The 72089-nt window shown below is 34.7% G+C and overlaps 4 protein-coding genes across 4 annotated transcripts; 2 read left to right on the top strand and 2 right to left on the bottom strand.

The window, feature by feature from the left end:
* Positions 1–16496: 16496 nt before the first annotated feature.
* LOC120122145 lies at positions 16497–17247 on the bottom strand. The gene is made up of 2 exons (XM_039141375.1): positions 17163–17247; positions 16497–17071 (listed from the first exon to the last, which is right to left on the bottom strand). Exons 1-2 carry the CDS (start codon positions 17245–17247, stop codon positions 16497–16499), a joined length of 660 nt encoding a protein of 219 aa, XP_038997306.1.
* Positions 17248–20646: 3399 nt separating this feature from the next.
* LOC120122144 lies at positions 20647–25480 on the top strand. The gene is made up of 2 exons (XM_039141374.1): positions 20647–21043; positions 25347–25480. Exons 1-2 carry the CDS (start codon positions 20647–20649, stop codon positions 25478–25480), a joined length of 531 nt encoding a protein of 176 aa, XP_038997305.1.
* Positions 25481–47718: 22238 nt separating this feature from the next.
* On the bottom strand, positions 47719–50650 carry LOC120122094 (receptor protein kinase-like protein At4g34220). Its single transcript, XM_039141336.1, is given in 3 exon segments — positions 47719–48540; positions 48624–49448; positions 49451–50650. Coding segments are annotated over 3 exon segments (2310 nt in total). The 5' UTR covers positions 50250–50650; the 3' UTR covers positions 47719–47854.
* Positions 50651–61571: 10921 nt separating this feature from the next.
* Positions 61572–62727, top strand: LOC120122143. The gene is made up of 2 exons (XM_039141373.1): positions 61572–62292; positions 62354–62727. The coding sequence occupies exons 1-2, from the start codon at positions 61572–61574 to the stop codon at positions 62725–62727; spliced, it is 1095 nt and encodes a 364-aa protein (XP_038997304.1).
* The last annotated feature ends 9362 nt before the right edge of the window (positions 62728–72089 follow it).

The following is a 72089-nucleotide window of genomic DNA, read 5'->3' as shown; positions in this document are numbered from 1 at the left end:
TTCTTCTCGATTTAAAGACCTTGATTGGAAAACTCGACTGGAAAATAGTTCTTTGATTCCACCATGTGGTTGACATTCCTTCGAGCTGAATGAAATCGAACTCGAAAAGTCTTCATTGACATATAGTTTTTCTCGACTTAAGCTATGCTGCCGGGAAACAGTTTCTTGTCACTAAGGCACGGCTAACCCAGGTCTTCTTCTCGACTTGAAAACCTCGACTACAACCAGACAGTAGTGTGATTAATGTGTCATTGAGCTGAATGGAATCGAACTCGACAATTTTGTTGACAGATAGCACTTCTCTCCCTGAGCTATGCTGTAAATTTTGTTTACCTGTGAGTTGTGTGTAATCGAACTCGAAGGTCTTTGGTGACAGATAACCCTTCTCGACTTATGTTATACTACTAATGATGTGCCTTGGAGCTGAGCGTAGTCGAATTTGAAGGTCTTTTGGTGATGGATAACCATTCTAGCCTTGAGTTATGCTGTAAATGATGTGCCCTCGAAGCTGAGCGTAGTCGAACTCGAATGTCTTTGGTTGGTAGATAACCCTTTTAGCCTTGAGTTATGCGAAAAATGTTGGTGCCTTTGAGCTGAGTGTAATCGAACTCGAAGGTCTTTGGAAGATAGCCCTTATCAACTTTAAGCTATGCTGCAAATCATGTGTCTTAGAGCTGAGCGTAGTCAAACTCAAAGGTCTTTGGTGACAGATAACCCTTCTAGCCTTGAGTTATGCTATAAATGATGTGCCCTCGAAGCTGAGTGTAATCGAACTCGAGGGTATTTGGCAGATAGCCTTTCTCGACTTAAGCTATGCTGCAAATGATGTGCCTTGGAGCTGAGCGTAGTCGAACTTGAAGGTCTTTTGGTGAAAGATAACCCTTATAGCCTTAAGTTATGTTGTAAATGATGTGCCCTTGAAGCTGAGTGTAATCGAACTCGAGGGTCTTTGGCAGATAGCCCTTCTCGACTTAAGCTATGCTGCAAATGATGTGCCTTGGAACTGAGCGTAGTCGAACTCGAAGGTCTTTGGTTGGCAGATAACCCTTCTCGACTTAAGTTATTCTACAAATGTTGTCTTTAAAATAATGGTTTTCCTTCACAGGTCTAAGCCAGTCATAGTTCTTCAAGTGGTTCCTTTGAGCGAGTCTGAACCAAATGAGATGATCTTTGAATGACTCCCCTTTTACGGAAAGCCCACTGATAAATTCTGACAGCTGGATATCTTCCGTTATGGAATTGAAATATGGCTTGAAGAAATTAACTAGAAAGATATTGCTCATTGTTGAGTTGAGCTTAACTAGATTTGTTTTGAATTGGTTCTTGAACTTATCTGAAATTAACTGTGAAATCTGTAGATATGTCAAGTTGGTTGAGGTGTAGCTTCTCACTGCTGAGTTAAGCAACCACCATCGTTCTTTAGAGGTTCTTTCGAATCGAGCATCCTTCGTCTTGAAGTCGAAACTTGACTCTAAAAGCTGCAAAAAATCTTGTATGCTAAAATGATGAATGTGATATACCTAAGTATGTCTAAGAAGCATACAACATGAATGAATTATGTGTTATCTCTTGGATGGAGCCTCGTGCTTTGTCTGCCAATCTGGTCCTTGGAATCGATCGTGCCCCATTCTCTTTTTAAGCTTTGGCTTTACATACCTTTCATATATGAGACTATTTTGTTTGAAAATGTTTTTCTCCTTTTTCTTGTGTTAGGAGGGAAAATGATAAAAAATGTTGTAAAATATTGCTCATTAATTCATGCTCGCAATTGAATCAAATTATAAACATGAGTTCAAAGTATATCAAAGGAATCAATAGCTCTTTTAATACTTTCAAATTTATAGTTCTTTGACAAATGTTCGAATGGATAAGTTGTCTTTAGGTTGACCTAAGGTTTCAGCCATAAAAATGTCATTTTTCGGTTATTGCAATAGATTTTTCTTTGGCTTGGCATTTTGGATGCGGAAAAAATGACGCAATTAGCCTGATCAATTACTAGACCTTCTATTTCGGTCCTCTGAAATCTTTCATTTGTTCAAGTTTTGTAAGCTCCTCTAACAAAGGTAGTGCAGAAATATCGGTCTAAAAATGAAATTCTTGAGTGCACGTGTGTATTTGACTATAACAGGTGTTCTTTAACTCCCTTAGTCCATCATTATCGAAAGTTTCTTGCTTAGATAAATTTGATTTAACTTGCCGTTATCTGGCTAGCTGATTCCATAAAGCCGGGGCGTTTAACCAATTACTTTAGAGTGATGGCTTAACATTATAATCATTTTTATCAAGTAAACTGAAGGGTTCATCTCATCACAAAGTCTACGGCCGGACAATAGCAATGTAGCAAACACCGAATTGCCAAGTGTTCGAGCAATGTCATGGTTTAAACGTAATTTACTCATAAGGCCAGGGCTTTCAAGTTTCCTCTATAACCAATTGCATTAGTGGAATAGCTCAGCTTTACGGACTTAATTTCTTAAGATTGTCAAGAAGAACCATCACTGACCTAAACTAGATTCACCTACTCGACTGTTCCATCTGTGAAAAATCATTATCATCAATGAACGTCTTAAATAAAAAGAAGAGTAATGTCATATGCAAAAGGATGCCCCATGTTGTCCGCACCTTATGAAAGGAAAATGTTATATTGGTTGATTGCAAGGGTACGGTGTTTGAGTTATTCTGGGTAAGGTCAAAGTTCTTCTTTTAAATCATGTTACTTCGTCAAAGATCTATAACTTTGAATCATTTACAGAGTTTCTTAATTCAGGTGATATTCAAAGAATTGCAAGTTTGCAAATGTAATTCATTGCTTAACATCTTTAAAGTAACATAAATTTATTTAAAAGTCCTTACAAAACTTGAGAAAAGATGAAAAAAAATTCAAACAGAATGCCTCAAATGATGAAATGATCTTCCTCACTTGGATGCCCTAAGTCGATCCAGTTCTGGTTACGCATCTTCTGTACGACTCTCTTGAATGCGTAACAGTACTCAATAGTGTGCCCCGGGACACCGCCGTGATATTCACAATGAGGGTATGGTGGCTTCATGGGTTCCACCGGATATGGTGACACTACGTGGGTGTCAAGAAGTTATTGATAGAGTTCTTTGTATTTTATCGGGATAGGGTCAAAATGTTCTCTTTCCTTTTTGGGTTCTCTGGAATCTTGTTTAGAAGTACCTGATGGTATAGTTGTAGTTGATTTAGGGCTGGAGATTGGAACACCTTTATTGAGGTGTTTTATGTGGTTAATTTCTCCGTCCCTCTCCGTCCCTCTCTCCCTCTCCCTCATAAGAGGTTTCTTACAAGACTCCTCATCCTTAATTTTGCCTTGCTTTATGGCCGACTCGATCATTTCTCCGGCCATAACCAAGTCTGTACGAAAAGCTTCCGGGTTTCTTTTTCATCCGAATGTGGATGAACTTGTACCGCCAAATCTCTCCATTTTTATGCGTATTGTCTAAAACTCTCGTTATGCTTCTTTTCCATGCTCTGCAGCATGACTCGGTCCGGTCTCATATCATTAATATGCTTGTACTGCTCTAAGAAATACTTGACTAAGTCTGTGACTAGAATGAGTTCCGCGGCATCGACTCCATGGTAGTCATGGTCTCCTTTAACTACCTTCATTTGCTCCTCTAACTGCTTGATTTTTTCCTCCATCTTCTTTGCTTTGTCCTCTTCGTCCAAATCTAGCACATGGTAATAACCCAGATTGTTCTTAGGGTTAAATATAGCAGTTTGTATCTCTGCAGTAGATGGGGTTTTTGCTTTTGTAGTGGATAAGTCCCCTTGAAGTTAAGGTAAGATTCCAGGTGCGATAACCACTTGCGGGGTATGTGGTATAGTTACCCCTTCCGGTGATCATGTCCCAGGTGGACTTGCTTGATGTAGACCAGACAACTTGGCCACAATTTGATCAACCAAGGACTCTTGATTTTTCATGATTGTATCCAGAGTACTCAGACTACTCTGGTTTATTTTGTCTTCCAACTCCCTCTGGAGCTTCAACATGTTCTCCTCGATTTGAGCAATTCTGGCTTCCATTTTCCTCTTTTTTAGGCGGGTGTTATGCGGATGGGGTATGTCTAATGCTTGAGATTGTGTATTCTAGTATGTTCTCCTTCTGATTAGACATTCTTCCATTAGTTAATGCGAATGTAAAGAAAAAATAACAAAATGCAAAATATGTTTAAATGCATAATGTATGCAATGTTCGAGGCATTGATCCTAAAAAATGTGTCTGTTATTAGAAATAATCCTTATGTGGGACAAAAGTGTTTTATCTTTTAAGAGACAAAATATCCTGACAACTACTGATATGTTGACTAGTCTTCTGCCTTCGTCTATCACCTGTTGAATAACCTGTCGAACCACTCTGGCTTCTCTGGACGAACCGTGCAAATGTTGAGTTGCTTTTTGTACTGGCCCAAGAAGTCTCGTATGGTTGCATCTCTAACATTTATCTTTTGTTGAACATATTCCCAACGAATACGCCATTGCAGCCCTCAATTGATAGTAACTATATAAAGTTCATTTGTCTATTTCTTGAATTCGTCAGTAAGGATCTCCAATTTCAGCTATCGTTTTGCCATTGTTATCTTTGAAGGGACTCCCAAGATCAGTAACCTTCATCTTGCCCCTACAACCTCTGTCAATCAGTTCTTCAAAGATAGACTTTAATTGTGCTTGATGTAGACCTGGTTCATTATGAGTCCTTTATAATGCAGTAGTGATACACTCTTCAATTTTGGGTACCATGTCTTCTGGATTGAATGTGACACATAGTCGCCTTGTAGAATGTCCTCTGTATTTTCATCTCTTGTATTACAACCCCTTTGTCAATTAATGCAGATTATTCATGTTTAACAAACATATTTTTTGTGGATCAACGCCTCTTTTAAATGATGCGAATAATGAAAACAAAATGAAAGAGAATAAAAAATAAAAAGAGTTAGTGAGGTAAATCAAAACAATAAAAAATAAAAAATCCTACCCCATATGATATCTACCTCATATGTTTTAATTCCTACTCGAACATGATCTCTATCCCGCATGTTAATTTCAAACAAAACCTAACCGCATATTTGTCTAGTTCGCATCCTTTGAACAGAAAATAAAGCAAGAAACAAAGTAGCCTAGGGTTTGGAATGAGGTTTTGGGTTGGGCTCTAATTCCCTGTAATCTCCCGATTTAGGTTCTAAAGAAGGTACCCGAGTTCTCCTTGCTGGTGCCCCCTTGGGCTTGCCAGACCCTTAGTCCTAAGCCCATTACAAGCTTGTGTGGACTAAGTTAAACTCGAGAGGAGACATTCCCTTATGCCCGCACGGTGAATAAATTCACACGAAGACATAAGGTATATGAATCCCGAATGCTACTTGGTAGGTCCGCACGGTGAATAAATTCACACGAAGGCGTCGCTTTCACCCCCACTTAAATAAGGTTCGAAGCTCGGGTATAGAGCCTTAGATGAAAAACAAGTTTGGGCTGAAATCATTAGAAAACGGTTAGTACAACTATTTACTCGAAAATATAATCAAAAGTAAGCAATAAGGATCGAAATGTTACCTTAAAATTTAAACTTACCCTTTTCGTTAAAAAGACAACTGGAAATTACCTTAGCCTGACTCACTTACATGTGTCCCCAGTGGAGTCGCCAAGCTGTCGGAACTGCCTTTCGGGTGGGCCCGGAATTGGGCTTTGACTTGGATTAAACGAATTGGAGTAACCACCGATCATTTATTTTAAAATAAATAGGTTGATCGGATACCTATTTCTTACATGATCTGCGTCTTTCCAAGGATGTGTCAGATTCGGGGGTCGGTTACAGTCAAGGAAGGGTTAGCACCCTTGAACTGCCCTTTCAATACTACATAATTTTCAGTTGTCTTAAATTATGAAAATTGTAATTTAAAATTAAAAGTTAAAAATACGATCCTAATTACTTACCTTAGATAGTTTTAAAGGTGTACCCTTAAGAGAGCCAAGAAACGTGTTAGATAAAAAGGTAAGAAATAAAAAATAAAATTAAATGAAGAAAAAACAAATTAAATAAAAGATAAGATAAAGAAAACAAAGATAAAATAGTAAGTAAAATAAAATATATAAAAATATAAAAAAAAGAAAAAGAAGAAAAAATATAAATAAATAATAATAATAAAAAAGTAAAAATATATATATATATATAATAAATAAAAACATAAAAAATAGTAAATATATAAATTAATAAAAAAATAATAAGAAATAATATATATATATATGTAATATAAAAAATAAAAAAATATACTAAAGTAAAAAAGAAAATGCATAAAAAGTAAAAACAAATTACATGAAAAAAAACAAAGCAATTAAATAAAAATGAGTAATAACAGAAATGTGCGTATAAATAAAGTTAAATAAAAAAATAATAATAATTAAAACGTAAATGTAAGAGACCAAATTAAAAGGAAAAACAAATCGATGGGCAAATTTCAAAGGAAAAAATTGATTTAGGGGAGAATTGAATATTTAAAATAGGAACATACCTCGGGGGTAGATCTAGGTTCTAAACTTCGAAACCCCACCCTTTTTGGTCATCGGCACAACCCACATTTTGAATTATTAAACCAAATCTCAAGAAAAATAACATGGACATGCGAGAAATGAACGAATCAAGGTAAAAAATATGTTACCTTTTATTTCCTTTTCGAATCGTTTACAATAGCTTTGCCTTTGTATTTTGTCGTGTTTTCCTCTGTATTTTGTATGTAAATCGTGTCCGTTACAATAGTGAGTTATAATGACAATTATAATGCTTGTGGAACTTATTTTTAGGAGTTTAAATCATAGTAAAACTCTATCATATTTTAGGAGTTTAATCTTAGTAAAACTCTATCCTATTTTTAAGAGTTTGAATCATACTAAAACTATAACGTTTGTTTTTAAATCCCACTAAATTAAAATTGTTGAGAGTGTTGTACCCGGACAAAAATATGTGTTGACATCTATGAGTAACTACTTATAAGAATTTACAATTTAATTCAGTGAGACCAACAACAACAATTTATAAGACGCAAGCATCAATAAACATTAAACTAGTCCAATTAACCTAATCCGGCCCAATCAACGATAAAACTAAGGAGACAGTGCCAAACATTTTAGATTTTATCAAACGACCTCTGATACAAAATTAAAGTTCCCAAACTATATCAAATATACTCGCTATTAATGTCTATTTCGACTAACTTATGCACAATAAAAGCAACACTCTTGACAAGAAAAATGGCAAACATCTTTGAGAAAGAGAGATCAAACTCAAATAAGTTCTACTTAATGTTAAAGATTCAACAATGAAGACTACGTAGGGCAAGAAGGTGATAAGAACAAGAATGCTTTTCAATATTTCTTTAGTGAAACAAGATGTGTTTACTTTCTACAGACGCTTGGCTATTTAAGCACATCACATCAAGACGTCCAGCTGTTATAACTACATAACAAACTGAGCCACGTGTTCAATAGAACCACGTTAACGGCCTAGATATACATTTAACATTCACCTTGCTTCTTACATGACTTAATTAAAATCTAACACACAATTTGTTCTGAACCTGTTGAGAGCAAGAGGCTTAGTTAGAATATCTGCTACTTGGCTGTTTGTTGGCACATAGTTGACTTGAACTTTACACGTCGGAACCTTCTCGCGTACGAAGTGTAGATCAAGTTCCATGTGTTTACTATTAGCATGTAATATCGGATTGGAAGCCATACACTACCAAAAAAAAACGTGGGATTGCTGAAGGAATTTCCGAGAGAATTTGTGACGGAATCTAAGTTTATTAACGAAATTTCTGAGGGAAGAGAGTGGTCAGTAAAACGCTGGTCGAAAACCAACATTTCCGACGGAATAAAGTAAGTCGTCATATTACTGACGAAAAATTTAAAATCCATTGGAATGTTATGTATAAATAAAATATTATATTTTATGTTTCCGACGAACATATGTTTTCTTTCGGAATATTTAAAAATATGAAAAGAAAATCTGATTTTTTAATTTCCGATGAATTATATGTTTTCGGTCGGAAATCTAAATCTTAATTTTTTTTAAAAAAAAAGGAGGGAAAATTTATCGGGATTCTACTCGAAAAAAATACATTCGCTCCAAAAAAAATATTATAAATCCATATTTTTATTTAATTAATTAAAAGACCAAAAAATAATAATAATATAATTAAAATAATTACATTAATTAAAAAATTAGATAATAATAATAATACTAACAAGTCTATATTGTAATTTGGTAATGCCAAAATAATAACATATGATACAAAATTAAATTCATCATATTAACTAAGATAAACATGACTTTACAACATATATTTCAAAATACAATATTTCTAATAAATATAAATATATGATTGTACACAATACATAAAAATACAATATTCAATAATAAAGAAAAAGTAAAATACAAAGTTTGTACACTAAAGAGTTATTATCATTTAAAAATTGTGAACCTACAAAATATAATGAAAGATGTTAGGGAATAAAAAAATAATACAATAAATAAAGCATGTATTAAGAAAAATTACATTAAACAAAATTAGAACTTACATCAATATTGATAGTTGATGATAATAAAGAGGATGAAATTAAGAGAACTTTTGGAGAGAAAAAAGTTAAGAAGAGATGAAATGAAGGAAATGAGAGAAGATTGAGTTTAGAAAGGTTTAAATAGGAGAAAATAAGGGGAAAAAGCGGGTAAGTTTTTAAATTGATGTTGCAATTGGAAGGAAATTGAAAAACAAGGGCGGGCTGTGTGAAAAATAAAATTTTGCGATGGAACATGTGAACCCGTCAGAAATTTCTGACGGAATAGATGAATCTGTCAGAAATTTGTGACGGATCCACATATTCGTCATAAATTTGTGATGGGTCCACATATTCCATCACAAATTTAAAAAATTATTTTTTGATATAACAAACAAGTTTGTTAATTAATTTTTATAAATTTTAAGAAATTATTAAATATTCAATTATTACTTAAATTTTTTGTTGAAAATGTTGAGTTAATCGATAGGATGAAATAGCCAAGAGGGGGTGAATTGACAATTAAATTTTGGTTGAATTGACAAAGTATTTCGAACCATAATTGTTGAAAACATTTTGATGTTTCGATATAACAAATTAAGTGTTATTGAATTTTAAGATTTTATAATCATTTTTAAATTATAGTCGATTAAATTATTCAAATATCACAAATATTACTCCAAGTTTAGCAAAGGTCAATTTCAAACCTTACTAAAGTGTAAAATTATGTTTTAAACTTAAAATATTTTTGAAACAATTTTTACAAAGTATTTTGAACCAAAATCGATCCAAAAATCAATTTTATAAAGGGATGTACCGATGCACTAATGGATGTATAGATGCACACCCTATTTCGATTGCATTTTGTGTACCGATGCACAACCATGCATCGATGCAGTCTTGATTTTATTGAAACATTGAATGCACTTTGTGTATCGATGCACAGACCATGAATCGATGCACTCTTGCCTCTTTTGAAACATCGAATGTAATTAGTGTACCGATGCACCCCAAGTGTACCGATGCACTAGGTCTTATAACGGTCGAAATATTTAAATTTTACACATAGTGTATCGATGCACCCTGAGAGTGTACCGATGCACCCACGCTCCCAACCAGATTTTTAATTGTTTTCACACCATATGATAAGATGCATATTAGACATATATTCTATGATATTTTCCTCATATTTGAATAACTAAAATTGCTTAAATCATGAATTTTGATTATATTTCATATTTTGTGGATTAGGTTGAATATTTGGATAAAACAAGTTCAAAATCTAATGATTAACATGATCTTCAAAAAATCCCCAAATAAAGGAGGAAAAATCGGAATTCAAGAAGTTGAGAAGACCAGAAGAGGTTTTCATATAAGGCGTGGGCACGGCTTATTCATCCTAAGCTATCACAGAAGAATTCTTCAGTTAAGGCGTGGGCGTATCTTACCAGTTCGTACAACCCTAAATTAGGATTACGAATTTACAAGGGAAAAAGAGTTTAATGAAGGTCACAATAACACTTTCACCCAATCACATAACACTTTCTGCCTTTGTTTGTCTAGTGTGTAACATGCTTTTGGATATTTACCAGAGTCATCTTGATTTGTCAACTCAGGACGATCACAATAAAGCTGTAAGTCTGCTCTAGATTTTGCATTGTCTTTTGTCTTACCTTCAACATTCATTATTGTGTTGAATATATTCTCAAAAACATTTTTCTCCACATACATCACATCAATGTTATGACGGATCAAATTTGAAGACCAATATGGTAGATCCCAAAAGATGATATATTTTTTCCAACTACATAATTGAGTTAATTGTCCATTAATTTTGACGGCATCCAACTCAGTCACTTTTACAAAACCCCAATTATCGATCTCGTTTAGTATCTCGCTTCCAGACTTAATTGGTGGAGGATTGTTTAGAACCTTTTTACCTTTTCTGAAAGTTGTAGTATTTCTTCTGAAATGATGATTATGAGGTAAAATTTTACGATGATTATAGAACCAAGATTGTTTCCCACCATGATGAAGAGTAAATGCTTCAGATTCCTCCATGCAATATGGACATGCCATTCTTCCAGTTGTACTCCAACCAGACATCATGCCATATGCAGGAAAATCATTGATAGTCCATAACAAGGCAACACGAAGCAAAAAATTTTGCTTCATTGACAAATCATATGTTACCTCCCCTATTTCCCATAAATGTATCAACTCAACAATTAAGGATTGCAGGAAGACATCTATATTATATTTTGGATTTCTAGGACCTGGCACAATTATTTTCAAAAACATAAACTCATCCTTCATGCACATACAAGGAGGTAAATTGTATGATGTTACTATAACCGGCCACAAAGAATATTGTTGTTCGGATTGACAAAAAGGTTGAAAACCGTTTGTGCATAACCCAAGCCTGACATTATGAGTCTCATAAGAAAATGTTGGATGCTCCTTATCAAAATGTTTCCAAGCAAGAGAATCAGAAAGACGACACATGAGACCGACCTCATCATTTTGATGCTCAACATGCCACCTCATATGCTTAGCAGTAACTTCTGAGGCATATAACCTTTGTAACCGAGGAGTTAAGGGGAAGTAATACATTTTTTGTACACCTTTCTATTACTAGATCCTTCACCAGCATTATCCTTGTATCGAGGATGATCACAAAACTTACATTCGCTCAATTCAAAATCACTACCCCAGTAAATCATGCAACCATTTCTACAACAATGTATTTTTTGAACCGACAAACCCATATCACGAACCAATTTTCTTCGTCTCTTAAATGTTTTTGGGCATGACATTATCTTCGGGCATTAACCTCTGCATTATTCGACAAAGGTCATCGTAGCATGCATTAGGAATCCGATATTGTGCTTTCAAGTGTAATAATTCAGAAACCATTGATAACTTGGATTGAGTGCTACCGGCTCATATCGGTTCAGAAGAAGCACGAAGTCTATTGTACAACATCTGTGTCAAAGCAGTTGGTGGTTGATCATCTTCTATCATATATGCATTTAATTCAGTACCAGAAACATCTACGTCATTATTGGATTCATGATTACTACCACACAAATCGTATGCATCCTCTGGAGCTGGAGTATTAAAATACGTCATATGGTTATATAACCAGTATAAAAACGTGGCTCCCCATGATGCACCCAATTGTGATAATGCGGAACAAACCCTTCAGTGATCACATGAACTTTAACCGTTTCTGGATCTCGAAAACTTTTATTTCTGCATTTAGGTCGATTACATGGACACCTAATATTTCCTCGATCCATAAATATTGGCTTACTTAACGCAAATGTGATGAACTCCAACAATGGCCACTCTAAACCAGGATTAATAATGTGACCATTTATCAGCCTATTAATATTGTACATCCAAGATCGATCCATACAGAATACCAAAACCTATTTCTATTGTAATATTAAATTAAGATACTTAAATTAGTAAAATTTTATTTAACAATTTTTATTTTATTTTTTAAATTTCCTAAAAAATAAAAAAATAGGACTTATGGTATTATTATTGTAAATTACATGTAAAAAGAATTTATTGTTATTTTTATTAACATGCAAAAAAAAATTATTAAACTATGTTACATGCAAAAATATTTTCTCTACTTTTTGATATATTTTTCACCTTTTTAATTGAAAGGTTAATACTAATAAATTGATAGCATTATATTGTAAAAAATAAATTAAAACTTACTCAGCTCACAAATTCAATAGAAAATTTCAGAGTTCTGCAAAAATACCAAAAATAAAATTTAGAATTTTCTTTTTCTTTTAAATGTAAAAAATAATAATTATGTTATCAATATCATTAAAAATAAGTTTATTAATTAATCAAAAACAACTTCCATTAACTATATAAAAAAAGAAACAATTTACACTATATAACAAAAACAATCTAAATCATTTGAGTATGCTATATAATCTTTGTAGAGAAAAATTTTATTTTTTATAACAAGATGATTGAGTATGCTATATAAGTCATGAAAGTAAATATCTAAATCATTTAGATAAACAACATTCTCCAAGCTAAAATTACAATATCAAATAAAAAAATAAATGCATATAAATAAAAAAATAAAGGATAAATCCATAAATCAATATATTATAATTTCAAGTGGACATATAAATGAAAATTTAAATATTTAAGATAATAGAAAATAGAAAATAGAAAATACCTTCAACCAAGCTTGGTGTCTTGCTTGCAGAGAATAATGGAAGATTGACAGTGAGAAGAATGGGGGAATACACAGTAAATGGGGGGAATACACAGCAAATGGGGGAATAAAATTGGGAAGAAACGGGGTAGCTAGCTAACATTTAATGGGTATTAATTACACATGAATTTTTTAAAACTATTGAGAAGAAATGGGTATATTTTTTATTTCCGACAGAATGACTACTCTGTCAAAAATTAAATTGTTATATTTTAATTAAAAAAATTTTGACGGAATCATTGTTCCGTTATAAATTAAATTGATATTTTTTTTATTTCCGACGGATTGATGATTCTATCACAAATTAAATGAGTATATTTTAATTAAAGTTCAACACAATTTCTGACGGAATCATTGTCCCATCAGAAATTAAATTAATAATTTTTTATTTAAATGAATAGACTTTCTGACGAAAAAAATAATTTGGTCGAAAATTAATAATTTTGTGACGGAATCATTTATTTTCATTGATAATTTGTGGTTGATTTTAAATCCATTGAAAATTTTCCATCGGTAATTTAAAATTTTCTTATAGTGATAACCACTGTACTGGTGTTGTCACACCAAACCTTTGATACCTCTGACAAGTGAACGACCGTCTCTCGTAAGACGGCTTTAACCCACGTTTCCTTCAACGTTACATCTGCAAAGACTCCTATACTCAGTTTCTGCAGTTGACATGGACACCGCACATTATTTCTTTGAGCTCCAAGTGGGTAGATGATTTCCACTGTAGACATAATATCCAGAGATTGATCTTCTATCATCAACATCTCCCCCAATTGGCATCCAAAAAAGCATTGAGTTGCATTGTTTCCTGTACTTGTGAAGAAAACCACAAACCTGATTCTAACGTTCCTCGTAGATATCGTAAAATTCTCTTAACAGCCAACCAATGTTCCTCAGTTGGTGCTTGTAGAAATTGCGCTGCTTTATTAAACGCAAAGGATATGTCCGGTCAAGTATGACAGATGTATTGAAGAGCTTCTATTACACTTCGATATTGTCTCGGATCACTTAAAACCTTTCCTTCATGCCTGCTCAACTTTGTAGAGGTTGACATGGGAGTAGTGGCAGCATTGACATCATACAATTGAGTTTTCTGCAAACTTCATACAATTGACATCATACCACATTCAGACCTGTGCATCTCGATTCCAAGGAAAAACTTAAGTTGTCTGAGATCCTTCAACGAAAACTTTTCATTTAATTTGAGAATGGCTTCATACACATCCTTTTGAGAATTCCCTGTGACTAATATATCATCTACGTAAACAACAATGTATGTAATGTTGTCATCCGTTTTGCGCACAAATAAAGAAGAATTAACCGTCGATGATTTGGATCCTAGAACATGTAGAAACTCTTGATGTTTAAGGAACCAGTTCCTTGGTGCCTGTCTCAGCCCATACAATGCTTTTTTCAGTTTGTATAATAGAACCACGTGTCACTAACGACCTAACTATACATATAACACTTAAAATTCATTAAGATCTGTAATCGATGATACAGATTACATATCATAAATGAAAAGATCAAGACTCAATATTAAATCCCGATAATTCCATGAAAACACTACTAACAAGAACTACAATAAAAAAAGTTCGAACATTCTTGAGTTTGATCGCAAGACTTCAAATCCACACCACCAACATCTTCCGAAAATCTAAACCCTAAATCAGCTAACCACCAAGCCGTAAAGAGTCCTGCACTGCCTCTTCACAGCATAAACAACATCCATGGCAGTCACAGTCTTTCTCTTAGCGCGATCGGTTACGTTCTCTAAGAAAATCTTTGGGACTCCCACGAGTTTCCTCGTATATTAGGTTGATGATACGCTTTACTCCTCCCCGGCGAGCTAGACGTTGAATCGTGTGAAATGTTCTACTAATAATTTCCCCCGTTGATAAGTTGAAGGAGAAACTAAATTTTGTGAATTGTTTATAGGAAAGTGAGGAAATTTTGATTTGGGACAGTTATCCGTGTGAAATATTCAACTAATAGTTTTCTCGTATACACGGATCGGTGACGCGGATAACTTTCACGGTTATAATGTTTTTCTGTGATTTGAAAACGCGGAATGATTTTTGATGCGGAAACAATCGCTCCATTATTTGGCAATTTGGGACAAATTTTAAAAATTGTAGCCTTGTCACCAACTTTGTAGATGAATGCAATTTAGTCTAATTTATATTAATTTAAGTTTTATGTTTTGTGACTGTTTCAATTTGATCCATAGATATAATTTAAGTTTTTTTAAATTCTGGTTTTTAATTTCATATTTATTCAATTTAATCATAAATTATATTATTTTGATTTTTATTGATTATAATTTTAAACATTTTAACGATAAATTTGAAGGTATAACAATAAATTTATTTTTTAATGATTACATTTTTTATCATTTTGAGTTTTATTTTTCAAAAATTAAATTTTACTTTTTATGTAATACATGTATGTATGTAATTTATTAATGCATGTATCATGTATGTATAATTGTATGTGATATGTATTTATGTATTGTACTGTATATATGTAATATTGTATGACATGTATGTATATTAAATTATAATTGTATGTGATATGCATTTATGATACGTATGTATGTATGTATGTATAATTTATGAATGCATGCATCATATATGTATGATATGTTCGACCGAATGTATGATATGTATGTATTCATGTTCAATCGAATGTATGATATGTATGTATATAATTTATTAATGCATACATGCATGCATGTATGATATGTATATATGTGTAATATATTAATGCATGTATCATGTATGTATATATTGTGTAATATGATTTTTTTTCTCGGCAAGTGATTTATTAAAAAAAGACACAATTTAGAAGCCTCGTTAAAAATCTCTTTGGAAGAAAAAATTAATTCTAACTAGGCAAGGATGCAAATAACGAAAATTTTAACTACAAAGCACCAAAACACGACAAAACGAACCACCCCAAAAATCTAGCTTACCAACAAGTACAAAATAGAGATAAAAGCAGAGTCTAATCAAGCCTAGTAAAAACTACAACTAAACAACGACTATGGCCTTCAAATCGAGCAACAAAGGAGTCCTCAAGACCCAACAATTAATCACATCGCATCTACGCAATGGAAATAACCAAAACTCTAGAATGAAACCATAAGCCAGCAGCCTTCTACTAAAGGAGTTCTCAAATACAAGCAAAGAACAAACCCCAAAGACAAAACACGAGCCACCAAAACTTGCAAAAGTCAGCAAGCAAACACCACCCCACAATCACCTGTGTGCACTTGAGCAGCAAAAACAATGAAGAACTCAACCAGATCAACTCTCTGGAAAGTTGTCAGGATGGGAAAAAGGAAAACAAAACCCATTACGTTACCACCAAGCTTTAAAAAGCACCTCTCCCCTACCATCTAATGCTAACTATTGGGGCAACCCAAAAAATGTTTGACTAGCCAGACCAAAAGCAACATTCCCAAATTTACCTCTAAGGCTGTCAACTTCCATTTGATTTCATAATCAGAGAAATGAATGAGGAATTAATGTTTGTTGGCAGCTTACCCCTTTCGTGAAACGCATTCATCAACAGAAGCAAATTATCTTTCAACAGCACCAAATAGTGTTTGTAAAACTTCAAATTGAAACCATCCAGCCCCGACACCTTCAACTCATCGCAGCTCTAAATAGCATGTTTGATTTCTTCTATTAAGAAAGGAGCCTCCAGCTTCTTTGCCTTCTTCTTCAAAGCACTTTTGAATGCTAGGTTAAATTCTGACATCCAAGATCTTTTCTTGCAATTGAAATGATTTTTAAAATGGGAGAACATCAACTTCTTCAAGCTACTCGGGTCCCCGCAATATTTATCACCAAATTTCAAGCCAATTATTACTTTTCTTTTAGCTCTAATCTTCACAGTCTTATGAAAGAAGCTGGTATTTAAATCCCTCAGTTGTACCCAATTCATCCTGGATTTCTGTCTCCAGAGATTTTCTTGTAGTTGCAATGCATCCCATAATTCCAGTTTTACAGCCCTTAAAGCCGCCTGATCTCTGTCGTCTAAAGGACCTCTATTCCCAGCTTCCTCCAATTTATTAATCTTGTCCTCCAGTGACCTTACCTTGGTATTAAAATCTTCACAATGCTCGACATTCCATCTCCTTAATTTCCCCTTCAACCGATATAGTTTCAACCACAAATCTGTTTGATTTGCACCTCCACTGCCAAGAACTTTATTTACCTCATTTTTGTACTCATCTTTCAATAGCCAAGCATTTACAAATTAAAAAAGAAAATGGCGCAGGATAAAGGAATGCTCTGGGTGCATTTTAGCAGGACTAATGGCAACCGAGCTTTATGTTGATTCGCGTTCGTCTGTCCTCCGATTGCCTCTCTTCATCTTTCACTGTTATTGGGTTTCTTCTGTCGCTCATCTATTTTGCAATGGATTGGAAAAAACTCTTCAAATGATCTGAATCGCAAGACCTAGAGTTCTATCCATCAAATGTCCGCGATAGTTGCTTGATTGTGCTTCCCCCTCCAGAAATTATTGATGCTGGTATTTCTGAGTGGAAACTTTCCCTGGTGGGCCAGTTCCTCGTAGTCTCACCAAACTTCTATTCGCTGCAACCTATTGTTGACAATGTCTGGAGTAAAGCTCTGCTGGGATCGTGCATCCAGGTCAGTTTTGCTGGCAACAACTTATTTATTTTCTCGTTCGATAATGAATCGGCCAGAGAGTGGGTTCTCGATAATGGCCCTTGGCACATTCATAACAGAACCCTAATCCTTTGAAAATGGGAACCTAATATGAAAAGCCTGAATTTTGATTTAACTAAGATCCCTGTCTGGGTTCATCTCTTCAACGTACCATTAGAGCTCTTCTCCTGATTAGGGCTTAGTTACATTGCCAGCGCCATTGGTGTTCCTCTATCAATGGATTCTGTTACTGCTTCGAAGTCTAGGCTGGAATTTGCGAAAGTTTGTATCGAAGTAGGAGTCAACGATATTATCCCTAACTTCATTGAAGTAATGCTTAAAGATGGTCTTAAAGCCTCGATTAAAGTCGAGGTTCCATGGTACCCTCATGTTTGTAAGAGCTGTAAGATGTTTGGCCATCTTGAAAAAAGATGCCAGCAAAATTCTAACCCTATCCCTTATGTTTTCCATTTATGAAAAAAGAAGGAAGGATCTGTTGCTCATCCAGCAGCTAGTCCTATCGGAGGGGTTGAAGCTATTGGAGGCGTTGAAGTCCTACAAGAATCTAACACTAATGAGTCTTGTGATGCTGATACTAATCCTCTGCCTTAGAGAATTTTCCTAACAATTCTGACACTTAATCTCTCATGAAGTGGAAGTTCCTTTAACTGTGTATCAAGTAGAGATCATGGCTACTAAAAATAGTCTTAATTTAGTTGCTGAAAAGGAGTTTTTTGGTCCTCAGTCTTCTGAACTTTCTGATCTAAGCTTACCTGTTGATAATTCGACTTTTCAGCCTGCTGAAGCTCCTACTTCTATTCTATCTTCTGGAAATTATCTTTCTTCTACTCTTCCCCTTGAAGCTCCTACCATCACTCATCCTGAATCTTCAAAAAAGGTAGAGGTCGGCCTAGAAGGGACAATGCTAAGGGTACCCTTGCTCCTTCAAAAAACAGATTTGATATCCTCAATTCTGTTGAGGAATCATCTCCTTTAGAAGTTCCTCAAAGGAAGCCTAGAGTTGCTTTATTGGGTGTTAATGTTTTAATTAACGAGATGAAAACAAAGAAAAGAGACCAACTTGACAAAAGAAAAACTCAATCAGTTTCCAGTCATAGGGGTTCCTTGGGAACACCACCCCAATGCTTATCAGTTTTGGAACATAAGAGGACTCAACAGTCCTCTAAAATAGAATAAAGTGGCTCTTAGAGACCTACAAAACAATGTGGATATTCTTTGCCTTTTGGAGACCAGAGTGAAAGTAGAAAAATCAGAATCTATCATCAATTCAAAATTCTCTAATTGAAATGTTTGCACCAATTATGATCATGCTTATAATGGCAGAATTTGGCTTCTTTGGAGGAAGGGAATTGATTTAACTATCATTCAAGTTTCTCAACAGTGTATCACTGCTAAAGGGACTGCTTTTGGAAATTCAGTCTACATTTCTGCATTCTATGGCAGTAATGAAGGGATCAACAGAAGACTACTGTGGCATAAGCTAAAGGAAGTTAGCACTATTGTTAATCAAGCCCCTTGGGTCTTAGGAGGAGACTATAACATATTCTTACCTTCTCACGAAAACTCTGACCATGAGCTGTTAGGTCCTTATTCCTTACCAGATATGAAGGATTTTCAAGAATTCACTAATGAGCTTGAACTCCTTGACCATCCTTATTTTGGTCCTAAGTTTACTTGGAGTAACAAGAAACATGAATTCTTTCTTGCTAGGAAGCTTGACAGGATTCTGATTAACTCGAGCTGGGATTCTTTCTTTCAACACTCATTTGTCGAATTCCTTTCCCCTGGAATCTCCGATCATAGCATGGCCATCATCTGGATCTCCAAAGATAACCCTGCCACCATACCTAAACCATTCAATTTTTTTAATTTCTGGGCTTCCCATCCCTGTTTCACCAATCTGGTTAGGTACTCGTGGAATCAAGAAGCCTTTAGTGATCCCATGTTGACTCTTTTCTTGAAACTTAAGAGACTCAAACTCTGCCTAAAGTCTTTCAACAAAGATAAATTCAGCAACATTTCAAACCGTGTGAAACTAAAAAGAGCTGAACTGGAAAATCAGCAGCTTCTTACTCTGATTGGAGATGATTCCATTGTGAAGGAACTTAACCTTCAAGATCAGCTGAAGGCTCTGGAAGAAGCTGAATCTATGTTTCTTAAACAGAAGGCTAAAATTCATTGGATAAACGATGGTGACAAAAACATCAAGTTTTTTCATTCAATTGTTGCTTCCAAAAAAAAGGGATACTATTAGAGTCCTCATTGATGATAAGGGCAAAAGACTTGAAACATTTGATACCATGGCTAATGAGGTCACCTCTTTTTTCACCCAGCTTCTTGGTACTGTCGACCCTCTGGTCAAGGACATTGAACCCTCAATTCTCAAAGATCCCCTTAACTATTCTTTTCCCATTGAAGCTTTATATTCCCTGGTTAAGGAGGTCTCCACTGAAGAAATCCATTTTGCCTTATCCTCTCAAGGAAATGATAAAGCTCCTGGCCAAGACGGATTTTCTCCAGTTTTCTTTAAGAAGTGTTGGTCTATAGTGGGAGAAAATGTTACCAATGCAGTGAAGTACTTCTTCTGTAATGGTTTCATACATCCATCTTTCAACTCCACTATCATTGTTCTTGTTCCCAAAGTTCCCAACCCTTGTGATGTCAAAGACTATAGGCCAATATCCTGTTGTTCTGTCTTATATAAAATTATCTCCAAAATCATTGTTAGTAGAATGACATCTTTCATGCCCCAGATTATCACCTTGAACTAGACTGTTTTTATTCATGGTCGCAACATCATAGATAACTCTCTTCTTGCTCAGGAGATGGTCAAGGGATATGGAAGGAAAAATTCATCTCCAAGATGCTCAATGAAAATTGACCTCCATAAGGCTTTTGATTCATTGCATTGGAGATTCATCTTATCAATTCTTAAAGTGCTTAACCTGCCTCTTACTTTTATTGCTTGGATTGAATCTTGCTTCACCCAGGCTCGTTACTCTATTGCTTTTAATGGTACCTTGCTAGGTTATTTCAAAGGGGCAAGAGGTCTAAGACAAGGGGACCCTCTTTCCCCTTATCTTTTTGTGCTTGCTATGAATGTTCTTTAAAAAATGCTTAATCTTGCTGCAACCAAAGGTCTCTTTGCCTATCACCCTAAATGCAAGAAAATTGGGCTTACTCACCTCTCCTTTGCTGACGACCTCCTGATCTTCTGTAAAGGAAATGTTGATTCAGTGGCAGGTGTTTTGAGTGTTCTTTATCAGTTTTATCAAATTTCTGGTCTAAAACTAAACTCGTCCAAATGTGATATTTTCTATTATGGTATTTCTTATTCGGTTCTACAGGATCTGAAAATCATCTTAGGGTTTAAAATGGGATGTTTACCAGTTAGATACCTTGGTATCCCCCTTGTCACATATAAACTGTCTCTGAAGGACTGCGAACCCTTGCTTGACAAAATTAGACAGATATTGCACCACTGGTCTGCTAGAAACCTCAGTTATGCAGGTAGACTAGAACTTATCAGATCAGTTTTAATCAGCGTTTGTAACTTCTGGTGTAGACAACTAATCTTACCAACTTCTATCTTAAAATATGTGGAGCAACTATGCTCAAGGTTATTTTGGAAAGGGGCAGACAAAAAGGTAATAGGAGCTAGAGTATGTTGGGATTAAATCTGCACTACTAAGTCTGAAGGTGGTTTAGGCTTGAAAAATATTCCCACCTGGATCAAAGCTTGCATTATTAGTCTCATAAGGAAGATTCTTTCTGGTGATGGTTCACTTTGGGTCGCTTAGCTTAATCACTACATTTTTAAACATCAAAGCTTTTGGCAGTTTGAAGCTGGGAACTCTACAAGCTGGAGTATTCATAGAATACTCAATTTGAGGGACACGGCTTATCCCCTATTTTGTACAGGCTCCCTACAGACCAAGGAAATCTGGGACAATATCCGGATGCAACGTCTGAAAGTGCAATGGCACAAGCTTATTTGGTACCCTATGCACATTTCAAAGCATAGCCTTATTGGTGGATGGCCTTATTAAATAGGCTACCTACTAGAGATCGGCTTCAAATCATGGGAATCACCACTAATGGAACTTGCGTTAATTGCAGGAATAATAACGAAACAAGGGATCATCTGTTTTCTCTTTACCCCTTGGCAGTTGATCTTTGGAGAGCTATCCTTAATTTGAATGGAATGAACTTCACCGTTCTGTATTGGGATGATATGGTTTATCGAGCTTGTTTAAAATGAAAGGGGAAATCTCTTATTACTACTATCTTGAAAATTGCTTGGAATGCTTATGTTTACTCCTTATGGCAAGAACGAAATCGAAGGATATTTCAAGGCAGATCCCATTCCAATTATAATTTGATCAAGGAAATCATTGAAGTTGTTAGCATACGGCTTAGAGGGAAACCTATTAATAGATTAGATAGCACTAATTTCTTTCTATGTAATGATTGGGGCATAGTTTAACCAATCATTGTTTTTTTTTTTGTATCTTGTTTTGTTCTCTTGCTGATTATTTGATTGGTTGAACGGTTGTTGTTCTTTGTTCTTTGGATAATAAAATTTTGATTTATCCAAAAAAAAGCATTTACAAATTTAAACGGCCTCGGTCCCCTATAAATGTTCTTTGTCGATAGCAACACTGGCAGATGATCCGATATTGATCTTTTCAAGCCTTTCTGAACTAAATCATTTAAGACTTGCAACCATTACTCATCTAGTAGGAATCTATCAAGAAGGCTCCTCTTCTTTTGAGGCCCAAACCATGTGATTTTTTGCTTCTTTGTAAAACCTTAAACCAATAAGATACACAGTCGACCGATTAGAATACCACAAGGAACCACCGGAGTGACTAATTCAATTTTTTTCTTATTTTTATTAAATAGAATGACCATTTGAAAATGATTTTTAATGAAGAAATCCTTCCATAAAATGTAATTAGAATTGTACATCGGGAGCTCCCAAAATAGATATATACATAAAAATATATAGACCAATTATTCAAATAAAGTTATGACTCAAGTGTACAACAGGGTCTATAAATATATATGCCCTTTAAGAAAATAACTCGAGAAGTACTTTGCTCTGCACTTGGTCTGGACCTTGGCCACTCAAATGCTCCTCGAAAGATCCACCTACTAATCTACGTGTAAGTAAACAAATTCCAAACGCTGAACTAACTAGCCCAGTGCCACATTGACAACTAAATCATACTAAAAGTGTATTAGTAAAATGTTCAAACTATCAAGTCTAATGCATAAGTGAGTATACAAGTATACTCACTCTATACTCTATGGTAGACATCTTGGTGTGGCTGAGGGTTTTGCATCTCGGAGCTCACACACCCCTCTAGTCTACTGACGATGAAGCCTGAAACTCTACATCAATCAACACCCTCGACTTACCTACCTCTTACGAGTGTCGGGCCTTGGCCTTAGTTTGTCACTTTAAAGTGTCTTCCATACTACCTAAGGATATCCAGATTGATTCTAAACGTCGATACTAGTATCACTGATGAGTGTTCAGAATCGTTAATCTTTGCTCGTTATTTCTTTGATTTTGTGGAATTATTTCTACTGAATTGGTCGTGTTATACTTGTTTTGTGTAGGTCCTTACTTTCCAGAATTAGTGATAAAATGAGCACATTATGTATTTTTTTATTATTATTTGGTCATAGTTGGAGACATGGGAATGACTCTGGGAATGACGCGGTGTGACGTGGCAGTTTCTAGAAGGTCCAGTCAACGACGGTTTCTAGACGACTTACTCTGCACACCTTCTGGAAGATTAACGAGCAGAGTTGCATTAAGAGACTAGTTTAAGTTTGGATTTAAATTTAAAAAAAAAATATCTTAGGATTATTTTATTTTATTTTCTTGTTTATCCTTAGGCTTTGAGAGGCTATAAATACCCACTTGGGGTAAACCTAAAATCATCACTCATATTACAATCTTCTTTTCTCTCTAGTTTTTATAAAAGCTTTCTCTTTTTACTTTTCAAGTTCTTTTCATTTTTCTTTTTTTTTCAAGCTTTGTTTTCAATATGCTAAGTATGACTTTTGTCATGCTTAGCTAAATTTTTCATAAGCCAAGAGCTGACGCGATGACTCAATTCCAACGTGAGAATTGAAACAAGCCCTTAATATATTTGGAATATCTCTCTCAATCTCTGCGCTTATTTTTCAAAATCAAAACAGTTTTCAAAATCAAAGATTGACTTTGGTCAAGAGGTTATTGCGAGTAAACATGTGGGAGGAAGATTCGGATTATAGAAAGCAATTTGACTTCCTGGGAACACACTTGGCGAGATGGCTTCGCCAAGAGGGAATTGAGATCAGAATTGATGGTTATTGAAGAAACAATCCGAGTCGGTTTCCACGAACTTAAACGGTAATTGATATACAACAATTGATGTTGTTAGAATCAATTACCGAAGCCGGAATCAAAGATTGCCTTGGGTATTCGGTATACAAGATAGAGTCACAGGGATTACCCTTGTAGACAAAGTAACCGACATGAATCTCGGAGGGAAAATCTTATTCGATGATCTAAAGGAAATTGAGTCAAAACAAGGATTGAGGCTATTTTTACAGTATTCATTCACAACCTTTATTCTCTTATTTCTACTTTAATAATTTTTATTTATTTAATCATTTTTATTATTATTTAAATATCATTTCACCAAACCCCCACCCCCATTTTACTGTCTTTAGTCTGGTTTAAAACCAATCAAACATAAATTTTTGATTTTCTATGTCCCTGAGGATTCAAACCTTATTTCTCTATACTACGCATTTTCTTATTGATTAATTGAGAAAAAGGAATTATTTTGACATAAAAAATGATAGTTGTCAAATTGGCATCGTTGTCGGGGACTTCGCCAAAGTTACTAATTTTTTGTTTGCTTTTGATTTATGACCAGGACTAATCCGGGCGCATTAGTGGAGTACGACCAGGAGATCAAAGACAAAGCTAGGAGACTCCACACAGATGCTTCGGGAAAGAAAGAGACAACAATTAAATCCAGGAGAAGAATCAAATTTAGGTGAATCCGTTAATACAATTCTGATGGTCGATCCTACTATCTGGGAGTTAGCAGCGGCACCCACCGAACAAGGGCCTATGTGCATTGATTTTCCCCAAGGCAAAACTCTGTACCAATTGAAAATCGGCCTTATTCATCTCCTTCCTACATTCCGTGGATTGCCAAACGAGGACCCACACAAACATCTCAAGGAATTTCACATGGTCTGCTCTCGTATGATACCACATGGAGTAACCGAGACCAAATCAAACTTAGAGCTTTTCATTTTCCTTAGCCGATTTGGCTAAGGAGTGGTTATTTTATCTTCCTCCTAATTCTATTACTATATGGGCTCAAATGACTCGTATTTTTCTTGACAAGTTTTTCCCTACGGCGAAGGTAAGTGAACTACGAAGGAGAATACTTGGAATCAAGCAGCTTGATGGAGAGTCACTTTACGACTACTGGGAGGAATTTAAGATGTTATATTCTAGTTGCCCACAACATGGGTTAACTGAAAAAACACTCATTCAATACTTTTATGAAGGATTATCTCCCCTGGAAATGAAAAATGATCGATGTTGCCAGCGGTGGAGCCTTGGTAAATATGACTCCTACCGAGGCAAGGGACTTAATATCCACGATGGCCGTAAATTCCCAACAATTCCACCCAAATAATGAACCTTATCGAAGGGTTCATGAGATAAGTTTGTATTCCTTAGAAAATAAAATAGATAAGTTAACTGAAGTCGTAAATTCTCTTGTTACAGGAAAGACGGGACAAAACCGATTATGTGGAATATGTGCATTACCTGATCATCCGAAAAACGGTTTTCCACTGATTCAAGATGACACAGCAGCTCAAGTCAATGCAGTTAGGAATTTTCTGAGACCTCCCCAATGATCTGATAACCCCTACGGCAAGACTTACAACCCCTACGACAATACTTACAACCCATGATAGAGGGATAATCCGAACTTCATTTATGCTCAGAACCCGAGACCGAATCAAGTTTATCAAGCGAGACCACCTCCACCACCACAACAGCCGCAAAAGACATCATTGGAGTCGATTTTCGAGAGGTTAGAACTTTCCCAGGAAAAATTCCAGAATCGTACTGAAGCCCACTTACAAAAGATAAACAAGCAGGTGAATCAACTAGCTCAAACCGTAGGTCACTTGGAATCACAAGGTAAGCTTCCATATAAAACTGAAGTAAACCCGAGGGAGAACATCAGCGTCATCACTCTTCAGAGCTGTACAGTAGTGGCTCCACCTGTTCCATCAGACAAAGCAACCCAAAAATATAAGAAGATTGATGATCCATGATCCTAGAAAGAGAATAACGAAGAACAAACAGACGACCCGACGCCACCGCTCTATGACGTTCCACCATCTTTTTCATCGAGGTTAGTTAAAAAAGATAAAAAAAAGCTAAGGAAAAAGAAATATTAGAGTACTTCAGAAGGTGGAAGTTAACATACCTCTCCTCGAGGTTATTCGGAAGGTTCCAAGGTATGCCCAATTTTTGAAGGATCTCTATACTACCAAAATAAAGCTGATAGGTTAGTGATCTATCCAGAGGGACTCTTAAAGAATGTATTGGTGGAGGTAAATGAATTGATATTTCTCACCGATTTTTATATAATCAACATGGAGAATGATCACACAAACACATCGTCTGATATCCTGTTGGGGCGCCCTTTCTTAAGAACTACACACACAAAAATTGACGTTAGGAGCGGAATTTTAACTATAGAATTTGACGGTGAGATTGTTAAATTTTACGTATATAAGGCAATGAGATATCCTGATAAAGTAGAAAGTTTAAGTTATGTCAATTTAATTGATCCTTTGGCTGATGAATTGTTAAGGACTAATTTTTCCTTTGATATATGCAGGGAGCTAGAGGAGCATGATGAAAACGTGAATTTCGATCATACCTAATTGAATTTGATTTATTCTAAGCCTAAAGTTTTACCTTCTGTTTTGCAGGTGCCCGAAGTTGAACTTAAACCATTGCCTGATCACTTGAATACGTCTTCCTCGGAGCAAACAACACTCTGCAAGTAATTATATCAAAAAAATTATCCGAAAAGGAAAATGACTTAATCATTATTTTGCGCCAATACAAGGAGGCTATAGGATGGACAATCACTGACACAAAGGGTTGAGTCCATCTACTTGTATGCATAAAATTAAAACCGAAGGCGCAAAACCAACACGGGAAGGTCAACGCCGGCTAAATCCACCAATGATGGAAGTAGTAAAAAAGGAGACACAAAAACTTCTAGATGCAGATATTATATATCCAATTTCATATAGGAAATGGGTAAGTCTGATACATGTAGTTCCTAAAAAACAGAAGTTACTATGATCGAAAATTCTGAAGGAGAACTTATGCCAACACAAGTTCAGAATGGATGGAGAGTCTGCATTGATTACAGAAAGTTGAATTCTTTAACTCAAAAAGACCATTTTCCTCTTCCATTCATAGATCAGATGATATAACGATTAGATGGTAAATCTCAGTATTGTTGTCTTGATGGATTTTCAGGTTTCTTCCAGATTCCAGTAGCACCTGAAGATCAAGAAAATACGACATTCGCATGCCCCTTCGGCACCTTCGCCTATCGACGTATGCCTTTCGGACTTTGCACTGCACCTGCCATATTCCAAAGGTGCATGATTAGTATTTTTTTCTAATTTTATTGAGAAATGTATTGAAGTCTTCATGGAAGACTTCATTGTTTACGATAATTCATTCAATGTGTGTCTATTAAACTTGAAAAATGTGTTACGTCGGTGCCTAGAATTTAACATTGTTTTGAATTATGCAAAGTGTCACTTTATGGTTGATAAAGGTTTAATTCTAAGCCATATTGTTTCATCTAAAGGAATTGTGGTAGAAAAGGCAAAAACTGATATAATACGTTCACTTCCTTACACCACTATGGTGAGGGAAATTCGTTCTTTCCTTGGTCATGCAGGTTTTATCATAGATTCATCAAAGACTTCTCTAAGGTGGCGCAACCATTGTGCGAGCTATTACAGAAGGATAAAGCCTGTAATTTCGACCAATAATGCCAGTAATCATTCGATGTATTAAAGGAAAAGTTAGTTTCGACACCCATGGTACAACCGCCAAATTGGAACTTTCCCTTCGAAGTTATGTGTGATGCTTCGGATGGAAGTGTTGGAGCTGTGCTCAGACAAAAGATTGGGAAAGAGCCTCACGTTATCGCTTATACGTCCCGTACCATAGATTGCGCACAACGGAATTATTCAACGACCGAAAAAGAATTATTCACTATTATTTTTGCATTAGATAAATTTAGATCATATCTTCTTGGCACTAAAGTTATTATTTTCTCTGATCATGCAACCTTGAAGTACTTGCTCAGCAAAAAAGAGGTGAAACCACGACTAATCCGTTGGATCTTACTCCTCCAAGAGTTTGATTTGGAAATCAAGGACAAGAAAGGATGTGAGAACTTAATGGCCGATCACTTAAGCCGGCTTCCAATCACTACAATTGATCCTCCCATTCGTGAAGAATTCTCGAAGGAAAGCTTGATGATGGCGCAGAAGTCAATACCTTGGTTCACATATATAGTTAATTACTTAGCTACATGTAAATTAATGTCTGGTTTAACGAGAGCTGAAGTAAACTGCATTAAAAAAAATTTCATTTCTTCATTTGGGATGATCCATACCTTTGGAAGAATTGTTCAGACCAGGTAATTCGATGATGTGTTCCTGAAAGCGAGGTAAGCTCAATTTTAAATTTTTGTCATTTTTATTCCTGTGGTGGACACTTTGGACCGAAGTGAACTACTCATAAAATTTTGGAATGCAAATTCTTTTGGCCTCATATTTTCCGTGATGCTTACTTGTTTTGCAAGTGTTGTGATAATTGTCAACGTGCAGGTAATTTAAGTCGAAGAAACGAAATGCCCCTTAATCCTATACATATATACGAAATATTTGATGTTTGGGGATTTGACTATATGGGTCCATTTGTTTCTTCTTTTGGCAATTGTTATATAATTCTTGCGGTTGATTATGTTTCGAAGTGGGTAGAAGCTAAAGCCACTCGATTTAAAGTAAATGGACACATGATTAAACCGTATTATGCAAATAGCGAAGTTTGCTTAATTGAAGATCTTGACTTAGAAGAACCTGTAGTCTGAATGAGATCGTCGAGCTAACGACGTTAAACAAAAGCGCTTCATGGGAGGCAACCCATTGTTTTCGATTCCGCTATATTTTTATTTTTATTTTTATTTTTACATTTTACATTTTGTTTTTGTTTCATCGAGCATGTTTAATTTAATTTCTATTTTTATTTTGCAGGAACTGAATATTTTTATTCAAACTTAAATGATAAAGAATTGCAGAAATTTCATTCGAACAATGCCAATTTCGGAACCTACAATGTAGTACACGATCGAACAAAGCAGAAAAAAGGAGAAGCCCAACTGTGCGCACCGTTTCATTAACGGCGCACTTTAGCAAAACCCAAGGGAGGCTTGGCACACGTTAGCAAACCAAAAAATAATTTTTCCCACCTTTTGTTTCTTTTCTACTGCCCACACTCCCCAATTCCCTCTTCTTTACTTTGTCGTGGACTCCACTCCTATTATCACTACACTTTTTTAATTTTCAAACACCTATTATCATAAAAATATCAAACCCCAATCTCTATCAATCCACTTTTCAATTTTAAACTCACCTTTATCCAAATAAAAAAACCAAAAGTCCTCATTACTTCCAATTATAAAACCCACGGCAGAAACCAAACTTAAACCCCCTTCATATTCTCCAAATCGACCACCACCCCTCCCCATTCTCACCGCCAGCGATTTCAACAAAAATCTAGTCGTTTCAAAACTCATGCCACCCGTTACCCCTAATCAACGATGGTGTGTACACGAAATCGACCCTACAACACCAACGCTCCTCCACCCACCGTCCTAGGAGGACATCGTTGCTCAAATGCACCGACGTTCATTGAGTTACCGAGCGACTCCGACTCCATTCCGCCATCACCCCCGGTTCAACCTACACAAGGTCGTGGCCAAGTCCCAACATCTCTGTATCATTCGGTATTTGCGCTGACCGCCTCTTTCAGCCCGGACCAGGCACATCTCTCCATCCATCACCTCCACGCTCTCCATCTCCGTTGTTTCACTCAATGTTGACCGAAGCACCATCTTCACACTCACGAAAGACGGCATTCCCGTCTTACTCGATGCATTCGGTGGCATCGGATAACACTCTCGAGGTAAACTCTAGTCCTGTTTCGATTCAACCTTTACTAATGTACCACCCAATCTATGGTTTTACAGAGGACTTTACTGTCGGTTTTCCACCCCCGTACCCATCGCCTACGACGTCAAGCTCTCGGCAGCACCACAGGCATGATGCTTCGCCGAATCGTCCACCTAGCCCGAGGGATGCTCCTGACAGCCCACCACCAACCCACGAAAACCCAGAGCATAACCGACAGGGTCGGTCATACACTGTCCCTCCCGAGGAGACGATGCACGGGTATTTACAATTTTCCAATGACAAACTGGTACGTTTTGAGTCAGTAAGACACCGTCCTTTCCGTGTAGCTAAGTATATTCCGACTTATACTTTAGAAACATTGCATTTACGTGAGTTTGTTCTCGCACATTTCGCTCCATTGGTTGGAATTTATACACGATGATTAATTGCGGAACGTTTTATGAACTTTTGTTTTAGTTCTATGCCACTTTTAATTTTTCGCAGCAACGAATTCTTAATGTTAATTCACCTGATGTTATTACATTCTGACTATGTGGAAGTTATTTTTCAATGTCTATATCATAATTTAATCTTGCTATGGGTTCGTGACGGATGTCACAGATTAGGCGTATTTAATTGCTTTACTTGAGATCTCGCAGAATTTCGATGTTGACATGGTCTATGAGGCACTTACCGGTTTAGCCGGCCACACGTTCAATGCTCACTCGACTCGAGACCATCTTATCCACAACCCGACCTTGCGCTACATCCATCGCTTCTTCGCCTACAACTATTCCGGCCGGAACAACTCGTCTTACTTCTTAAGCCGAGTTGAGCTATTCTTTTTATGGTGCATGTCAGCCGGCGAACGTATGAACTTGGGATTTTGGTTTGCTCAGGCCTTTGAGATCGTTATTCGATCCAATCACCCACTTATACTTGGCCCTTACATTACTCATTTAGCTTCTCGGATCGCTAATTTTGATGTAACACGATTTACTTATGCTTTTTCGACAGATGCTTTAGATGAGCGATGCTTTGATTTGATGGGCCTACTTGCGGGAACCTCGAGCGCACCATACTTTGTTCCATCGGGTGTTCTCACTCCTTCCAGCGAACGAGTCTTTATGCGCCGTAACGCACCAGCGCCGCCACCTACAACACCCCGCCTGGATATGCAATCTCAAATGGATGAAGTCCACGACCGCCTCCACACTAATGGAGATGAACATAATTGAGATTCTCTCCTACCTACGTCCTAGCACCTCCCACCGCGGCCGAGGCCGTGGTCGACATTAAATCTGAGGAGTACACTATTCCTTCTATTGCACTTTAATTTTACGTTTTGAGGCAAAACGCTTTAAGTGAGGGGGAGTAGAATGTAGGATTGAATTTCCCTTTGCTTATCTTTATGTTTCGATGTTAGTATGTGTTGATTGGATTTATCAGAAATTTCATTGATTGTCTATCTTGTTGAAAATTTTTGGAACGCTATGCTTGTTTGGGAACACATAATTGTTTAGGTTAAGATGTTCTTGATAGCGAATAGCATGAATTGTGATAAGTTGGTATTTTTGTGATATTTCATGACTTTGTTGGTTGCAATGTGATTAGCTCAATGCATGAAAATAATTTGGTGAGATTTGAGCCTTTACAAGCATATCATTTTCGCTCTCATTTTGTTGGATTGAGTGAGTCAAATTTGACATTGATATTCTAGAACCTGCATGTTAAATACTGTCGAGATTACACATGAACATGATGCTTAAAAAATGATTTGGGCACCTTAGGATTAACCATTCCGCTTCCCCCATTAAATTGCTTACCCATGCATTTTTCCCTTAGTTAACCACGTTTGAGCCTATTCACGTTTCTTTGTTTTCATCATATTTATAAACCCGAGCCTTTTATTTTATCACTCTTTTCTACCATTTTCAGGGTAAGTGAACAATTATCCGATATATGCTCCATGAAAAAAAAGAATGAACAACATTTCGAAAAGAAAAAAAAAGAGGTTGCTCGAAAGAATAGAAAAAAATAGAAAAAAAAATAGAAAACGAAACAACAACAAAGAAAAGAAAATGCATTTGAAAAGAAATTGTTGTTTGATATGTTATCTTGTTGTGCTTAATGTTTTGATGGAGTTGAGATTATTAGTTATTAGTTCCTTGCCTTGAATATTTAGCCATATATTTAGCCTTTTCCCCACCTTTACATAAGACCCATTACAACCAATAAAAGACCCTTTGATTTATGCATCTTGTTCTTATTAGTAGTTGAGATTTGATTTACTTGCAGGCCTATGGTAATATCGTGCCGATTCTGACATTGAGCGTTTCTTTACCCCAAACACATTGAGTGATTTGAATAAATCCCGGTAAGGTGTTAGGTTATAAGCATTGATATTAATGAATGAATAGATATTATGACCACACTTGACTTGTTTCAATTGATGATGTTTAATGGATTGATGTCTTGACCTGAAAATTTCTTGTGGTCTCTACCTTGCTTTCCTTGAATGTGAAACTTGACAAAGAATGATAAATGAAATTTTTGACTGATTTGATTAATCATACTTGAGGACAAGCATGAGATAAGAGAGGAGGGGGAATTTGATGAGTGCTCAGAATCGTTAATCTTTGGTTGTTATTTCTTCGATTTTGTGGAATTACTATTGCTGAATTGGTCGTGTTATACTTGTTTTTGTGCAGGTCCTTACTTTCCAGAATTAGTGACAAAACGGACGCATTCTGCATTTTTTTTATTATTTGGTCATGGCTAGAGACATGGGCACGACTCTGGGCACGACGAGGTGTGACGTGGCAATTTCTAGAAGGTCTAGTCAGCGACAGTTTCTATAAGACTTCCTCCGCAAGTCTTCTGGAAGATTGACGAGCAGAGTTGCATTATGAGACTAGTTTAAGTTTGAATTTAAATTAAAAAACAATTATCTTTGGATTATTTTATTTTATTTTCTTGTTTATCCTTAGGCTTTGAGAGGCTATAAATACCCACTTGGGGGTAAGCCTAAAATCATCATTGAGATTACAATCTTCTTTTCTCTCTAGTTTTTATAAAAGCTCTCTTTTTACTTTTCAAGTTCTTTTCATTTTTCTTTTATTTTTCAGCTTTGTTTTCAATATGCTAAGTATGACTTTTTCGAGAGAAAAGAAGATTGCCTTGGGTATTCGGTATACAAGATAGAGTCACGGGGATTACCCTTGTAGACAAAGTAACCGACTTGAATCTCGAAGGGAAAATCTTATTCGATGATCTAAAGGAAATTGAGTCAAAGCAAGGCTTGAGGCTATTTTTACAGTATTCATTCACAACCTTTATTATCTTATTTTTACTTTAATAGCTTTTATTTATTTAATCGTTTTTATTATTATTTAAATCTCATTTCACTAAACCCCCTCATTTTACTGTCTTTCGCCTGGTTTAAAAAAACCAATCAAACATAAATTTGTGATTTTCTAAGTCTATGAGGATTCAACCCTTATTTCTCTATACTACGCATTTCCTTATTGATTAATTGAGAAAAAAAAGAATTATTTTGACATCGAAAACGAAAGTTGTTAATCACCTACTAAAAAAACTTGGGTGTCTCAATTGTTTCTCGAGTATTCAAATAAGGCTAGTTTTATGTCACCCTAATTTATCTCATTTCTAATGTAATCATACATTATTCTTATTCTCACTTGAAGTTTTATTTGAACTTTACCTAACTAGGGGCATACTATATGTCCACGATCATCTGTGTACCATTCTAGGCCCATTTGGCCAAATTCAAGCAGGGATTTTGGAACTAGCCTCAAGGGTTTCAAAACCTCAACATTCATTTTTGAGGTCTAGGCAGGGGTTTTGAAACCTCTATGAAATTTTAAATTCTGGACAAATGGTTTCGAAACCAACAAAAGGGGTTTTGAAACCTCTTATGCAACTTAAAATTTTTACAAACTTAAAATTTTTACACGTATAAACACTTCAAAACCCTCACAAAAACATCCCAACACTTTCAATTGACCAATATAAGTTTATATATGAAAAAATGGAGCACAATAGGGCTTCATACAAATTAAATAACATCAAATGCTAGAATCTACAATGGATGATCATGCATGCTTCATAACTTATCTTTTCTAGCTTGAATGCATTCTAAAGACTCACAAATGGTATGAAAAAGTTATAAATGTGTTACCTGATGATTCTAACTATTAGGACTCCTCTCAAAATCAACCAAGGGTTAATTTTTCTTTTCCCTAGCTTTAGAGTTTTCCTCCGCTTCCTTTTCTAAATTAAAGCAAGAAGATGAATTTTTAATCTATCTAGAGCTTATATTAGAGTTAAGAACAATTTAAATAACTTAAACTCGCTGAAAACTAGCTTGGATCACTTGATTCCTTTAAACCTCCCTAAAACCCATTTCATGAAACCACCACCAAAACTTGAGATATGAGACGTAAATTGAAGTTTTAAGGATAAAGATTAATATTCTTATTTTGGATGACTTAAATTGGACTTAGAATTTCAAAAGCTCCCACCTTTAAGGCTTAACCATAAGAGGAGAAGAAGAAAGAAGGATGAAGAGAAAGGAAGAGTGTTTGAGAAGAATGAAGGAGAAGGGTTCACGTGGGATCACTTAAAATGAAAAAGGGGTTTTCATATTTTTAACTCAATTCATGGGCATATTGCACTTCTGGTCCCTCTTCCTTTAACTCCTGTTCAAAATCATCATCAACACTTAAGCTCTTGTGCCCAACTTAAGCCCAATCCCAACTCACATGGGTTCAAACTATTCTTAGAAGGTCTAACGGACTCGACTTATGGATCTCGACTTGACCCGAATTACTGACCTGGGATTCGAGGCATTATGCTCTCATTGGTAGGTCAATCAACTTGCAAGAAGATATAAAATTATTGAATACCTCACTACCCAAAAGTAAACTCGCACACCCACTTTTCTCACTTCTAGATCTCACCGTATTGTAGTCACAACCCAGTAGCCAAAACGAAGATAAAGTATCTTTCAAGTTTGATAAAGCTTCCCAAATAATGGATTGATTAGCCACTACACAAGGAGCGTAAATGTTCGCTACAACCAAGTTAATACCAGATTGAGTCCAAAACCCCAACAAGCAAATGTAATTCCTTTCCACTATGGCTTCCTGCAAATGGAATTTACTTCTATCCCAAACCGATAATAATCCTCCTGACCTCCCAATAGCAGGCAAGAAAGAAAAATCTACATCGTCATCCATCCATAGCCTCATTATCTCCTCCACTAAGAATTTAGACTGCTTAGTTTCTTGAAGCAGAGCCATTTCCACCTTATTCTCCTTAAGAAATTTGCGAAACACCATAAGTTTTACCTCACAAGGTAAAACTATTATCATAGATGCCAGGGGAACAAAAACAATCAACAATTAGAGCAAAACATCAATGTACCTCAGACTGGAGGACAAATATAAATCACACCCACACTGTGCGCATTGACAACAATGAGATGAGAGCAAGGGCACAAGCAAATCAACAAAAACATGACTAGTCCATTAATCATACATTTTAAAAAACCAATTTCAACTTTGGGAACTTATTTATGCATATGTTGCTTCATTTTATCTAATATTTACATATAAATAGAAACTTGGATTTCAAAAAGCATAAAATCCATTTAGAATAAAATCAAGAAAATATAAAGAAAAAAATATAATCAAAATACCTTAATTGGAGAGCAACACTAAAAATTTCAATTTTTTCTTTTCAGTTATTATTCAACTATCAGATAAGAAAACTTTTCTTGAATTCCAAAAGCCACAACTTGAGTTTTTAGTATTAGTGGACAGTTTACATGAAAAAGCACTGTTGGGGTAAATATAGTCAAATTAATTTGACAGACAAGTGTACGTGGTGTCCCTCTTTGAAAAAAAGGGATTTGAAGCATAAAAACATAAGAATCCATTTAGAATAATATCAAGAAAATATTATGGAAAAAATATAACAAATTACCTTCAAATGCAGAGTAACACCAAAAATCCCAAAAAAAAAATTCAGTAATGTATTCTTCAACGATCCTGATCAAATCTTGAGTAATTTTTTTTTTCTTTACAGAGAAAACAATAATAGAACCATTTATGAGAAACGAGATTTCCAAAAAGTCTGATATCATGGAAGTAAAAAAGCATATTTCAAATTTAAGTCAAATTAATTCGATAGACAGTTCGACGTTGATGTAGCCTCTTGACACACTTTTTTGTATTCCTTTGGAGTGCACATGGACAAACAAACTATTGGATGTAGCAATTAAAACTAGTACTAAAGTGTTGATTTTAATTACGAATTGATACACCTGGTACATTTTCTTATTACAACTTCTCTCTGTAAAGCGAGAAATTCTCCCATCCCATGCATGTCTACATATAATAATTTAATATTATAAATGTAGTCCATGCATGTCTGGTAACATATGTAACATTACAAATGTGATGGAAACTAAGTGATCATACTATAATATACTATTACATTATTGAAATTGTTAATAATATATTCTTAAAATGTACCAGGTGTACCGTTGAAGACACAGTGAACCATGATTCACTAGTCACATCAAATACTCATCAATCACATCACTAATGCTAGGAGCCACCTTTTCAAGTTCCCAGACATTCCTTAAGGTAAAGTTAATAATAATGTATATATCATAATATATGTAAAAAAAATATGACACCATAAACTATTATCATAATAAAGAAAGAGTAGAGAATGTCGAACCTCGTTAATTTAATCTGATCCTATAATGAATTTCTTACACCAACACACCAATTGAATGTTTATCAACAATTTCATCTTTTAAGGCGGATAAAATATAAAAAAAATGACACATGTACATCATCAAATTTCTTGAATCACTATAATAAATTTGTTTATTTGTGACATATGAAATATTATCATTGAAACTTACATTTATGTCACAATTTGTATTTTGTGACGTAAAAATTTATGTTACGACGAACTTCACGCTAGGTGTGTCACTAAATGTCAAATGTGATGATGTATATGTTTTCGTCATGTATTATTAAACATATAGTGATGTTATTGTAAAATGTCACATTATTATTTGTATTAAGTAACAATTATTACGTCATCAAATAATATAAAATTTTGTCACTAAATATTCACATAGTCATAAAAATATATTTTTTTATTTGATGAAAAAAATATCGTTACATTTTATTTAAAATAATAATAATAAATTATAATAATAGCTTAATTTTTAAAAAATATAATAAAGGATAGAACTTTTTTATAAATTTCAATAAAGGACAAAACTTTTATAAATTATAATAAAGACCAAATTTTGTATAAATTACAATAAAGACAAATTTTTTTATAAATTATAATAAAGAATATTTTTTTTATAAATTACAATAAATACATACATCTTTCACAATAATGGCCCATATTTTTTAAAATTGCAATGAATATAAAATTTTCACAAATTACAATAATGGCTCATATTTTTATAAATTACAATGCAAAACCAACATGGAAGTCGAAGGAGCAGAAGGTGTGCGATAGGGTGTTGTTCAGTGGCATGGGGCTGAGCAGCTAGGCAAGCAAGGCATAAGAGCGCTGACGGGGCACCATGGTGGTGTTGTCAGGGTGCGTTGATGGCGCTGGAGGATGCTCAGCAGATGGGGTGTATGTGAAGGGTGACTGGGGGTTTGCAAAGTGTTGCTGAACAGCGGTTGGTCAAGCGGTGGACCACAATGGCGCTGGATAAATGCAAATGGAAAGAAACCATTAGAGATTTAAGACAGGAAATCTGCAGACTGAAGTTGCGAGAGCTATGAATATTGTTTAATTAAGATAACTAATAGGAAAATAAAATATTACCTTCTCCTTGGATCGAATCCAAATAGATGTTTGCAATCAAATGCTAGAAACCAAATCTCGAACCACCAGTAACCATAACAGCCAATAAATAACAAAAAACACATCATCAACCAAAAATAATAAAAATAAAGTCAGTTAATTTACAAAGGCCTCACTGTAGATGCATATGTAAGCAAACAAGTAGATAGTTTCATACATATGATAGTTAATGCAAACAACTCATACTTCTGTAATGATGCATACCACTTTGATAGTTAGATGCAGTGGGATACCTTAAATTGCTTAACCAATCATATCTTTTTTGTTGCGAGTTCATGTAATTACTATAATAGATAAACAAAGTAGGACCAAGTCTGATTTTCATTTCGGTAAGGTAGATAAGCATACAAATGGCAGTTTAAAAATGTCTTACCCACAGAAGTTGTGCAAGTAACAAGATTGTAATTTTGTAATAAGTTAGATCAGAACATATAAACATTCATTTTAGTATTCTGGTTTAAGACTCAAATGATTTAGCATAGTCGTTTCTGATGGCCAAAAGACATATAAGATATAATTAAATGTTAGGAAATGAGAAGTTTGTGGAACTGTTAAATCAAAACCCAATGTTACCACTGCCAGCTAGATGATCTAATCATATTTCTTGTTGTATTAATCTGTAATGTGAAACTAGTTCCATAACAGTGATAATAACAGTGATAATTAAATATGCATATATTTAAGGATATCTCACGATTATGGTCTTCAAATTGTAACAACCCGAATATTTACAAAATAATATTTAATTGAAATTGGAGGTTAATTGTGAAAATTGGTAAATTGTTGGTGACTAAATCAAAATTTATGAGAGTTTATAGGCCATTTTAGAAGTGAAGGAAATCCAAGGACCAAGCCTTGAATTTACCCTAAAACTGTCGGCAGCTTTGATTATAAGCGTACATTTGGTTCTGATTTTCAGAACCAAAATGTTCCCAATTTTCCTTTCCCATACGCAGTTTCCAACTCCGATTCCGACGCCGTCTAAATTCCGATCATCGTTTTAAACCCACCGTTGTGTTCATCATCGAGCGAGGAACAAACCCTTCAAATTAATTGAAGCGAAACGCGACCAAACATCGGGAATTTCCAGTCAAAGTAGCGACGGTTTTGTTAGCTCTATCGCCGCAGAAATCTTAAATTCACCGCTGATCGTTGCTCCGTTTACGACACCTCCCGCACCATCGTGTTCCTTGTGCCGTTCCGAGTTCACCGGTGTCAACCTTGTCCGCCGTAGACGGCGGCGCGTGAGGAGGTGGTGCAGTCAAAGATTCGGCCGATTTGAAATCGAGCTCTCCGCCGTTCAAAAATTTGAACCGATCGTTGTAAGTATCTTGAAATCGCTCAAAATAATTTTTAGAAATTTTTACGGGATTTTTAGGGCCCCGGAGGACGCCTCACGCGCCACACGTGCCGCCGCAGGGCGAGTGGCTGCTGGAAACCGGTTTAACCGGTTTTCAACCGGTTCTGACCGGTTTGACCGGTTTCAACCGGTTCGAACCGGTTTGACCGGTCTGAACCGGTTTGACCGGTCTGACCCGACCCGACCGTTGACCCGACCCGACCGTTGACCGTTGACCGTTGACCGTTGACTTTCTTTGACCAAAACTTAAAATGGCTTTGACCGAGCATTAAACGACCGTTAATCTTTTCCGAGTATACCTATCCTGATAGTTTTCGACGTGCCGAATCCGTTTCCGTGGTCCGTTTTGTCAAATTCGAATCCGAAGGTCTCCAAATCTACGGTCAAAGTGGTTGACTTTGACTTTGACCAAGAATTTGAATTTTCGAAAAGTCATACTTTATGTTTTTCGACGCCCTGATTCCGATTCCGCAATCCGTTTGGCCAAATTCAGACTCGAAATACCTCAAATTGATAGTCAAACCCGAAAAATGCGTATATACTTAAGAAGTTTAGCTTTGAACAATTAAATAGGATTTGAGACTGATAAATATTATTGTTTGAAGGTACAAGAGACTCTCCGGATCGTTCGACAGCTCGACCCAGCTCTTCTAGATCAGTTAAACCACGTGTGCCAGTATTCACCCGTTCGAAAACTGTAGCAGAGCATGGTGAAACCAGCAATCAGTAGATTTGTTATTTGAATCTATTGTCGAGGTGTGTTCCCTACTTATTATTGAACTGTTTTATTGGTTTTAATATGTGGTAGACCGAATTCATTGGTTATTGTTTTATGGATGCACCAATTTAATGTGACAATTTATGGAATATGGCTGCTATCTAATTTTTGTTTTGAAATGGTATATGATTACTATGTTTTTGGATTTATGGAATTTATGTCACGGTGTAATTGGATTTTTGGAATTGAATTACGATGGAATAGCTCTGATCAAGCTAACTGGGCCTAATGTGACTCTTGAGGGCCCCAAGATGTTTCATTAGGTCGGCTTTCCTTTGCTGTGTGCTTAGGGTAAGCTATATGGACTTATTGACTTGGGCTTAAGGATACAAGCTTCAGAGCATATCCTTAAGTCGGCTTTCTTTTTGCTATGTGCATAAAGTAAGCTATATGGAAAATAATTTTGGGAACTACTGATGGTGTACCAGAAAAGGGTTTAAACTATGATTTTCAAAAAGTTAAACTCTTTTACGAATTTGTGAGATTACTGGACTATGATTTGTACCTATTGTGATTTTATGGAAATGTTGGGACACACTGAGCCTAGCTCACCTTTTGAAAATGTTTTTCCCCTTTCAGATACTGTTGGGTAGATACCTTGGTTCGAGCACTTGGAGGATCAACATATCTCTTGAAGTAAATCAGATTGTAATGTTTTTATCTGGCAAGTTGACTTTATTTTGGTGACATGGTCTTTATTTTAAAATATCGGATTTTATAATGATAACACTTTTGCTACTACTGCTCGGTTTATTGTGATTTTGAATTTGAAGACATGTTTTAAATTAAATTAGTATTTATTTGTACTATATTTACGAGTTGGATTTTGATAGTATAAATTGTTTATAATTTCATGTTATTTATAATGTGATTTTATATTGATGGAATAACGGTTGCGAAAAATGTCTTTAATAATTATAATGTGATCCACTAGACTTAGTCGAAACGCATAGGCCGGGTCTAGGGGGTTACACACCATTCTAATTAAAGAAAGATACAGATAAAAAGCACCGTCCTTGTAAGGCTATACAAAGGGGGTCCATAATGTTACCACTGCTCTTTCATGGGCCTATTTACAGGAATACATTATTTTTCAGTCAAGCTTCTTTCTTTCTTCTTTTTGGATAATTCAATTTTATTATCCAATTAAATAGAAACTACTGCAAAAAAATCATCGATCACATAAACCTTATGTACATCCTACTTACAAAACAAAAGATCGGTTAATCTATATCCCAATAATTACATAAAAAAATATTAATACTATCAGACATATTAATATTTTTCCCTCTCAGTTTGATTCCTACGGATTCTTTGATGAAAAAAAAGAGGTCTTCGGCAAATCTTGTACATCCTCAGAAAATTCTTCGGTTACGTTTCTCCCATAAAACATAGATTTTAGCACACCAAGCAAGCTTTAAAATAGTTGAAATAAGAGACTTGCCTTTCCAAGTATTGCTTGCCCAAACGATCATGTATTCCCAGGAAGAAATAGATTTCTTTAACCCATTATGGAGTAAAATTGATTCCCATAAATTAGCAGCCAGGGGACATTCAAAAAACAGGTGAGACCGAGTTTCCATCGTTGCATTGCAAAGAACACAATCCCCCAAAGTGATAATCCCCATTCGTTGAAGTCGATCCCTTGTAGGGAGTCGATCAAGAAGAGACATCCATGCTATTATACTTTGTTTCGGAATATGATGCGGGAACCAAATCAAGGATTGCCACGTGACTTTATCCCCATTCATTCTAATTTCCTGCCAGATTTGTTTTATAGTGAGGGTGCGATTAATGATAACTGGAAAAGCTTCAGATCGTAGCTTAAGGATTCTGTTGAAATTCCAGTTGAAATTGGGGCCTCCTTCAATCAGCCAAAAGTTTTTCTCCTTTAATACATAAGCTTTGATCCAGGCAACCCAAAACGATCCTTCTCCTGCAAGGATATTCTTGATGAGTTTAATCATGCAAGCTTTGTTCCATGATTTAAAGTTCTTCAGCCCAAGACCTCCCTCGGATTTAAGTAGACAAATTTTTGCTCAACTAACTCTCGCGCCTGTAGCAGCCTTATCGATTCCTTTTCAAAAGAAACGGGAACAAAGCTGTTCGATCTTATTGATAACAACTTGTTGCCTACACCAATAGGCAGTCAAGCTTTTTAGCAACTGCTTAATAGTCAATTCTAATTATTCTAAAAGACATACATGTAACTATTAATGTGTCAAAATGGAAGGACTACATAAAATGAAAATCATTCTCTTAGCATTAGCAAGCAACCCACCAAGCAACAAATCCCAGAAATCCAAAATAGTGGATTTAAATGTTCATATTCATGGTGTTTAAATAATTCACCATTGTTTGGGGTGCAATTTGTTTCAAATGCTTAGTTCGGAATGAGCTCATAAAAAAAAAAAAGTAGTCAGAGCTTTGGAATTTTAATGCACTATATCCAAAAAAGACTTGTGTGAAGAAATTCTACGAACCTTTGAAATTATGAATAATGAAGATGCAATTGTATTGACTTTTAAGGTTGTAATATATCTTTTTGGCACTTGAATCCTGTAACTTTCAACAATTTCCATTAAAAAAACGTTTTATCACATCTTCTGCAATTTTCCCTTCATCTCTTTCTTCTTACTTTGATGAAACAACACCTTCAACAACCCATAACTGAATCAACCTATCAACGTATATCTCATAAGCCATACCTTCAGCGATGGACCACGATGGCTCTAGATGACTGCAGCAAGAGCAATGGTTGGTCAATAAGGTAAAGGACGGCTGTTGTTTCTGCTGCTGATAAGCGAACGATGCCTAGAATTTTCTCTTTGAAAACCTAACCAGTTGTTATAGGGTTGTTAAGTAATTATTAGTATTTAATTAAAATTGTAGTTGGCTCAATGGTTGATCACACGTCTAAATTTCCTTAAGCATGGGTCCGAGTTGTGCCACTAACCAAATTCATTTTTTTAAATTTAAGTCAAAGAGTAAAATTAGTGTTGCAGTCCTTGATTAATCTATATTTCACGTTAATGGCATAAAACTTCTAAATATTATGAATTGACCTTATAAACTTTAAAAAATTTCCAAAATAATCAGCAATTCAGAATTAATATACTAAAAATAAAATTTAAACCCAAAAATTCTTTTAGTCATAGCACTCGACCTTTGACTATGTCAATTAAAGATTAAATTTAAGGGTCAATGGGTCTTAAATTTACACATACATACAATAATATCTAAAAAAACCTTTTTCTTTAAAATATAAGTCAAAAAGGATAAAATTAAAGGTTCAATCCTTGATAAGTCTATAATTCAAATTAATGACTTTAAATTTCTAAAAAATCATGAGCTCATGATGTCTTTTATAACTGACGTATAAAAGATAAGAAATTGTGACAAATAATTGTTTGTCACATTAAACCTATTTTTTGTGGCACGTTAAAACGTCACATTTTATGTCTTGTAAAATATGACAAATCAAATTGTCAAAAATAAATTGTATTGGTGACAAATTTTCAATGTCACTACTTCAAATTAGATCATAATAATAATTTGTAACTGATACTTTCATTTCAATTGTGACAAATTCACAACGTCATCATTTTATCTAAACATCAATGAAAGGTTTCCCACCAAAAAATCTTAAGGCAATTTTGGCTCCAAACATATAGCGACGAAAATCGATGACATTTATTAAAATTATTATAAAATATATTTGTTTTATAGTATATTTTGTGACATTATACATAACCTCATACCGAAATTTCATCATAAATTGATAAATTTGTTTTAGTGAATGAATGATGCAAGTTACGACAACCAAATTATTAATACTCATGAAAATTCATGCACAAGTAAAATCATGCAAATGAATGATATCAAATCATGCAAATAAATGATAACATATGATAATCAAAGCATGTCCTAATTTACAAAAACATTGAGGAATATTTTCAGGTAACAGTGATGACATCCTATCGTGTTCTAAAGTTTCTAGCTGGCATGTATATGAGTAAGAAATGTCTATAAATTATAAGTATGGGTAGTATTAAATATTAAGTAATTGAATTTTAAATCAGATGGTTTTTGGATAGTTTTATTTATGATATGAAAAAGAATAGAACTGTCTAGTTGTTGCCTGAAACTGAATTTTAAATAGAGGTCAGAATATTATTATATATTTTTTATATGAAAAATTATTTTACAATAAAAGCTAAGAATTGTAAACTTTTGAAAGAAACAAAATTTTACCAGTTTTCAAATGTAGATTGTCTCCTAATGTTTTGTGACATCTTTGACTCGTGTTCGGGGTTGAATACGGGAAAGGGGTTTTACATAGGGAGCAATTACTTACCCATTATTTTGAGAATATTACTAAATTTTGCATACCCATTATTGTGAGAAAATTACTAAATTTACATTCCTAAATTTTACGTACTTAAATTTTTTAGAAACTAAAATATTAAAATTTTGGACCCCTATTTTTAATTTTTAGATCCGTCACTGATTTGTGGTACAAGTGTGGAATCTATCTCGCACATCCTGTACGAATGTTTGGCAGCTCGTGCAACCTGCAATGAGATAATCAAGCCGAATCTAATGGATAAATTTTTCCGTATGAATATAGTTGAATGGATTCAATTAAATCTCATGTTATTTCCTAATCTCATGCTACCTAGGATGCTGTTTCTTCTCTTTTGATAAAAAGAAAAAAAGTTACAATTTGATCCGATAAATTTCTTTAATTTATGTTGTTTTTTCCTCTCACATGCAAATAACTTACCAAAGATAATATAATTGAATAAAAGTAAGAGCTCAAAGTACTTAATCACGTCTCCAGATCATTCGAATGGTAGAAGAGATGAGTAGTTTACAAAATAATATTTTAATGTACATAAGAAGCAAACCCTCTTCTTTTTTCTCTTGGGAGTATCAAAGTTTCTAACATATTGTAGTAAGCAGTCGACATGAAGCAAGGTTTTCAATGATGGCTCTTCATTCTTCAACTCCTATTGAAAATAAAGATGATTAATCAACCGATCATCTTTCAATGATCTACCCCAACATAACCATGCCCATTTAACATCAGACTATAACATACGTACACACATATATATAATTATGATAGTATGAGCTCGGTAGTGATTATGCATTAGATTAAGGTTCAATACAAAAAATGTCTAAAATATATTTCTTTTCGTCTAATTTTTTTCAGTCGTACAGACATTAAAAAATTTCATCAACCACTAAAAAAAACATTGTATTTATAAATTTTTGAAAAAATTATTTTAAAATTATTATATTATTAAAAAATCAAAAACCTTAAAAAAATCTCAAAATTCTTAATTCCAAAGCATCAATCCTTCGTCGGCCCCTATCGTCTTGCTGCCTCCGGTTGCCTATCCATCCATTGTCTAACCTCCATTGTCGGACATCCCCTTATTATTGCCCCAAATCTCTAAATCTCATATTCAAATCTCTATATCTTAATACCCAAATTTGTAATTCTTAATTAGAATGCAATCTTGGGTCTCGTCGTTGTTACTAGCAAGGAGAATCTGCTTGTCACTGTTGCTGCTACGTGGATTCACCGCTGTTGGTTGAGTGGATGGTGGTCGCAAATTAATTTGCAATTTGCGTAGCTAAACAATTTGCAAATTTCAAATTTCAAATTTCAAATTACAATCCACGAAAGTGTGGATGGGCTCATTAGGTGGGTGGGTAATGGTGGCCGACGGATGGGTGATGGTGGCTGACGATGATGATGGCTAGCAGTTTGTCCGTGTGTGGGAGCTGCATGAGGCTCTATAAATTTTTGGGTAATTTTTGAAAAATAAGAAAAATTGAGGGATTTTTTTAAATTTATTGATTTTTTAAAAAATATTCTAAAGGAAATTAAAATTAGGACATTTGTTAAATATAAATTGGTTGAGTATTTTTAATGAAAATTGTAAACGGGCTTCACAGACTAGAGGTGCTTAATGAATTGAACAGTTCGAACTTGACTTGGTCAAAATTTAATAAAAGCTTGAATTGAATTAATTTGAACTTGAGCTCGACTCGAGACCTTAACGAGTTAAGTCGAACAAAATTCAATTTGATTCGATAAGTTCACGAGCAACTCATTTATTTTTTGTATATATAATTTTCTAGTAGTTATCTTATAAAAATATTTTTATTCAAAAAAATTACTAATTTACTAATAGATTATAAAAATATGATAAATTGGTAATCTATTAATTTTACAATAAAATACAAAAAATACTAAACTATTAATTAATATTTTACTACACCCAAAAATCAAGCCTAGTTATTATTTTAATATATTTTTGGATTGTTACTTTAGAGTTTAGACTTTGAAATTACTTCATACACTCTTTTGATAATTTTTGGTTAAATTTATTAATATATGTTTATTTTAAGCTCTATATAATATTAATAGATTTTACTTATAGTTTAGAAAACAAGGTTAAATTTATTAATTTTGATGAGCTTAACGAGTAAGAAGACGAGCAACGAGCCGAGTAACGAGCATAATGACCAACGAGCTTAAAGAGTAGCAATTGTTTTAACAAGCACGAGTTGAGCAAAATTTTAACGAGCTTAATGAGCAATGAGTTGAGTCGAGCAATAAAATTTTTTAACGGGCACGAGTCGAAACGAGTCATTCGAAAGGTTTAGGTCGGGTCATTTCTGGTTGAAACTTGATTCCGATCAGGTCTGGGTCCGGGGTGAGTCAGGTCATTTTGGGTTTGGTTTTAATTCATGTCTATGGTAAGTCATAACGGGTCGGGTATCGGGCAAGGTAAAACTCATATCGGTTGGTTTTCGGGTCGGATATCGGACAGGGTAAAACTTAGATCGGTTGGTTTTCGGGTCGGGTCTGGTCAATATCAGATCAATTGGTTTTCGAGTCCAGTCAATACCATATCAGTTGATTTTTGAGTCAGGTTAATATCAGATTGATATGTTTTGATTTGGGTCTATCTTTAGATTTTCGGGTAAATACGGGTTGAGTTAAGTATGAGTCCAATTAAGTATATATAAAATTATTTATATATTCATATAAGAAAAAATATATTTTTGTTTGTCAAACTTATCATCTAGGTTAAAGTTCAACTTTCAAACATTTAATGTTTTAAATTACACTATCAATTATGGATGACAATTTTCCTTAAACCTATAAGACATATTAGATTTTGTGACATAAATTTTGTATTGATCTATTATGAAAAGTTTATGGTGCAACCTATTTAGTGAAAAATTAAATTTTAAATTATAAATTTTATTCTCAATTAAATTTTTTTAATTAGATGTTTGATGTCTAAATATAAATATAATATTTATTAAAATTTTAAAAATAATATAATAATTATATTTGAATGAATATTGATATAAATAATTTTATAAATGATATTACTCTTCTCAAAATATTTTAATTTTAAATTATAAAAAGTTATTTATTTATTTTTTAAAATCAAAACTTTAATTCTTAAATAAGTTATTTTGTGTTAACGTGTGTTGGTTCTTTTTAATCCTAGGTAACATTAGATTCGATTTAAATTTCAGACAATCTATTTCTTCATCTTATTAAAAAGTAAATTGTTCTTTTAGCTGAACTATGGGTGATCTACGAATTATCAATCACGCTCGAAGACTTGATGTCTAGAAACTTGTATAGGTGGAAGGTAGTGAAAATAGTTAATAAAACTTAGACCGATTAAAATCTTGTCGGTGAAAAATCTTTTAAGAATCTCTGATTCCATACGCCTCCTTTGATTATAGTAGAAGCAGTACAAGAAGAAAACTTAGCTCATACTTAATGTGTAACCCTGTTAATATTTATTACTATCAACGCTCAAAGGTCTATCTAGTCTCCTTAATTATGCAAACTTTGCAAAGCATTTAAGTCAACAAAAGTGTTTAATTAGCAGCGTTCAGTGGAAGAAGCCGAGGCCATTTTTTCAAGAATTTGAACCACTTCTTTCATGGAGGGTCTCTTTTGGGGCACAACTGATGTACAACTAAACCCTAACCTGAAACACTTCAGAATGGCGTCTTCCTTGCATTCCAAGTCACCTTTTATAGCCGTGTCAGCCAACCAGAGCGCCCGGTTCTTTTCTTCCCCAGATGAACCTGCCGGCACCGCCCATTGCTCCACCAACTCCCTGGCTGACAACGCTCTCCCACTGAGAAGCTCGAGCAAAATCACCCCAAATGAGTAGACATCCCATTTGGGGTTCGGCTTGAGGCTCTTTAACGATTCTTGTGCTTGATATGGTGCGGAAGAGGTGGACCGTTGGTGGCTTGGACTTGTTGGTGGGTCGACTGGGTCACCATCACGAGAAGCCGTGGACCGCTGGCTGCTTAAAAACCTCAGTGACGACGAATTGTTTATTTTACAGCCGGCACCGTTTTGAGAGACAAGGCGGTCTAGTCCCAGATCACTGATTAAGGGCTCCATATTGGAGTTTAAAAGGACGTTGCTTGGTTTGATGTTGCCATGAACTTGCTTCTTTTCATGAATGTAGGCCAGTCCCCGAGCAACTCCTCTTGCTATTTTAAGACGGGCTTCAAGAGGCAAATGGCATGGTGATGATGAGCCTGATCTTCCTGGTTTTCACAGATCTAAATCATGTCAACAATTTTGCTGCTAATATGAACATGATGGGAAAAGTAGAGATATGGGAACTTACTGTAAGCAGTGGTGCAAGAGAGGCTGCCATTGGAGACATAATCATAGATAACAAGCTTCTCAGTATCTCCCCAGTAAAACCCACGGATCTTAACCAAATTTGGGTGCCTTAACTTGGCTATCATCCTAACTTGGCTTTCAAAATCCTTTAACCTCTTCACTGAACTCTCTCCTATCCTTCTTACAGCAAATGCAGTCCCGTTCTCCAGCACAGCCTTGTAAACAATGCTCAACCCGCTCGTCCCCAAAACATACGCCGATGCCTTCAACAATGTCTCTAACTCCAGCTCAGTTTCCCCATCCACTGTCACCAGCTTGCTTCCCCCTCCTCCTTTCTGGTTCACATTCATGACTTCATTTTTCTCCTGCTGGTCACTGTCAGAAGTGGAAGTCTCCCATGTCTCCGTGAGTTTTAACTTCATGCATGAACATGATGGTGATGGCATTATTGTTCCTAATTCGACGTGCGTTTTCGAAACCATGGCTTCCGGTTTTTTATCGACAGTGCGCTGATTGAGATGATCTTTTCGCTTCTTGAGTTGATAAACGTAAAGAATGATCATGCCGAGAATGGATATACCAGCTAAATCTGCAACAGCTATGGCTGCTATTGTGCCTGGCTTTAGAGTGCCCCTTCCTCGATGTCGGATTGGTTCTCCAGGTGACGAGCCTGCAGCCGGGGTTGAGACAATCGAGTTTGGTATCACTGCAATTGCTGGTGATATGGATTGGGACATATTTGGTGGATTCGAAAGCGTCGAAGGAACCGAGCAAATGGTTTTCAATGGCTTCCCACATAGATCAGCATTACCCGAAAAGAAGTCTATTTTTGATTAAGCATAGATAGAGACTCTGGAATTTGGCCTGTTAAATTATTGAATGAAAGATCAATGGTGACATTCTGAGGAAGCCGATTTGCAAACTCCGGTGATATTTGCCCTGAAATCTTGTTGTACGACAAGTTCAAATAATGCAAACTACGGCCACCAAAATCCAAAGGGAGAGAACCGTTAAGCAGGTTCGATGACAGATCAAAAACTTGAACCGAATCGAAACCTCTAGGTATATTACCCGAGAAATGGTTGCCCTTTAAAGACACAACAGTTAAGTTCTGCAAAGCTGTCAAGTTTTGGGGTACCTTCCCAGACAAGGCATTATCAGAGAGATTCAAGAGCTGAAGACTAGCCATGACACCAATAGACTGTGGCAACGGACCAGAGATGACATTACGGGACAAAGAGAGTACCTGAAGCTCAGTCGAGTTAAAGATGGAGCTTGGTAAAGTTCCATTCAAAACGTTGCTCGACAGATCCAAGTGGCGAAGGTGTTGAATACGGCCAAGTTCTTCTGAAATCGGACCGACGAGTTGGCTGTTGGGGAGGACCAAGCTGGTGACCCTTAACAGGTCTGGTGTTCCCGGAATCGCAAGCTCAGTGCAGGTCACTCCAGTCCATGCACATGGCGTTTCATCGTCATGGTTCCAGCTTTGCAGGACTGATGAAGGGTCACCCAGGATGGCATCTTTGAAAGACAGCAAGAGGACTCCATCGGTGTTGAGAGCTAGTGGTGAAGGAAGCAGAACAAGAAGGAAGGTTAAGCAATGGAAAATGCTCCTCTTTAAGCCCATGGCTTCTTCTTCTGCTGCTGATTTTGAGTATTAGTCTAAACATTCATATTGAAAGCAAAAGCTGGTTTTTTTTTGCAGAGAAAATACCAGAAGTGAAGTTGGTAAAATGATGAATGGTACTTGGCTTACAATGGTTCAAGACAATAAAAATGGCTGACGTTGTAATGTTTCAACTGTAAGTAAATTGAGCTTTTTGCAGTGTATAATTAGGGGGAAACAAGAGAGAAACAGAGACAGAGGAATCTCCTATCTGGAAGTAAAGGACATGCTAATCTCCGAGGGATGAAACATTTTCTATTTGCTCGATTAAAACGCCTAGCTTAGGATGCTTCCAAGAGTATACTATTCAGAGAAAGAAAATTACGGGGGGTTAGAGGAGGCTAGGGATGTAAGAATAAAAGAAAATTATTGGGACTAAAGTGCAAAAGCTAGAAAAAGGGGAAAAGGAAAAGATCAAATTTCGACCATTACTTGTGTCTTGTATCCCCATGAAAGTTGTAGTCTAACTATATTTTTTTTTGGTGGGTGGGGGAAGAGAATCAGTGCCTCAATAAGGATGTCATGATTTTGAAAATATTATCACATAGTTATTCAAGTGATTTCAATGTAATCATTTATTGTTAAAAATAAACGTATAGTTAATGTGATTGTTATTTGATTAACGATGAGTCAAAACTCCACATCAACTACACTATTTATTTTGTAATGACAAGTGGATACAGTAGAACCACTTAAATAACTATATCATCATATTACTAGAATTAAAAGTAGAATTATCATATCTAATTCTATAATTAAGTGATCATTTGAGTAGTTACTATTTTCTTAAAAAAAAATAAAACGGACATGATAAAATTTGTAGTCGAAACTCGTCAAGTCACATTCAAATACATGTCCCTAGTTACACTCACGGGCGATGCTAGGCATTGAACCAAGAAACAAGTTTATCAAAGCAAAGGCCACCATGGCTTCACTTGAAATACTCTATTTTCAACGTTCCACAACTAACCTTTATTCACACTAGAAATTTAAAACATCCATCAACTCACTACCATCTTCCTTTCCTATTGGTTTCAACTTTTAACTAATCCCAACCTCATTTTATCTAGGGTAAACTACTCATATGACCACTCAACTATTGTTCTCTTTTCCGTTTGACCATTAATATTTTGATTTTATCAATCAAAACTTCTAACTATTTAAATACTCCAATCAAGTCACTAACCGTTAATTTTTAACAAAAGAGGTGATATGACAATTAAAAAATTTAATATAATTACGTATTTAGTCACTATTTCTTACATATTATGTCAATTTGCTCTTAATTTTAATAAATTAAAATTGAATCAGATGATATCATATGTCATTGGTACCAAGATAAGAGTAAACTATATTTTTAAAAGTGTATGTTTGTGTTGTCGATAGTTAAAGAAAATTAATGTCCATATGATGTGTATATATTGTCAATAGTCAAAGAAATTCTAAATATATACTATTTTGTAATCATCTTAAACTGTTAAAAATTTCCATATTTTCATATCCATACTTTAACATGCATCAAACATGAATTATTATTCCTCTTTAAAAGACCAAATATTTTATCCAAATTTCCTTTTAGAACTTGGCCAACGCGGTGCCTAGGACATGATATTTGGTAAAAGATTAGAAAGTAATAGCTCTCCTAAAATTCGGGGTCATTTAATTATATAATAAACAAATAATATAATAAATATGGACGAAATTAAAATTTAATTTATGTGATAAAGTATAAATAATTATAAAAATAAGGCTTAATACTAAAATAAGGGCCCAAACTATACCTAAATTCTCAAATAGCTGCCTAAACTATTTTTTGACTCATCTAGGTGCCTAATATTACAAACGTTGCCCATTTAGGTGCCCGGGCCGTCAACGACATTAATTTTCCCGTTAAGTGACATGTGTCACAATTTGATATTTTAAAAATTTTATTTAAAATTACAAAAAATAAAATTATATATATATATATATTAAAGAAAAACATAGACATGTTGAAATAACCCCAAAAACTTTGAAAACCTTAATTTCAACCCCTAAACCCATGTCGACCATCTACCTTTGTCGTCGACGAAGGTCCACCCGACCTCATCTGCCCCCGACGACCCAAACCCCCATGAAATCGTGATCCATTGATAGTCGATCAATGGCTAATCAATGTTTTATACCCCGTGAACCCTAGGATGAAAATTGCGATCCCACGTGATCTCGACGACCAATCGACAACTTATAACTAGGAGGATGGCAGAGACTATGTCGGCGACGGTGGTCGTGGTCCGAAAGGGCGGGGGGTTTAAGGATAGGATTTGGGAATTTTAGGTATTTTGGAGCTTTTTTATAATTTAAAAGAAATTAGGGTTTTTTTATAAATATAATAATTTTTTTGATAATTTTTTAAATACTATATTGTGACACGTGTCACTTAACGAGTGAAATTAACATCATTGATAGCTTGGATATCTAAATGAGTAACGTTTGTAACTTTAGGCACCTGGATGGGTCAAAAAATAGTTTAGGCGCCTATTTGAGAATTTAGGTATATTTTGGGCACTTGTTTTGGTATTAAGCCTAAAAATAATAGGTAAATTTAAAATTAATAATATCTTTATATATTTTTTAATTAAAAAAATTAGAGAGACAACTGCCCTGAACCATATCATAACTCGGGCACCGATGAGAGGGGCTAAGCAAATAGCAGAAGTAGATGGAGGTTTTAAGCTTCATGTGATATGAGCAGAGAAACTCATCAAATCCGTGACATTGGTCCCCTACAATTGTACCCTCAGCAAACCGCATCTGAATTGATGGGCTGCCGAATTCAATCAGTTTTTATATGCATGGGAATCCCAAACTTTATTTGGGAAATGTATATTTTGATCAATTGTAAGACTATAATCTATAAGATATTATTCTGTTGAGTATTTCGACTATTAAAAGTTATAAAATAGTCGCTTGACTATTTATATATTCTGAATTTGTTCTTTTTAATTAAAAAATTGTCGGTCATCTGAGTTGAATATTAATTTGCTCATTAAGATATGATAAAATTATATTTTAATGATATGTATTAGCACCAATTTTTCTTTCAAGCACTAGATCAATGTTGTAATGTTTCAAGCACTGGCATGATGACATAATGTAAACGGAAAGACGATTCACAAAATACAACTCAAAAGATTGTGGGATCAGATTTTATTATATCCCAATCAACAAATTAATTTCCAGTTTCGACGGTCGCCAAATTTTTAATGAAAAAGGATACGTTTGGAATATATAAATAGTTGGGGATCATTTTTTTTAACTTTTAATCGTCAAGGGACTCAACAAAGCAACATCCCATAATCAGGGGATTAATTTGTAACTTTTAATAATCATAAGACTCAATAAAACAAGACCTTATAGTTGGGAGACCATGTATCTACTTTACCCTAATCTTTATACGCAATCGATGAACAACATTGAGTTTTATTATCTAGGGTAAATTATGCGTTTAGTACCTAAACTATTAGTTTTGAATAATTTTAGTACCTAAACTTTTAATTTTTTTTCAAAATATACCTAAAGTTTAGTTTTTATTTCATTTTAGCACCTTGTTAAAAACTTAACATTAAGTTTTAATTTTTTTTTTGAAAATTTAGGTACTAAAACGGGAAAAAATTGATAGTTTAGGTATTAAATGCATTAAGTTTTTAATGGTGATGTACTAAAATGAAACAAAAACTAAACGTTAGGTATGATTTTAAAAAATTAAACGCTTAGGTGCTAAATAGATCAAAATTAATAATTTAAGTATTAAATGCATAATTTACCCTATTATTAATGAGTAAAATAAACAAAGAAAATGTTGAAAGACTTATAAATAAATACTAAAATATTGACTTGAGAAAATGCAAATTATTTGCCCCACGACCTGATCCCCCTTAAATAAAATAACATCAGGGGTTCTCCTTCTTCTTTAGTTGAATTTTCAATTATTGAATTTTATGTTAATCGTTAAAAAACTGAAATTGAAAAACGTGAAAAATACGAATCATATTTTAATAATATTAAATAATGGATGAATTATTTTATTAAATATATTTTTAAAAACAAAAAATATATATTTCCACCGAACACATTGACAGTATGAAGTATGAACTCTTCTGATTAGGGTGGTAAATGAGACGAGATAGATTACGTATTATTTGAGATTGATTCGATCAAAACTTAATAAATACTAGATTCGAATAGACTCAACTTTAATTCGAGGTTGATTTGAGTAATGAGTCGAAATGAACTACTTGATACTTAACTCAAAAAACTCGTGAGGATCTCGAAAATATAATATATTAAAATTTTATTTTTTAAATATATTATTATTAATATTAATATTTATGTATTGATTTTTTAAAAAATATAATATAAGATTTTCATACATTTAAGGTTCAGATTTGAGTTTAAAATTTAATTAAAATAAGTTTAAGATTTTTTCATTTTAAACTTTTACTAATTTTATTTTATAATTTCTGGTTCAATCAAACTTTAAAATTTTAGATTCATACGTTTTCAAGTCGAATCCAGTTATATTTCAAAGTTTTCGAACCTAATAGAGGAGGTCAATAATACTCGGAATCGACTCGTTTACAGCCATATCCTTTTGCGCTGTCAGTTGAAACTGGGGCCCGCCATAAAATCATTAAGCGCGCGCACACACAAAAGGACAGACTCATAAAGGTTTTCAATGAATGCACTGCTATGTCACATTTTAATAAACAACTAATTACATAAAATAAAAATTTAATTATTATTATAAGTTTTAAAAATAATTTATATAAATATAAAAGAATTAATATATTTTTAAATTTAAAGTAGAAAGATCAATAAAAAATATTTATTTTTATTTAAATAAAATCACGCAGATGATTAAAAGTTATTTAATAAAAATAATTTATTATAGCTTATATATTAAAATGTAAAAAAGTAAACCCCAATTAAATATAATATAAAATACATATTAAATTGCCTGTCCGACGCTCCTTTTTATCATTTTTGCTCGTCTTTGTCAAAAAGATTACAGGGAATCCCGACACTGTTTACTTTGTTTCTTTCTTTTTCTTTGTCGGTCCCTCTCTCTCTCATTTCACATGCTTTAGCAGCTCTCCTTTTAAGATTTTGTTTATTCTTAACAATGATTGATTATTGTATTTGCAGTCTTGGACCGTAAAAATTGGCATGAAATTAAGGTTAATAAGTTTGTTTTATTGAAAATATTTTTTTAAAATATTTTTAATAAAATAAATTATAGTTTTTAAAAATTATTTTTTAAAAAATGTTTTACTATGTTTGGAGAATATTGTTTAAATTATTTTCTACTAGTTGATGTATTTTTTTAAAAAATTATTATAAATATTAAATATAATAAAATATTTTTATTATAAACATAATATTATTATTTTTAAAATATTAAAATAATTTATTTATTATTAAAATATTATTTTTATAATTTTATTAATAAAAATATTAGTATTGATATATTTTATTGAAATAAAAATATTATAAATTAATTATTTATTAAAGTAATAGTGTCATATTATATTTTAAAAAATATTAATTAGTATATTTTAAATATCTTTATTAAAATATTATTAGATTATTGTATTAATATTAAATATAAATAATATTATTCATTATTAATAATTTAATAATATTATTTCTATGAAATTAATAAATAATATAAATTTTATTAATAATTTATTATATATTATTAAAATAAAAATATAATATCTTTATATTATAATATAATTGATTATTTATTATAATATTAAAAAATATTATTAGAAATATTAATAAATATATTTTAAATATTTTAATAATTAATATTTTAATTAAAATGATATTAAAATATTTTATTAATATTAAATTCATAAAATAAAATTATTTTGAGTATTTATTCTTTGAAATTAAAAGTTATGAAAATGACTTACGTAAAATCAGACCGTAAGTTATTTTTCAGAAAACATAAAAGAAATTATGTTAATCAGGAAAATGTTTTACATTGACCAACTAGTTTTCCTTCAATCAAACACTGGAAAACAAGGAAAACATTTTCAGAAAATGATTTACGTGAAACAAATGAACCCTTAGTTATGATAATAAATTGTCTTCGGATATTAAGTATAGTGTCGAATATATATATATATGTTCATGGCTCAAGTTGATATGATTTGAATTATGAAATTGTCAAACAAATGATTATGGTAAGTATAATTGTTTGCGCTGTGTAATATTATAAAACTACGCGTGTAATTATACACAATCGAACAAGTAATATAGTAATGAGTGAGTATCGTCTCCACAGGGATTGGAGGGATATTGAATAAAGCTTATGCACTATTCTAAAATAACTAATTATAGTTAATATGATGGTATAAACAAATGACAATGTTGTGGCAAAATGAACTATATACAGATGAAGTTGCAATGGCAATATGGAAAGGTAGCAAATGGAAATGATGTGACAAGATGAAATGTAACCAATTAAAAATGCTAATGGAAAATAGATTGAGAATTCAGGAATGAATGGGATAGCCGGCAATCCTCACACAAACAAACTACAATGGGAATGATTGGTGGGCAACTAAAGAATCTTAAGCCTTGTCTATTCGAATGGTTCAAGCTTCTATGGCCTATTTGCTAGACAGAGTTTACTAAGAGTGTCCCTACGCTATCTCTAGTCAAGGAACCTGACAGATAAAAATGCCACGGGAAATCCTCTCAGCCTCAGCAACAACATCTAACCTATCGAATAAGCTCAACTCCTATTAGTTGTTGAAATCCTAACTTAGTTACTCTCGAACACTAATGTTGGATTAGGCTCTAGTTATTAGATAAAACCCATTGTTCACGTTGATCTTCCCCTAGTTTATCTCGAACACTAAGTAATATACTTAAGAAATGACTACTCTCATGCCTCCTATAATCTTAAGAAATTTGAAACAATGAACAAAACAAATAATAACATAAAAACATAAATCATTCATTTTAACAAACACTTAATCATCAAAAGTAAACCCATACTAAATAAGGTTAGTTCATGGTGGGGTACAAATTATCCATGGAAATAATTTGTTCCTTACAACCCATAAAATATAAAATGAAATCAAAAGGAAAAGGTAGTGGAAACTCCCAACACGCACGTTGCCGTGAAATCCCTCGGCCACCACGAAACACCTTAGCGACACCAGCTCCTCTCGGATGCACAACTCACCACTTCATTGAGCTTGGATATGGAGATTACCACTAAAAAGATGAAAAGGAAAAAAATAGAAACTTTCAGCCCCTCTTTTCACTATTGCCAACCTCATTTTTCCATATAAGAATCCTCCCAATTTTAGTGGCCACCTTTTCTATTTATACTAAGGGAATAACCTAGGTTTTTGTGTCAAAATTCATTTAGTGCCCTAAAGTACATTCCCTCACGTGAAGGTGGTTACAAAGGTGACAATGGTCTGCTCATAAGTTGTTGGTAGTAGAAATCATTTGGTGAAAAGGACAGTTGGCCTTGTGTGAAATTATCTTCAACTTTTTTGTCCTTTTCTACACCCAAAAATGCCATGGCACGTTTCTTTTCACCTCACCACGACAAGTTTCTTTGCACTTCCTTGCTCTTAGAACCTACACATCAACATCCAAACCAGGCCTTTCCCATAAAATAGCATCATTCATAAAATAAAATGCTAAGAAAAAACAAGTCCACCAAATACAATTATATGCTCCTAAATGCATCTAAATGAACCTACATACGCCTTAAAACAACTAAAAACTTAAGTGAAAAGGCCCTAAATATAGTCTTTTTACGGAGTTATCACACCTCCAAACTTATGCGATAGCTTGTTCTCAAGTAATGGATAGTAGTCAGCAAAAGAAAAATGTCATAACAAAGTTCAGTTTTAAGATAGTCATATGGGATAGAGTCTCAGCCCTCAGAAATGTATTGGCATCAACAATTTAGACAAGTGGAGATTTCAAGAATAATACCATAGGGCAAGATCTTTTACGAGTGTGTGTGCGTGTTTATATCCAATCTATGCTTAGTTAAGTTAGAAAGATTATGAAGAAAGTGATAACTCTATAAAAAGGATAAATTTAGGGCCTTTTTACTTAAGTTATTGGTCATCTTATGGAACATTTAGGATCATTTAGATGCATTTAAGAGCATATAACTGCATTTGGTGGTTTGTCTTTGTCGTGGCATATTATTGTGTAAATGGTGCTATTCTACAAGGAAGTATTGTGCTTTGCTAGTGATGTGTAGCTCAATGAAGCAAGGGGTGAACATGGAGGAATGTCGCGTCATCTTCAGATGGAAAGCAATGAAGAATTGTCGAAGCAAATTAGGATAAATCCTGTACGCAGAAAAAGACAAACATGAAGAAGATATTTTCATGTGAACTGCCAGCTATACACACTCAAGTATTTTCTGCCACCAAACGACTAGGAGGGGACCATATTTTCACATGAGGGGAATGTACCTTGGGATACTAAGGGAATTTTTTCACTAAAACCTAGGACATTCATTTAGTATAAATAGAAAAGGTGGCCATAAAATAAGAGAGAGGATTCTTTAAGGGAGCAAGGAGGCTAGGAAGCATCCAACTTTCTTTCCTCTTTCATCTTTTTAAGGGTCTCCTCCATAGTCAAGCTCAAGAGAGTGGCGTGCTAGGCATCCGAGAGGAGCTAACTCGCTAAGGTGTCATTCTTGTTGGTCCGAGGAGTAACCGGTAAAAGTGTCATCCACTCTTATGATTTATTAGGTTGTATAGTTTGGAATATTATCATGGATGTTTCAAACCCCACCATGAACTAATCCTTATATGGTGTGGGTTTTTATGGATGATTAAGTGTTTATTTTAATGAATGTATTGAGTTTTTATGTCCATTTTTTAAGTATATTGCTTAGTGTTCGAGAGAAACTCTGTTATAGATCCTTAATGTTCGAGAGAAACTAAGGGATGATCTACTTGAGCAACGGGTTTTAGCTGCCAACTAGAACCTAATCAACCTTAGAGATAAGATTAGGATTTTAACGACTAAAAGAAGTAATACATATTTAATAGGTTCGATGTTATTGTTCACGCCATCGTGGCATTTGTTTCTGTCAGGTTCCCTTGACTTGATAGAGCGTAGGGACACTCCTAGTAAACCCTGTCCAAAAAATAGGCCAAAAAAGCTTGAATCATTATGAGAGGAAAGGATTAGGATTCTTTAGAAATTTCACCATTCATTTCTATAGTTGCTTGTCGTGTGAAGATTATTAAGTATGCTTACTTATTTCTGAATTATCAACTTGTTTTGCATTGATATTTTCAGTTGTTTACATTTCAATTACATCTTAAATTGTCACGACGTTTCCATCTACCTTATTTCCATCACATTTCCACAATACCATTCATATTCGATCCATTTTTCCACTACATTCTCATTTGTGCATATCACCACACTAATTGTACTTAGATAGTTTAATATTCGTGCTTTAACTTAACTTACAATTTCCTCCAATCATCGCGGGAACGATACTCACTAACTCTTTATTACTTGTGTGACTGTTTATACTTGCACATATTTTGCATCCAATTTATAGTACTCACAACACACACCAAGTTTTTGGCGTCGTTGCCAGGGATCGACAATTGAAAGTTTAACAGTTTTTTATAGCATTTTTATTTTACTCCTGTTTATTTTTCTAGTGCAGTTTTACTTGTTATTTTCCTTTTTAGGCTTTGCCATTTCATGATCAGAAGGACTATTGAGGAACCTCTTTATGTTATATTACATGAAATCGAACATTTTTTCCGTAAAAGATGACGTGCTCAATGTGCTAATAGAGCCATGAACAACAATCAAAACCTAGGTGTTCAGAGAGTTCAAGATACTGCAGATCTGAATACTACGAAAAATCAGAATGTTGGAATTGTACCCCGAACTAGAGCTATTCGAGATCACTTAACTCCTATTTTGGATGATCTTAATCCAGGCATTGTCGCACCCAAGATTCATGTAGCTCACTTTGAGCTCAAGTCAGTCATGTTTAACATGTTGAATTCTATAGGACATTGTGGGGGCATGCCTCATTAAGATGCTAGGAAACATTCATTCATGTTGAAGCTTAAATTATTTCCATATTTTTTGCATGACCAAGGCTAAAGCTTGGTTGAGTGGAATCCCATTCAATTTGATGGAGTCATGGGCTTATCTGTACAAAAGATTTTGCCATGGTATAATCAATCGAACATGAACACTCAACTTAGAAATGCCATATCATCATTCCGTCAAGCTGATGACGAGTCCATGTATGAGTGTTGGGATCGATACAATGGATTGCTTCGGAAATGTACTAATCATGGATTTCAAGATTGGACTCAAGTTGTAATGTTTTAGAATGGAGTCAATACATCCACGAGGATAATTCTAGATGCCTCGACAAATAATAGTTTGCTAGACAATTCACATGAAGAGGCATTTGACATTCTTGATAGATTGCCAACAATGATTACCAGTTCACTTCTTCAAAGCTTGGAACAAGGAGGAGGACATAAGGGACTTTCAAGCTCGATGCTAAGGATTCCGTTTTTGCCCAACTTTCAGCTATCACCAATATGTTAAAGAGTATGTAGCGTTGCAATGAGGTGAGAGAAGTGAAGGTGGCCAATTCAACATGCCTATTATGTCGCGGTAATCACCATGAGAGTGAATGCCAAGAAAATCAAGAATCTATCAACTATGTGGGGAATTTCAACTGAAGCACCAGAAACAATCCCTACTCCAACACTTATAACTCAGGCTGGCATCAGCACCCTAATTTTTCGTGGGGAAATCAAGAAGCCACTAATACTAGTCATCCAACTCGACATCAGAATGTAAACGATCCCCAAGGTTTTCAATAAAATACACCTTGGCATAATCCTAACAAGGGGAAACATCTTCATTTAATACTAGCTCACTAGAGGCTACCATGCAAGAATTTATAGCAAGAACACAAACTATGCTGCAAGAGCATTCGTCAGCTATAAAAAATCAAGGAACCTTGATGCAAAGTCACAGTGCATATCTGTGAGCTTTGGAAGGTCAGGTTGGTTAGATTGCCACGACATTACAAGAACGTCAGCCAGGTAGTCTGCTAAGTGACATTGAAGTCACTAAAACTCATGACAAGGAATAATATACTACATTTACATTTCGAAGTATCACCCAAATCAACCAACAAGACAAGTTTGGGGAAAGAAAATTGATAATTCTACCCCCATAAATATGCAAGCAGAATTGGAATTGACAGAAGAGGTCTTCGAGGAGAAAGATAATGATGAGGGTTCAATTAGTGAACCTGCTAATGTGGTAAATAAAAAGTCCACAGAAAAAGTTGTTCTCACACTATCAGTAGTAGAAGTCAAACCCCCACCACCCTTCCCCCAAAGACTTAAGAAGAACAATAATGATGTCCAGTTTAATAATTTTGTTGACATTCTGGATCAACTCTATATCAACATCTTACTTCTGAAAGCCATCGATCATATACCAAATTATGCCAAATTCCTTAATGAGATTGTTACCAAGAATAGAAAAGTCGAGAAATTTGAGACATTTTCCATAACAAAAGAATTTTGCTCTGCCTTGAACAAGCTACCGCCAAAGCAAAAAGATTCGCGAAGATTTTTCATTCCATGCTCTATAGGAGAAAACTATGTTGGGAAGGCACTGTGTGACCTTGGATCAAGTGTGAATCTAATGTCCAAGTCAATATATTTAAATCTTGAGATGGGAAATGCAAGACCCACCTCCGTTATTTTGCAACTAGCCGATAATTCTCATGTTCGTCTCGAGGGAAGGATCAAAGATTTCATAGTGAGGGTGGACAAATTTGTGTTCCCAACCGACTTCCTTATACTTGATTACAAGGTTGATGCCAATACACCCATAATTTTGGGGAGACCTTTCCTAGCCACTTGTCGCATACTTATTTATTGTGAGAAGGGTGAACTTACTATGTGAGTAGCCGATCAAAGTGTGACCGTGAATGTCTTTCATTCTCTTAGGTATGTGGAATGATTATGAAGAATACCAGAGCATTTTGAAAATGAACTCAAAGATGGAAGAAGAAGATGACCAACTTTTCCACAACAATTTCATCCAGCTGTATGATTATGAAAAGATCTTGGAGGAGAACAAGAAAGAGAAAGCCGAAGAGTTCCCATTAGAGGTACAAGAGTTTAGCTTACTCTTAGCTAGACCTAGTATGTGCTTTGAACCCCTTGATTTTGATGAGTTTATTCATCATAAGACTTCATTGCAGCATGCACCCAAATTGGAACTAAAAACTTTGCCACTGCATCTTAAATATGCTTACTTGGGTGATGATGAGACTTTGCATGTGATTATTTCCTATAGTCTTAAGCCTGAACAAGAATGAAAATTGCTAACTATTTCTTCACATCATAAGAAAACTTTAGGTTGGACTATGGAAGACTTGAAGTGTAATACCCCAAATTTTGTCTAGGGACTAAAGTGTAAGTTTTGAAAGTTTAGTGGCTAAAGTATAAACTTTGAAAAGTTTATGGACCAAAATTGTAATTTTTAAGAGTAATACATTTTAGCATGTAAATGAACAGTTTGGATTAAAACATAGATTTTAGTGGGAATCAGATTTTGGTACATGAATTGTGTTAAAAGCTATACAGTAGTAAAGTTCGGTATTGAAATCAAATATTCGAATCGAATTAGAATTTTACGAAAATTTGAAGGATGTTATAAAATGTTTGGAAATATTATTTTAATATTTTAAATCAGAGAAATTTGGCTCAGAACTATACAATTTTTCAGATTTGACCGAAACAGTGGAATTTAGTGACTTTGAAAATTGCATGGTAAAATTTTGTAAGTCAAAGTCAAGTTGATTCATCTTTGATCAAGGAATATTTTATTGGAAAATATGAAAATGGCAATAAAATTACATTAATGGAAAAAATGAAATTTTCTATTAAATTGAATAAAAAAGTCAATTTAATTATATTTAAGCCACGTGTTAAGATAATAATTATTATTATATTCAAGAAAGCTGCACATCTTTCAGCAATCAGTTCTCTCCATCGACACTTGAGGTTCTTCAAGGTAAGGAATTTTATTTTCAAATTTTGAAGTTATTTACTTGATTTTTGAGTTTAGCTATTAGATAGAGAATTAATCTACATGAAATTCTCTATCATTTGGTACCAAATTTTCATGGTGAAGATAAATGTGTGATGAGATTTTATGATTTGAGGTTATGAAGAGTTTAGTGGTTTTAAAGAATTAGTTGTAAGAATTGATGAAGAACCTAAGGATGTAAATTAAGGAAAACAATTTAGATTTTTGAATCTGGCATTGAGTTTGAAAATTCACCAGAATTTTGTAGATATGATTTGGAGTTTATTTTTTATATTGTGTTCGCATATCAATCTAGTTTTGTTTAAAACAAACAGGGATCAATTTCAATATATATACAAAAAGATATAAATTTTTAACCGAGGAAAGGTCAGAAAAACGGAGCAGCAGATTCTGTACAAAACAGATTTTGTGGGTCAACTTTAAAAATTTACCATAAAATGTAAAAAATGAAATAAAAGGAGTTCTTTATATGTATAGATTCATATTCGAGTCTAGTTTTAAATGGAAGAAACGTAATTAAAATTCAGTGTGTATATCAATACAAAATACTGATTCTTTAAAGGTAGTGCGATTTGTCTGAATATGAAAAAGTTTAGAATTCAAGTGAAAATGGATTAGAAATTGAAGAGTAATGTTTAAATGTTGAGTATATTTTTGGATGCTTGGGATTGAAGTTAAATGGAAAGAGACCATTTTGAATAAATTAGAAATGTTGAGAAGAATTCTAAAAGAATTCATTTTAATGGTTAGATGATGTAATTCGAAAGGCTTTAAAACTTTGGGGACTTGTTTGCAAGTTATTAAATGAAGAAGTATTATTTGAGCATTTTATTAAAGTGCTGGAATTTTTATATTTAATGTGCAATGATTTTAATGGTGAAGGGCCATTCTATATAAGTTGGAAAAGTTGGTGCCAAAATTAAAAAGGAATTAATAAGCGTTAAGTATTTTGGTAGAAAATGAGTTTCAAGTATATTATGGATTTTGGTTTTGGGGATGTGTTTATGTTAGTATAATACTAACATATGTATTGTTATGAATTTACGATTTTGTACAGATCGTGGTTTATTTGTGATCAAAGCAAGTCAAGTATAAATGGGTTTATTGTGGATCATAGTGAGGCACATATTTTGGAATTTATAAAGTGTTAAGGTGAGTGCAATACATGCATGACATTGTACATATATGTTTTATACATCATGTATATAGATGTTTTACACATCATCTGGAAGACTTGTGATAAGTCACCTTGTTTATGTTGACATGATATTTATGTCATTTATCATATTTGACATATTTTAATATGTCAAAGGTTGAATATAAAATGCATTGATCACTGATTTTTACATATGATGTTATTTGAACATATATGATTTTGATAACTCCGTAAAAAGACTTAATTCCTAGTCTTTTCACTTAAGTTATTGCTCGTCTAGACAAAGTATGCATTGCATTTTTAGTTGCATATAGATTATTATATTGTGGTGGATAAGTTTTGCTTAGGCAAGATTTATTTGGTTTGACTGATGCTGCTGAAGAGAAAGGGTTGTTTGAGTTGTGTTTGTGCAGGAATCTTACAGAGGAAGAACATTTCAGTCGTGACGATGAAAAAGTGCAGAGGCCAACGGAACAGATGAGAACGTGAGAAGTAGATTTATCTTGCCAAGGCAAGATTTATTTGAGGAAGTCTGAAGCAAGTGTGGCTAAACCGCATATGTCACACGCCAGCTGGATGACATACTTCACGTACAAGCAAGCCTCAATTATTCTGACACCCGCCAGCTGCCTTTCCTTTTTAAGTCCGGGCAATTAATAACGGCTAGTTATGGAAACTCCAAAAGTTTACAAAGCCCTGGGAGATTTTCCTTAAAAATAATCAACCGTACCTGCCAAAAAAGAGAGGCAAGGAAGAAGAGAGAAGAGCTTGACCTAAGGCGTGAGCAAGCAACTGTAGTGCTTTCCCACCGTCTACCCACCAACCTTCCTTGGTGTCCTCCATAGCTAGACGATAGTAGAGAGGTGATCAGGCCTTGAGAAAGGGTGATCACCAAGGCAGGCGCGGTGCTGATCAAGATTGTCGCAACAGAGCCCCTGGTTTTGGGAGTCGTTCTTCCTTTATTTTTAACTCTTTATCTATTTGGGGTTGTAATTAAACATTTAATATTGGATAATATTTGATAGCACCATGAATGCTTTACTTGGTGTTAAACTTTGTTTTGCTTGAACAATATTTTATATTTATGAATGATGAAGTATGTTTCGCTTATGACTATTTTGTTCATAGTTTAAATATTTTACCTTAGCACTGTAAGAGCATCGCGAGATAGCCTTGGGTTTTGGTAAAACATGTCTTGGTATTGTAAGAGCATCGAGAGATAGCCTTTTGTCTAGATAAGCGATTCTTAAATTCGAGAGAATTAAGATAGATCAATGTGAGCAATGGAATGAATCCGGGATGGTGAAGTTCTAACGTATCTACCTTAGAGATAAGGAGTGAGTTTCAAACGACTAAAAAGGATAGATGCTAGAGTAGGAGAGACTACGTCTATAGTTAACGCCGAGAGGTATTGCCATAGGAACCATCTAAGAATACCTAGTAATCTTGTTGGGCAGTTTTAGTGAGTCATAATAAGTTATTCTAAACTGAAAATATTTGTTGTCAAGACAATGGTTTAGCATAAGTGCTCTGTGACACGTCTGAATATGAGAGGTTGTTTATATTATATTTAAATCATCAATTATTTTATTAGTCTGCATATTAATTTTGCCTCAACCAAACTTTTCTGGAATCATTGAATCATTTTCTTAGTTTATTAATATTAGTTCTTAGGGATAATACTTAGTAGAACTTAGTTTGTGACATTAGTTCTAGTTGTGGTGAAAATATATTTCTAATCTAATCCCTATGGAGACGATACTCACTCACTACTATATTACTTTCATCGATTATGTATACTTGCACATATTTGCTTTCCTTAGCATATACATTTACAAGCGATCAAGTTTTTGGCGCCTTTGCCGGGGATTGGCAACTGACGATATTTTTAGCCATAACAAGTTCTCTTTGTCAATCTATATTACTCTAACGTAGTTTAATATTTTCTCTTATAGGTTTTAATTTTTTGGATGACCTTGAGATCTTATGGTAGTGAGATCAAGAGTAATTAATCTTCAAGTTGCAAGACCAAGAGTAATACGATATCATTTGAACCCTATTCTCGATGACCTCAATCTAGGCATAGTGGCACATGAGATCCAAGCCACTCACTTCGAACTCAAACCGGTGATGTTTAACATGTTAAACTCTATCGGACAATTTGGTGGTTCACCTAATAAAGATGCGAAATAACATGTTCGTGCTTTCCTTGAAGTATGTGACTCGTTTCGGCAACAAGGAGTACATGAGGATGTGCTAAAACTGAAGCTTTTTCCTTACTCCCTACGCGATAGAGCAAGAGCCTGGCTCAGCGGAGTTCCTTCCGGTTCAATGGAGTCATGGGAAGACTTATGCAAGAGTTTCCTACTGCAATACAATCCGCCCAATATGAACACTTAGCTTCGCAATGACATTGCTAGTTTTCGCCAAGGAGATGATGAATCAATGTACGAATGCTGGGATAGGTATAAAAGTTTACTTCGCAAATGTGTTAACCATGGATTTCACGATTGGACGTAAGTGGTAATGTTTTACAATAGAGTCAACGCACTAAGTCGAATGATGCTAGATGCCTCAACGAATGGCACCTTACTAGACAAATCACCCGAGGAAGCCTTTGACCTCCTCGACAGGATAGCAAATAATGATTATCAATTTCCAAGTGCAAGATTGGGAACTGGCAGAAAAACATCAGGAGCATATGAATTAGAAGGTAAAGATTCAGTAGCAGCTCAACTTTTAGCCATAACCAATATGTTGAAAAATTTGCAACGTCCTAATGAGGTAAGAGAAGCCAAGGTGACCAATAATGTATGCCTATTTTGTCACGGCAATCATCATGAGAGTGAATGTCCTGAAAACCATGAGTCAACCAATTTTGTGGGCAACTACAATCGGAACAATAATAACCCCTATTCGAATACATACAATCCTGGTTGGAGACATCACCCAAAGTTTTCATGGAGTAATCAAGGGAACAATAACAATCAATTCGCAACTACAGGTCACAACAAAATAATTTTGACCATAAACATTTTCAGAATCATCATCATCAGCAGCCCTGGCAGAACAATAAAGGTATAACTTCTTCCTGTAACACCAATTCGAATACTAATTCCTTGGAGTTATCATTGCAGGAATTCATGGCCTCGACAAAGGATTTCATGGCTTCCACAAAGACCTTGATACACGAACACTCTGCAACAATTAAAAATCAAAGGAAATTTGCTACAAAGCCAAGCAAAGCTTTTGCAAAGCCATAGTTCATCTCTTAGAGCATTAGAGAATCAAGTGGGACAAATTACTACGTCATTATATTCTCGCCCACATGGAAATCTCCCTAGTGATATTGAAATCACTAAGCATCATGGGAAGGAGCAAGGCAATGTACTTACGCTATGGAGTGGAAAACAAGTCAACCAAGATGACAAGTTTGGGGGAGAACACCTGAACAATCCTTGCCAAGGCGTAACACAACTGGATGATCAATCTGAGAATGTTGAACGAAGGGAAGTGCCTGAAGAGAAGGAAATAAGTGAAGGCTCAGAAGAGTATCGATCGGATAATAAAAAATTTATGGTTAAGGCCAGTGATTACTCAGCACCATCAACAGTCGATGTGAGACCTCCACCACCATTCCCTCAATGGTTGAAGAAGCATGAGGATGAAATCCAGTTCAAGAAATTTGTTGAAGTTCTGGATTAGTTGTGCATTAATGTGCCCTTACTTGAAGCCATCGAACAAATTCCTTCCTATGCCAATTATCTTAAGGAAATTGTTATAAAGAAAAGGAAGGTAGAATGTGTCGCCACGACAACATAAATCTATTCAGCAGTAAGCAAACTCCCACCAAAACAATAAGACCCTGGTAGTTTTATAATACCATGTTCCATTGGTAACGACTTTATAGAACGAGCTCTTATTGATTTGGGATCAAGTGTAAACTTGATACGAAAGTCCATATTTATGAAGCTAGACGGGTATCACGCCCAACCCACCACGGTCATCATATAGTTAGCTGATCGGTCTTATGTGCGACCCGACGGCAGAATAGAAGACGTCATAGTAAAGGTGGATAAATTCGTATTTCCAGTTGATTTTCTTATCCTGGATTGCGAAGCTGATGAAAACGTACCAATTATTCTGGGACACCCCTTCTTAGCCACTGGGAGAATCCTAATAGATTGTGAAAAGGGAGAATTCACCATGAGAGTAGGAGAGCAAAGTGTCACTATCAACGTATTCAATTCCATGAAATATGTGGACAATTCAGAGGAATTTCAATGCATTAACAAGATTTAAGAAAAGGTAATCCTTGGACGTGGTGAATCCCTAAGGCTCGATGAATACAACACATTGTATCATTAACCTACAACCGAGATACATGAAACAAACAAATTTGGCCCAGATGAAATATTTTCAGAAGACGATCCTGAAAATCATGGCCTCGACCACAAAAATCTAAGCAATGAACACCCCGAAAACAATACCAATGCAAGATGCGGAGGAAAGACAAGGGACCAATCAAGACTTCTTCATAACAGATCAGGAGAATAGTTTGTTGAATGTCTTGTCATAGCACAGGAAAGCTATAGGATGGACGATGGCAGATTTGAAAGGAATCAGTCCGACCATATGCATGCACAAAATCAACCTTGAAGATATCCATAGTACTTCGGTAGAACCACAAAGACGACTCAACCCGATCATGAAGAAGGTAGTCATGAAGGAAATTATAAAATGGCTAAACTGGAAAAATGTCATTTTATGGTGACCGAAGGAATAATGTTGGGTCACAAAATTTCATGCCATGGCATCGAAGTCGACAAAGCAAAGGTGGATGCAATTACAAATCTTCCCCTACTTACTAATGTTCGAGGTGTACGTAGTTTTCTTGGACTATAGGCTTCTACAGGTGGTTCATAAAAGACTTCTCACAAATTTCTAAACCTTTATGTCTTTTGCTTCAAGAAAATCATCCATTTGAATTCACTAATGATTGTTTGAATGCCTTCACAGATTTGAAGAAAAAGCTTTCAGTAACACCAATTGTTATCCCACCAGACTGGAATGAACCATTTGAGCTCATGTGCGACGCTAGTGACTATGCAGTCGAAGCAGTGCTAGGGCAACGGAAAAGTAAATTTTTTCATGTTATATACTATGCAAGCCGTACTCTTAATGATGCACAAGTGAACTATACCACCACTAAAAAAGAACTTTTAGCAGTAGTATTTCATTCGATAAGTTTAGGCCATATCTAATAGGCACTAAGGTAATTGTGCACACATATCACTCTATCATTAAATGTCCGATTAATAAAAAAGATGCAAAGCCTAGACTAATTCGGTGTATATTACTACCGCAAGAATTTGATTTAGAGATCAAGGATAGAAAAGGTATAGAAAATCAAGTGGCAGACCATTTGTTTAGGCTAGATAACAAACCTGATTGTCCTGACATCACAAAAGTTAAAAAGGACTTCCCAGATGAGAAAATATTATTTGTCACGGCTGCGCTGTGGTATGCTGACATTGTTAACTTTCTTGTTAGTGGTATTGTTCCTCCTGATTTATCTAGCCAGGGTAGAAAGAAGTTTCGACATGATGTGCGACACTACTACTAGGATGAACCATTCCTATTCAAGCAATGCGGAGACCAAATAATCTGAAGATGCATTCCAAAAGAAGACCAGCAAAATATACTACACGAATGCAACTTGTCACCATATGGAGGGCATTTTGGTGGAATGAGAACAACAACAAATGCTTCAGTCCGGATTTTATTGGCCAACCTTGTTCAAAGATGTGCATGAATTCTATAAATCATGTGATAGATGTCAACGAATAGGAAACATCTCAAAACGACATGAGATGCCATGAAAAAATATTCTGGAAATCAAACTTTTTGACGTATGGGGAATAGATTTCATGAGACCTTTCCCATCATCATACAAAGATTTGTATATTCTCCTGGCAGTGGATTATGTATCAAAATGGGTGGAAGCCATCACAACACCTAAAAAACGATTCCAAGATGGTGCTAAAGTTTTTGCACAAAAATATATTCACCTGCTTTGGAACACTACGAGCTATAATTAGCGATAAAGGCACACATTTTAACAACATATTGATTGCCAAGGTACTGAAATGATATGGAGTACGACATAAGATCGCTATGACATATCACCCGCAGACAAATGGACAAGCTGAAGTGTCTAACTGGGAGATTAAATAGATCCTTGAAAAAGTGGTCAATCGAATCGAAAAGACTGGTCGCCGAAGCTAGATGAAGCACTACAGGTTTATCGAACGACATTCAAGACACCGCTGGGAATTTCCCCGTTCAAACTGGTCTATGAAAAGGAATGTCATCTACCGGTTGAACTTGAACATAAAGCCTACTAGGCCATCAAAAAGATAAACATGGATGCTCAACTTGCTAGAGAAAGAAGACTCTTGGAGTTGAACGAGATGGATGAATTTAGAACACATGCATACGAGAATGCCCGCCTTTACAAGGAGAAAACAAAACGATGGCATGACAGAAAAATTTTGCCGAGGCAATTTTATCTTGGACAACAAGTACTGCTTTACAATTCACGCCTTAAGTTATGCTCAAGCAAGCTAAAACAAGATGGTTGGAACCGTTTATCGTTCACGAAGTCTATGACAATGGAGCAATTGAAATTCAAAATCAAACGATGGTTTCATATTCAAGGCGAACGGGCAGAGACTCAAGGAGTACAAAGGAGCCCCAGTCATGTGTGACAAACCGTCATCATTAGCACATGATGCCCAATAATTTGCTTTATTTAATTGAGCAAAAATTCGTTTCCTAGGCAACAAAAATTTGAATTATGTACATAAATAAGTAAGTTATATTTTTTGTTTTAATCCGTTTTATTTTATTATTTTCTTCTCTCTTATTATAGGCAATCAAGGAACACGTGGCAACATGGGGAGTGGAAGCATGCATGAAGAAAAAGGCTCTAGAGTACACGGTTTTGGCGGCAGAATAAAGAGGAAAGAAAACCTTTGCCACACTTTACGTCCAATTGGACATTTCTCATTTAATGAGAAATCTTTTCCCCACCATAAAAGGACTGAATTACCCCGAAACTACCCATAACTTTCCCAAGAAAAACTACCCAACCTCTTCTTCTTCATCGTGTTTTCCTCTCTCTCTACAAGAAAGAAAATATTTTCTCTCTCTCAACAACACCTCCTCATCACCACCACAAAAGTCATCAAAGCATAATGGTGAGAACAAGGAAAGCCCCAGCCTCAACACAAAGCTTCGAACGTTTCTAAACAGCCAAAGCAGAAGCATGCTTCAAGACATTCCAGAAACGCCAAGTATATTTGGAAGATGGATTCATTTTTCCAGCCGAGGAAGAGGAGCTATTTGGACTAGAGCTGATGGACATGATAAAGAAACATAACTGGGAGAAGTTTGCCCGTAATCCCAAA

This window comes from Hibiscus syriacus, unplaced genomic scaffold, assembly GCF_006381635.1.
Source record: "Hibiscus syriacus cultivar Baekdansim isolate YM2019G1 unplaced genomic scaffold, ASM638163v2 tig00110384_pilon, whole genome shotgun sequence".
Taxonomy (NCBI): domain Eukaryota; kingdom Viridiplantae; phylum Streptophyta; class Magnoliopsida; order Malvales; family Malvaceae; genus Hibiscus; species Hibiscus syriacus.
Note: the sequence above shows the minus strand (reverse complement) of the source record. Positions and strands in the feature narration are given on the sequence as shown.

Bases quoted from the DNA above. Each gene is read 5' to 3' on its own strand.
- LOC120122145 (XM_039141375.1), bottom strand. From the start codon at position 17,247: ATGAGCGACAGAAGAAACCCAATAACAGTGAAAGATGAAGAGAGGCAA. The intron at 17,072-17,162 runs GTTGCCATTAGT...GGCTATTGAAAG, and splicing joins GCGAATCAACATAAAGCTCG to ATGAGTACAAAAATGAGGTA.
- LOC120122144 (XM_039141374.1), top strand. From the start codon at position 20,647: ATGCTTAATCTTGCTGCAACCAAAGGTCTCTTTGCCTATCACCCTAAA. The intron at 21,044-25,346 runs GTAGACTAGAAC...CTCTTGTTACAG, and splicing joins TAGAAACCTCAGTTATGCAG to GAAAGACGGGACAAAACCGA.
- LOC120122143 (XM_039141373.1), top strand. From the start codon at position 61,572: ATGCAAGCAGAATTGGAATTGACAGAAGAGGTCTTCGAGGAGAAAGAT. The intron at 62,293-62,353 runs GTGAACTTACTA...TCATTCTCTTAG, and splicing joins ACTTATTTATTGTGAGAAGG to GTATGTGGAATGATTATGAA.